The 63,059-nt window shown below is 38.4% G+C and overlaps 2 protein-coding genes across 4 annotated transcripts; one reads left to right on the top strand and one right to left on the bottom strand.

Moving 5' to 3' along the window:
- Nucleotides 1-5,112: 5,112 nt before the first annotated feature.
- Nucleotides 5,113-41,244, bottom strand: aak1b (AP2 associated kinase 1b). 2 transcript variants are annotated; one of them, XM_047373473.1, is made up of 20 exons: nt 40,232-41,244; nt 37,985-38,103; nt 35,365-35,473; nt 30,547-30,689; nt 28,337-28,458; nt 27,072-27,153; nt 26,691-26,823; nt 24,861-24,964; nt 22,957-23,039; nt 22,628-22,788; nt 22,098-22,219; nt 21,554-21,889; nt 21,264-21,406; nt 19,481-19,674; nt 19,298-19,387; nt 17,977-18,066; nt 17,533-17,637; nt 16,839-16,982; nt 14,848-14,955; nt 5,113-8,395 (listed from the first exon to the last, which is right to left on the bottom strand). In XM_047373473.1, the coding sequence occupies exons 1-20, from the start codon at nt 40,392-40,394 to the stop codon at nt 7,746-7,748; spliced, it is 3,201 nt and encodes a 1,066-aa protein (XP_047229429.1). In that variant the 5' UTR covers nt 40,395-41,244; the 3' UTR covers nt 5,113-7,745. The 2 variants fall into 2 exon arrangements, with proteins under 2 accessions (XP_047229429.1, XP_047229430.1); XM_047373474.1 differs by lacking the exon at nt 5,113-8,395 and adding an exon at nt 10,450-14,568 and having other exon boundaries at nt 40,232-41,242.
- Nucleotides 41,245-45,345: 4,101 nt separating this feature from the next.
- anxa4 (annexin A4) lies at nt 45,346-56,866 on the top strand. 2 transcript variants are annotated; one of them, XM_047373492.1, is made up of 13 exons: nt 45,346-45,463; nt 46,611-46,652; nt 47,686-47,773; nt 49,426-49,520; nt 50,264-50,377; nt 51,992-52,082; nt 52,432-52,511; nt 53,902-53,958; nt 54,054-54,147; nt 54,367-54,462; nt 55,240-55,298; nt 56,285-56,407; nt 56,657-56,866. In XM_047373492.1, the coding sequence occupies exons 2-13, from the start codon at nt 46,644-46,646 to the stop codon at nt 56,711-56,713; spliced, it is 963 nt and encodes a 320-aa protein (XP_047229448.1). In that variant the 5' UTR covers nt 45,346-45,463; nt 46,611-46,643; the 3' UTR covers nt 56,714-56,866. The 2 variants fall into 2 exon arrangements, with proteins under 2 accessions (XP_047229448.1, XP_047229449.1); XM_047373493.1 differs by having other exon boundaries at nt 45,451-45,565.
- The last annotated feature ends 6,193 nt before the right edge of the window (nt 56,867-63,059 follow it).

Here is a 63,059-nt window from a genome sequence, read left to right as displayed (position 1 = left end):
GGGAGTTGATAGGATGACAATTTATACGGTGAGGTGTTCAGTGAGAAGAGAGGAATCTGTAGAAATGTATGTTGAGAGCTGTAGCCTGGAGAGTTAACAAATTGGCACGCTACCCAGGGATTTAAAAACGGTCTATAACAATTCCAGCCTGCCAGACATTCACCACATTGGACATCTTTAATATTCACCTGCCATAGACAAAAAACTCTTTGTAACTGGGAAAAATTTGAAATTCACAAAACTAAACTTTTGGCAGAGTTCAATTCAATTTCTGCTCCAGATCGAACCAGGACTTCATCAGTCCCATTTCTCCCAACAGCTGAATCACCACAATACTTACATTTTATCAAGCAGCATAGTGGTTGTTTAAACATAGCAGCTGTGAATGTCAGCAACAAAAAGTATTTCTTTTCTACACATAATCAGTCCGTGATCTTCTGTTAAAGCTAACTGTCATGGTAAACAGTCGGACAGGTTGGTTTTTGAGTCGATTTATTAATATTTATTTTGAACTAACAGATGTCACATAAAAAGTAGAAAAAAAACACTGTAAAATAAATGTTTTCACCTGGGAAACTTTATGCTCACAAACAGTCATCTTAATGCTCTGCCTACTGACGCCACCAGCACTATTTGACTATTTAACTCTGGGTCATTGCTTTCCTCGAAGTCAAGCTTCCAGATGTTAAATAATCCTGGGACAAACAATGTTTTCAACAGAGAGGTTGCTTTGGTGGTTAAAGAGAAATCAGTCTTTACCTGTTTACTGTCTCAAATCTTAACAATTTGTTTTTGGAAAAAGTAAAATCACTCACTCTAAACTTTTCGGCGTTGCAAAAAGTTGTCACAACTCTACTTAGAGAAATTCCTGTTTGAGAAAAATCTGCTATTTTAGATCAAATTTCAGGGTGTGTGAGGAAAATAACCTAAACCATGACTTATTACACTGGATGTGACCTTACTGATTCCCATTTGCACGTGGCTGACTTTATGATCAATGTGTAGTTGTGGCAATGGTGGACTTTTTGGAGCCCAAGTTTCATAACGTGATTGTGCATTTTCCAGTAAATAAATTTCTCTCACAGCTTTTCATTTGAAAAGGATGTGCTAGATGAGTATTTAAATTGATTTACCAGAAAGTGAAATTAGATCTACCTTCAGAAGAATTGAGGATAAAAGCGTGTCCCATCAGGCATTTCCGTAAAGCTTGAAAGCCAAGGTGTTTCTACAGAGAAGAGAGCATCATTAACCCCTGACTTGCCCTGACTGCAGTCACTTTGCTTTTAGGAGGTTTTAAGTTTCTTCTGGCCCCAGCAAAAGTTGGACAGGATTTTGCTGCAGCATGCAGAATTTTAAACCGACTCTTCATCACGTCATGTTATTTCAATGCAGTGGCTGCAACAAGCTAAATCTATCATTATGAATAATTCAGCTGATGTTTCAGAGTTGAAATATCCACTTGGCTAAACCAGAACCAGTATTAATTTAATTAATCTTTGATTGGAGCACAATTTTCCCAAACACTTTAAGCATTATGGGACACCCTGGGCTTTTTGGTGATCTACAACACCCTTCACATTTATTGGTGCTCCTTGTAAAGACATGCAAAACACTTTAAAATACAGTTTGCTTATATGCAGTAATATTTTATACAGGACACATTACAAAAGCTGTTCTTATGGAGGCTTGATGTTCCGATGATGTCACTCTTTGTTGCAGTTCTCCGTCCTCTTCACCGCGCGTCAAGCTATTTTAATCTGTTTATTATTGGGCAAGTTAAGGTGTTGCTATTTTCTGAGTTATGAGATAAACACACTTGTGCCTTGCTTGAATGACATGTTTTCTTTTCTTCCCCGTTTTCAAGAGGAGCCAATAGAAATGGCTATCTGTGAAACATCATATTTAAACCCAAAGGAAACAGGAAGTCAGTGATTACTGCTTAAAGCTTTCAAAACATTAAATAGGCACGTGGTAACCAGTTAAGAGTTTCCACAGCACTGTGTTTAGGATCACCGTATTGCTTCAAAATCCACATTCGTTTAATCTTTGGATTCTTCTCAAGAATGTCTCAATAAATTTCTCCATCCGTCCACCACTTCTATCTGTACCTACTGCTGAACAACATGTGAACATGATGTTCCAATCTCTCAAACTCCACTGGTGATATTGTTTTGTTGGACAAATGTTCTGTGCCAATTACCCTCCAGCCCTGGTGTGTCCACTGACAGCCAAAGAGTTTCATTCTAGTCTCATCAGACTATTTTCTAGTATTTCATTGGTTTGTAAAAATGTTCTCAAACTTTTAACAAGCTTCAACATGATTTCTCTTCAGGAGTGGAGTCTTGCACCCTGAGTGTGCATAGATGCCTTTGTGGTTGAGTGCAATACTTGTCTTCATGGAAAACGTTACCCTCTAATTTGTGGTCTTTCTCGAGCTCTTTGCCATTGATCCTTCAATCTTGGACAAAATTCATGATTATATCTTGACTCCTCAGTCAGATGTTTTGTGAATGACCAAGTTATGGGGAAGTGCCTCCAACAGTGCTCCTAGAAACATTCAGAAGTTTAGAAATAAGCCAGAGGCAAACAGTATGAGAATGCTTTGCAACAATATGGTTGCACAAGTCTTTTTGCCTTTATACATACCCTTCTTGTATGATACCTTATAAATAGGAAACTTTTTTAGAGGCCAGGAATTAGGTCTAAAACAGAGGATATTTTTATTCAATGAAGAGGCAGGATTGCTTTCTACATGCTCACAGATTTCAGCCCTTTTCTTTTATTTCTTCTATAGGCTTCTACGTACTTTTCACAGCTTCTTTGCTTTCCTTGTTTTTCTGGAGGTGGGAAATCTGGGCTTCAAACATTTCTGTTATCAAATGTCTTCCCTTATAAATTGTATGTTTCCATTATTCCTTGATCTTGTTCAACACCTAAAAGATTTTGTCCTTTTCCTTCTCGGGGAAACAAAAAGACATGAAAAAACTGTTTTACTAGAGTTTAAGTATTATGTAACAAGCCACAAAGCAGACAGTCAGCTGACTCTTATTCCAGTCAGAGTTCCTAAAATAAAATGTCCATGTGTTCTTCTGTTTTTCATATTTGGAAATGCCTTCAAACATTTGCCGATCTGCAGGTGGTGATGAGCTGAGGAAGTGAAGAAAACTTCCAGGAACAAAGGCAGACAGATGCTGAAATAGAAGCTACAATATTCTGAAAAAAGTGTTAACAGATCAGCAAATAAGATTGGCAACACCTATTGTGATTGAATTTAGCTCCTTCTCCGTGAGGTAATGTGTCAAATACTATCAGTCCTATTCTTTTCTGTCTTCATAAATGCAGTAATTTACAGCCAGATTAGATCCTTTGTGACCTCTCTTTAAAAAAACATGCAATGACAGTTTCACCTCAGTGTATTGTGTAACGTTAGAGAAAAAAACATCCCATGAACGTTTCTCCCTGGAGAATGCTGAAAAAATGTTTTGCAGAGGCCTTAACTTCCCAACTTGGCCAGCAGCACTGTCTACCTTGGAAGCACAAACTGTAGGAATTAGTAATGTTGGATGGGTGCAAAAACTAAGTAAGTTCACAGATAATCAGCTCCATAGCTCTGGGGGTCAATGAGCAACATTATATAGGAAGAAGAGGAAAGTTGAATTTATGTGAATAAAAAACAACTAAATGACATATTATGATGAAATCCAGTCTTTATCTGATCCAAGTTCTACACTTTCCATGTACTCTGCTCCAAGGGATGGATCTTTCTGAATGCTTTGTCGACTACAGAGAAAACAAGTGACTCGTTGTTACCATAGCAATGGTACTCGTGGACATCATCCGGGCTTCGCAGGTTTAATGCTGCTTCATTGAAGGGGGCTTAGAGTAAACCTAATAATGATTTATTGAGGGTACCAAAAATTTGGATCAGTTGCTACTTTTCATTATACCTCTTTTCTTTAATAATCAAAATAAAACGATCCAAAACTGATAAAAAGAAAGAAAATGCTTATTGCCAACATTCAGCCTTTCAGAACTAGATTAGATAAAAACAAGACAGGTTATGGTGCAGCCACAAACTCATTTCAAACTCTGATACAGATTATAAAATATACATAAAACTGAAATGTTCTTTGTGGAAGCCAGACGTTTTGGTTGAAACACAAAACGGTTCTTCAAACTTCACAGCTTTGATTAATGTAGACAATAAACGGATGCATTTAGCTCATTGCAAGGAGCTGCATATCTCAGCAAGTTTACTTTTTAACAAAATAAAATAGTTGTTTGAAATCACTATCAATTTAATCAGTAGCCTGATTGCAATAAAAGAGGTGCAGATGTTCATGAAAGCACTACCTTTCTCTGCTAGCAGTGGATACCTCTGCAGAGAAATACGCAGCCATTGTCGCTTTGGATCCAACTGGACTCTCAAAAAAGGAAACTGACACTAAGAGTGCTGCCGGTAAAACACTGGTTATTTGGACCTCAGTTGCTGTGAAGGGGGATTCAGGATTTCCAGCAACAGCTCCTGTGGAGTTAAGGTGAGAAATGTGCTGCCACCAGAGCAGAGCTTGCTCAACACAGGCAGCAGGGGATGGGAGCAGAAAAATTGTAGAAATGAGAAAATATTAATGTAGAAACTAGAAAAAAATAGTAAAGAAAAAAGACAAATTCTATAGAAAGTACAAGGATGGACAACAGAAGACTGGTTCAAAGAAATTTCCTCTGAAGAATCCTCTTTCCGATTGTTTGTGCCACAGAAAATAATTGGTCCAGAGAAGAAAACTACCATGAGCTTCTCATCTGAAGGAGTCCATTTACTAACAATTCAACCCAAAATCAGCTCAATATATTGGTCATAAAACACCCTCCAAGAGAAACGTCTTGCAACAATCCCGGCAGCATTCCAGTAGGATGGTGATCTGTGTATTTGCCTGCATACGGGAGCATCTTGTAGAAAGGCAAATATGGTGAAGTTGCTCAGGGATCAGAACGTTGACATTAGGCGCCTGTGGGGAGGAGGGTTCTAAGATCTTAAATCTGCTGAGAACCTGTGGACAGTTGATAAGAAGAAGCCATACAAATACTAATAAACTAATAAATAATCAGACAGAGTTTGGTTCAAATGTTTATATTAGCATGTTAGAGCACATTGCATAAATTATACAGATAAGAGGAACACTGTAATACCAAATCCATTCACATTAATTTCCTTTAACTGCAAACAAAAGATTTTAAAACTGAAAAACCTTTTATTTTTCCAGTACAACAGAAAAAACATGAAAAAATACCTTTTTACTTCAATACAAAAGTATTTGGCCACAACTGTTATGCTTATCCCCTCAAGACAGAAAGTTACATATCTACCAAGACTGATGCTTAAATGTAACTTTTAGCACAAATATGATCGGAGGCCGCTTGAAACAAAACATGTGTGCTTTTAAAAAGCTGAGTGCTTTATGTAATTGGTGCTTGATCCTAAACTGGACTTAAATTTGACAAAGCGGTTTCCAGGGATAGCTAATGAGAAACAAAAAAAGGCAAAGATAAACAAGAACAAGTCAGGATTGTTGCAAACATAAGGCTGATTTACACTGATAACCTCTGGATATGTTTAGAGAAATATATGCATCTCCACTTTTAATCGTCTTACAACTTAAAAAGACAAAGTTTCTGAAGAAGAATAAAATAGCCAATCAAGAGCAGAGAAAATCTAGGATTATATCAAGCTGATAAAACATTCAAATCCCCTTTAAAGTCTCTTTATATCCAGTATGAATTAAGCAGGTAATACAGTGTTTGGATTCAGGAATGCTAAACCTGAGCAAAAACAAGGAGCACTTTATTGTGTCAAAAATAAAAACAGACTCAGACACCTGAAATGTGCTGTTTTATCACAATAAAAGAAACATAATCAGCTGCATAATGATGCTGACCAACTAAAAACTGAAATTATCACAAAACTTATTATACAGAGTAGACTTATTTAAATAACATGCACTAAACTGTTTGTTTTATGTCAGTTTTTTTGTGAAGCATGTAAACTGAGCTTGAGATCTTTAAAGTAATACAATACTGACTACATCCAGCTCTCCAGTGAGCTGCAGGGATTTTAGAAAAACGTGGATTTAAAAAGTGCTTTTAGAAACAGAAATATGTCTTTGGCTTGCAGTAACATGGTAACTCTCACAGCTCTGATGCTGAATGTTGACGGGAGAACTGCAAACATTTAGGAAATCTCATAATGCCGATAATCAAGGCACAATCTGTAGTTTATATGTAAACAACAGGCAAGATTTAATAGGCTTAAAGCATGAATTGACAAGCGAAGACTACACTCTGCCAAGAAACTGACGTTTTCTGGCACCAAGCATTAAAAACTGAATGTTTTTTCTTCTAAATCTGACCAAAACGTCTTCATTGGCTAAAAGTGATAGAACACATCTTTAAAAAACACACACTAAACAGTTCTGTTCATTAATCAACATCCACTCATGAGCATGGATGTTATCTTCATTTGGGGCTTTTAAAAATGGATTAAACCCAGTCTGTTTTGGGGCTTGACTCACATGATACAACCACACTGATCCACAAAAACAAGACCTGGCTGGACAAGCTTACCTTTTACTGTAGTTTTATCTAATCCACACAGCCTCAGATATATTCTTTAAACCCATTATAATCTGGATATATGTCCATTAGTAAGTCACCTGTTTTTGTGGACTTCAACAAATTTCTGGAATAATTTTGTCTGGATGAATCCGTTGAATTCATCTAAACTGGTTGGTTTCTTTTGAACATAGAAGAGACGTTTAATTAGGTTCGATGTTGAAGCCAATCCAAAACATTTAGGTTTGTTTTATTCATTCCAAAATCAGATTTGAAGTATGTTTGGGATAACTGTCCTGTTAGAACATCCAACCTGGTCCCAAGTTTCAGCAACTTAACTGTTGGTCTGAGGTGAAGTTGTAGAATATAGTAAGAGCTTTAGCAGGGAAAAATGGCCCAAAGCATGATGCTCCCACTAAGGATTGAAAGCTTCTCCTTGACTGGTGTTCCAGCAGCTTTCATTCTGTACCTCAGATGTTCCTGGCTTGTTCTTTAACATCCTATGAACTTTGCTTCTATATAAGAATGAAAACTAAATTGGTTCTTCCAAGAGGACAATGAGGTCAAACACACATAAAGACTGGTTTTGGAATGGATAGCGCAGGCTGACATTAAGCTTCTGGGAAGATGCCCTAATTCCTGACTTCAACCCTAGTGAAAAACAGGGATTCTGCTAAAAAGCTGGGTGTGTGGCAGAAAATCGACCAGCTCAACCAGTTCTGAAAAGTGGTCAAAATCCTGTCAGAATTATGCCAGAAATGGGTAAAAATGTTTATATCAGAGCCTATATGTATCATTTTTACCTTGTGTGGATTAGAGAAAACATAATAAATTCAAACTGTTGCACCAAATTGTTGAGGTTCAAATAATTTATGAATGTCAGTCAACTTCTCACTAGAACTGGGCATCCTTCATTATTTCATATGATTGTTGAATGACTGAATAATCCAGTGAGGTAAATCAAAGTTCCAACTGTTCATGAAGACCTGATATGGTGACTGAAAGCTGAAGGCATGACTGAGGTAGAGCCTTAACCTTGTAACAATGTTAAAACTAAATGTGGGATTTTAGTAATACTGCAGCTGAACTATATTTTGGCTTCTTATCTTTAATTGGTATTGTTTTTAAAAACAATAAAACTAAGGTTTCCCTTGAGAGCATCTGGACTGAAAAGGTGCAGCAGAGAATGGGTCGTCCACAGCTTTTCCCACTATAGTCCAGGAATGCAGTGGCCCCACTGCCACTGAGCCCACGGCAGCCTGCTGACCAATCCTGGAGACGACCCGGTGCACCGCCACGGGCTGCTGGAGCCGAGGGACCTCAATGTGCAAAAGGGTGCCGGGGTGATACTTGTTGTTGTTTTTGACTTGCTGTGTCCCAGGCCTGAATATGTGAGTGTTAGTAGGAACAGCTTTGTTGGTTTCCTGCCGCTTGCCAAACGGTGCCTGCAGGAAAACATCTGATGCCTCAGCAGAATTATGGGATGCAGAAAAGGGGGAGCTGCTGAAGGCTGTCCCGCTATCTTTTTCTTGCGTTTTAAACGGGGCCAGCTGGAAGACATCAGAGATCATCTGTCTGCTTGTAGGAGGGCTCCGGGATTCTTGGTTAACAGGTATGAAATGATGGTTGGAGCAGGGAGCTGGTGCGGGGCGGGGCTGAGCGCCACATTCATCTGACACCAACATGTGTTTGAGAGGGACACATGCAGCTGTGCTCTGATGGATCTTCTGCCCAGGAGCTGCAGTTTGAGCATTGAGAAGTTTGCTACTGATGAGCTCCCTCTGCAGGTCTGTGTGTGCAATGAAAGGGAGAAAAGTGGGATTTACTGACTGTTGTATATCAAACAAGACATTTGTCGTCTGAAAGTGTTGCTCAAATTTTATGAAACAGAAGTTGTTTTAAAAGATCAATTAGACAAAACCCCTAAACTAAAAACAAGAGGAATATCTTGTAAGAAAATCACAACAGCTGCAAATAAATATAGCACTTTACCATTAAGTTATTAATATTAAACTTAATCCTGAGCTGCTTTACACAACAAATTAACTGTGAAACAAAAAGTGCATGTTTAGGGTCTTACCTGTGTAGATTTACAGGACAATCCAAGCAGATTATTAGAAAATGTATGACATATTTCAACTTTTTCCCCACATAACACTTCAACTTTGTCCAACAACAATTCTTTTAAAGTTTAAAAAAGGTGAAAAAAATAATTAGCAAACTTTGAAATTATTAGAGAACAAAGACCATTTTCACAGAAATGTAAAGGAAAACATAACTTCAACACATGGGCTTAAACAGTTTTAGAACCCCCAGTAATGGACTGGCGACCTGTCCAGGACGTGCCTCGCCTCTGGCCCAGTGTCTAGTGGACATTCTAAAAAACAGAACATCTTGCAATTTTCCTTTCATGAAAGAAATTGAGCTAAATACCAGATCAGAATCCACTTAATTATTTCTTAATGCTGCAAGTTTGTACAGGTGACATGTTTGCTCCATAAACAGGCCAGTTTGGCAGACAGATCCTTTTACCAGAGATCCACACTGCAGAAAGAAGCCCAGAAATCCAAACGACTTTCTATCAAAGAGGCTCGCACCATTTTATCCAGGGGACACGATGATGATTTCTCAATAAAATCTATTTGATTTCCGTTCTCCAGAAAATAGGAGGATAAACCTCTTCAGTTTTCTGAATCTTCTACATTTATAATGTAAATGTTTTACCAGCATTTTACAGTGTTAACTCCATAAACTGTTCAGCGCCTTTTGTATTAATGTTCTTAAACTTATGCAGTAGTTTTTACAGCAGAATAGTTTTTTGTTATATTACTACATAGGCACTTAAAGCCACTTTTATTTTATTACTTCAACATTTGGGTTCCTTCAACTATAAATAGAAACATTTCTCTTCACATTTCCATCCATTTTTCTGTTTCTAAACATAATTTGCATCTTTGTGCCTTTTCCACTTACACTTCATTTAAATCTTCATATCCTTGCATTCTGCTTATGTTTACATTCAACATAATTAGATTGGAGATCCAGATACTTAGATGCAACTTCTGACAATTTACTCATGAAAATGACTTAACGTAGATTTTTTGATGAGAAGCAGCTAAATATTTTAGGAGTGCCAAAAGCAATGTATTTTACAAAGACAAGTGTAGCTTTACACAGTTTAGTAGACGAAACATCTCTTTTTTCCATAAGGAACTAAGGTAGAATAACTTTAAACATTTGAAGAGAAGATGTGTCGGGTTGGGAAAGTATTCATACCCCTTTAACCCTTTCATTTTGTTAAGATACAACTACAAACTTCGATATATTTTATTTGTACAGACCAACACAAAGCAGTGCATATGTTTCTGAAGTAGATTGAAAAGGAAATGTGGTTTTAAATGTTTTACAAATAAAGAAATCTGAAAAGTGTGGCATGCCTTCTTTTCTCTGATAAAATCTAAATAAAATCCAGTGAGACCAAAAAGTCACCTAATAAGTAAATAGGGTTAGTCCATCAGTGTGTATTTCACTCTCAGGATAAACACAGATGTTATTTATTTAAGGCAGGGTTGTGTTATAAAACATTATCACAAGCTTTAAATTTGTTAACGCAAAACAACCCAAAACATACTGTAGAACCACACCTACAGTGGAATGGATCAAAACATATTCAAGTGTTACAATGGGCCAGTCGAAGTCCAGACTAAAATCCAATTGGCAATCAGCAGCAAGCCTTGAAAATGGCAGCTCACAATCTGACTGATCTTGAGCTATTCTGCAATGTCTGAAAAATGTCTCTAAATGTGCAAAGCTGGTAAAGACATACCCCAAAAGACATTCAGCTGTAATAGCAGTGATATACTATTTATTCCAACATGTATTTCCGTAATACAGGTCATGAGAGAACTCACGTAACAGGATCTGGTGCATGTGTCAATAAACACGATGTTAAATTAATCTATGGACTCCAGGTCAATGAAAACTACACCATGTATACTGAATGTACTACTTTTTGTTGCTCTGTCACACAAAATCCCAATCAAACAAAATACATAAAAGTTTGTGGAACAGTTCAAGAGGTGTGAATACTTCTGTCAAGCTCCATAATCCAAAACAGTCTTTGGTCCTGAGTTTATCACTCAAAATACTGACTGTGTTTGACAAATGTAAGAATAAATAGCCAAAAAGTTAACATTCACATTTGTACTTTATTAGCCATCCCTTTATAACTCTTAAATTATCTCACAAAAATAGGAGCACACAGTATCACAGCTCTGAAGCAGTTTGGGCCATAATGACAAAGAGGCATCTCAAAAACACTTGACAGTATCAGATAAGTGACAGCTTTCATTTTGGGGAAAATGACAGAAAGAAAACCACAAATCTGGGGCTTCTGTTTCACACCAGGTACTTGTCACGCTTGGCTTTAGTAATTACAACAGCACAGTAACACTTAGAGGGAAAAAGCTTGGGGACTTGCATAGGTTCAGACAGTAACTGCAGATGACTGATGTTTGGCGGAAGGAGCAGAAACAGGATCATGGGGTACATTAGGCCTTAAAACCGTGCATGCAGCAGCTCCGGTAAATATAACAACCAGGCTTTCAAGATGGCTTCCTGTGTTTGTTTTTTTCGTTTGTGTCAAAAAGATGTTCAGTGAGCATTTTCTACTCAAACTTACAGCAATATATGGGGAAATGTTATTAACATCTGAGTAGGTCATTTAAAACCTTTCCTTTTGGCACAAATTGTGAACTCTGCACTTAAAAGATGAATATCCTTTCTACTTAAATGCTAGCTATATTTAAAACAATATTGCACGTAGGTAGTTGAAAGGAGACCAACTACGACATTTTTTCAACATAAAACAAAGATATTTCCAGATCTCCTTCTTCTCTCCTTGGCAACCCCAAAAGTAAAACTTGTGCTTTTTTTAGTTCCTTCTTGTAAATAATAATTAAAAACAACAAGTGAAAGCAGCCATTTCCATTGTAATCATGTATTAGAAGCGTGAAACCTTTATTTTATCCTTCACAAACATCTATACAGTTCTGACCTTCAGTAATGTTTATAATGCTGTGCTAATCACGCTTCAGCTCCAGCAGCAGGGCTATACCTCCACAGAGCCCCTAAACCATTAAATACAAGACTATTCTGTAAACTGTACAAATAAACACATACTTCCAGAGGACGGGGGACAGGGGAGCAGTAAGTCGGCGTGCAGCATGAGATGCAGCTCCGACTTTCTGAGAGAATTTAGGAGAGAAGGAGTCTGTGCTTTCAGAGGAGATTTAAGGACAAACTGATCATTTCTGCAGCAAACACAAGAAGACTACTGGAAAAAACATCCAACATTTCAGAGTCCACGCACGCACACTTATCAGAACACTGTATACCAATGCATGGGACTGTAACATTCAACAACACAGCCATGCTTTTTGATATGAATCCTGTGGTCACTAAAGCAAGCCCAAATAAAAGCCTTAAAAAGCACAAAATCAAATGAAAGTGGGACCAAAAATTCACGCGATTCAACTCCCCCTCTTTAGAGTGACTGCTTTGAATAAAAATATAGTCGCCCACCTGTCCATGAAAACCGACCAAACACAGACTCTCGTTTCTTTTCACAAGAGAGGAATAAGACATGGGTTCAAGCCTAATCTTCCAGGCTGGACAGAGACCAGGGTTATCATCTATACATTTTAGCATACTGACAGTTTCAGAGTATTTATAACCAAGAAGAAAAATAAAAAGATCACGTCTGCACAGAGGAATGACATTTTCAGATATTCTTTAACATTATCAAACAATTTTGATGTTAAGAATCATATATAGATTTTTAATAGAGACTAATATTTATTTCTTACATTCATTCTCTAACACTCTATTCATATTAACATGTATTAACAGCAAAACAATGTCATATATATATAAATATATCTGTATATATATGACATGTACATCAGATTCACACATAAAGCAATATGTCTTCCACGTGTAAAGCTTTATGACAATGACTTGATATATACGGTCTGGATAAGAGCCTGCAGATATCTATTTACATAAATAAGGAGTAAACAAATGTGAGGAATGTCGGAGGGATTGCACAATGTGGACTAAATGTGTGAAAACAAAATAGTGAGAGTGTGGAAAAATATTCGCCTAATGAGATTTCTGTCAGTGCCAAAAAATAAATTGAGTGTGTTGTACATATTTATTTGCTACTTTTTCTCTGCTAGGTCCTAATATTGTTAGTTTATCACATTATCATCAAGATTGCATGCATTTCAATAGATATGGTACGCTGCTATCGATACCCTGATTTCTGATTTAGTTCCAGTACAACCTTTCTTCAGGAAAATAAATCTTAATCTAAAAATAAAAAAAGCAAAGTAGAATAGGTTGGAGCGAATATTATTCATACTGCATGGCTGGATGTACAGCACCTTGCACAATTATTGGCACGTCTGGTACAGATGTCTTAAAAGTATTAAAATCAATTCATGTGTTATTGTGGTGGCATAACCCCAACACAGAAGAATCCAACTTTTAGCTTGAGTTACTTAGTGAGCAAAAGTTACTCATCACAAACTGTGGAGTGTCTGATTAGTAATGCATGCTTTTGTTCCTCGCTGGTGTGTGCATACATAAATGATGCAGTGGCGAAAAGGCACAATGTTATTACTCACTTTTAAAAATGGGAAAGACAAGAAAACATGCGATTCTTCTAAGACACATGTATGTTGACCTTCAAAACTCAGGAAATATCTGCAAGCAGCTCTGCACAGATCTATGGTCTAAACATGTGCCGGTGTGATAACCTAGAGGCTGCAGTCCAAATAAACTCCCAGCATTCAGCTGCTTTCTCAATAAAATAAAGGATTTTCTCGATTAGTTCATAAAACCTTGGTATACCTTGATACCAGTCCATGCTAACTACAGTCAGAGCAACTATTGAGAGTTTAACACAACTGGAACTGCGGCAAACATAACAGGTACTTAAGTTTATTTTGCCACTTCACATAGCAAGGAGGGAATCTTTACTAGGGGTGCCAATAATTATGGAGTGTGCTGTACTTTATCTTTGCATTGTTGTCCTTGTTGCTTCTAGGGTGACTCTATGGGTCCTTAACATTATGTGTTATGACTCTTCTGCTTCCAGATTTTCACCCTAAACTACAGCAGCTTTAAAGTTGTACAGATCTTCCATCCAACAGCTCCGTCTGACATTTATGCATCTGTGCAAACCAGGCTACGTGACTTCAGATTCAGAGATGTTTGGCTTTGTTACCTCAAATAAACCTCGTCTGAATGAACAATCATTGAGATTTTCCATGGTTTTTTTTTCTGTGCAAACAAACTCAGGGAGAAAAATCTAAGAAGGCAAATCACGACAAATTCACTTGTGCACGAGAACTACAACCACTTAGAACTATGCTTATTTTACATTACGACAATGATCTTTTTTTTGTTTGCTATTAGACATAATGCAGTATTCTTCAAACAAACTGGTAGCTTTTATCCTGATTGACAACAAAAAAACTACCATGACTAGCCTTGAAAATGGACAGTGAATTGGCTGCTTGTTCTCAATGGACCATACATAATGCATGGAGACTGGAACAAAGCTGAAATGTTAGTGTGAAGATGAGAGATGAGAGGTGAAGAGATGGCGGATGTTGCTATCGATGAAAGAAAGCAGGAATGAAGAAGCGCCGACAGGTGAGGGGCATTTCTATAATGAAGGGGGGAAGTCAGGGGGTACAAGGAGCTATCTATGTCAACACTGCTGATTGTTGTTATGCTATGCTGGACTATTATCCAGAGTTACAGCTTCTACGAAGGAGGAAGGGGGGGCCATCTACAAGTCGATGAGCTGGTCCACCAGCATCAGGGAGCGGGCCAAGCTGGGCAGACTGGATTCAGAGCCACCACTGTTACTGCGCGAGTGGCCTCCTGAAACTGGCCGGAGAGAAAGGGGGAGGGGAACGAGATGAGTACGGGCAAACAGAGGTGGGGGAAGAAGCATAGGAGTGGGAGTCACAACAGGCAAGGAAAGCAGTCAGAGAGGAGGAGGAGAAAGAAGAAGAAAGAATTTACCCCATTACAACTACAGCTTTTCCAAAAATTACATCCCTACGTTCTTATTTGACCGATTAGATTTTAACTTTTCTGTTTCGACCAGCATAAAACGTGACTTGATCCACCTAAACCTTTCTAAATAAAGTTTTAAAGACATACCTTGGGAATTTTTTCGGCCTGTGACGGGAATAGGATCAAAGTCATCCTCTGTGGCAGCCTCTGCACTGGTTGGCTGGGCCTCAAAGTCTGAGATCAGGAGAGACGAGTCTGCAGATGAAAAAATAAAGTTCAGATCAACGAGGGAAAGTTTGAAGAAAAATATGATATAAACGGCCACTGTGAAGATTTTGCATAACTCCAGCAAGATAATGGTGCTTCCTTCAAATAAAAACATGAACAGCAATAACCAAAATGATTTTACTTCCATCAGTAAATGATGCTCTGAAATCGGCATCTTTTTTATTGCAGCACAGATGGCCGTCAAAGTATGCAGACAGGAAGTGGGAAGACATGCAGCATAGGTCTCCAAGGTCGGGACACGATCCTGGGACGTCTGCGTCGAGGACTGAGGCCTCTGTAAATAGGTCGCATGCTCTACCGCTACGCTATGTGCTGCGCCCTGAAACCAGCATTTTCAAGCTGCTCTGAAGGTAAGAATCCTGTCTGATGACATATTATGAGAGGGAAACGGTGATTTGTAACTGGACTCAGCTGGTGCACACAGCCAGGCTGTGATTCAGAAAATACTTTTGTTCACCAGCCAAGAACCAACAGCTAAACCCCAGCTGTGCAGTTTTTAACTTTACACAGTAAAGTCTTACAGATGATTGCTGACAGCTCAGGAACTCTCAGCTATTTAAAAGACTTTAAACTTGATTAAAGTGATTTAAAGACCATTACAAGGAAGTCAGTAATCTAATATGAAGAGAAATACCCTGACTAGGAAACAGTGGATCCAAAAAGTTCAGAATGAATCAACCTACATGCTTTTTACTGTCAAAACCTTTAAAGAGGTGAGATGATAAATTGGATTAAAAAACATAGAATATTTAGTATATTTGTAGTCCTGAGATAAAAAGGGTTTGTTCTGGGGGCTGAAACAGAACACGTAAACATTTTGAAATGGTTCAGGAGTGTTGCTGCTTGCTAAGGTTGTCTATTTGAGCTATAATCCCAGGAGTGGAATCAGAGCAGTTCGATCAACACATTTCTAAAGAAGGCAGGTGTCGATACTGCACTCAAATGCATGACCTCAGCCAGGGTGCCCTAAGCAATCCAACTCACTTCAGGTTTAAAAGGGAAGGTAATGAATTGAGATGCCAATTCCTGTCATGATTCGTGGACAAATGGATTTTCAGGCACAATTTGATACGTCTAAAGATTACTGAGGTGTCCTCCTGCTGGAGGAAAAAGGAACAACTTATCTGCAGGCTCTGAAAACAAACTCCGTCTGTGATCTCAACAAACTTGGAAGATGTGAAAGGACAAAGTGATCCTTTACAGTGGACATGGTCCCATGATATGGGTCCTTGTCCAGCTTAGCGACCAATGGTCAAAAGAAACGAGTCTTTGTGTCACATCTTACACTCAAGATACATAGAAAGTTATTGATCACTAATTGGAAATTTCTTGAGACTACGATCAACTTTAAATAAAGCATAAATTAGAAACTTGCTTCAGTCAATTACTTTAAAACAATTATTAGGGTAAAAGAATAAAAAATAATGATATTTCTTAACATTGTAACAAAGGGGGAGGCTGCTGTATCTAAGATCTTCAACCCACCTGTGAATCAAAATACTCGACTAGAGCAGCTGCATCACATCAAGCAGCATTTTAATCCTCTGATGTTAATGCATTTCTACCTCTGAGAACCTACAGCTTGTAAATTATTAAATACCAGCTTACTGTTTGCTTTGTTCATAGTTTACTCTTTCAGAAATCAGATCCAGAGCTGCGTCTTCCAGCTGCTGACAATGAAAGTCAGGGCCTGCCACAGCTGAACAACAAAGACACATTTTACCCATCCCTTAAAAAAGTTGCTTTCTTTGGAGGAAAAAAAAAACTTTCTTAAATCGTCTCAGAGTACATTCGTTAAACATACCTAAAACAGTGTATGTTTACACTTTGTTGAGGCCCCTCCATCTTACCCCCTTTAGGCTGTACTGAGTCTCCAGAATGCAGGCTGAAATCTTCAAGAGCAGAGGAGACGGAGGAGGTGGCGCTGCTCGGTGCTGCAGGTGGACCGGAGATGAGAAAGCAGCCGAGGAGAGAGTCGTTTGCAGTGAGAGGGTCTGGGACAGAAGGGATGTTTTACATTAAAATGAGACCCAGTTAACAAAACATCTAAATGCTCAGTGTAATATGCTACATAATCTTCGAATATGTTTTTCTGAAAGCTGTTAAAAATCCTGTTTTTAATATAAGCTGTCTGCCCTTGCCTAAACGTTCTGTTAAATCAAGTATTAATAACAATGTAGGTCTATCGAGCCACCAGGGGCAGCAGAGAGACAAACTCTAAAGCTGCACTTACAGCTGAATGGAGAACAACATTCCTGGATAAAGAAAAAGGCCAGTTTAAAATTTGTGTTGATTCATTTGAAACCAGTTCTTTCACACATTTGTGTGACCCACTGTTAATATAAAACTATTGATTCTTTTACTATCACTGTACACAGTTGATAAGAACGTTTTCTCTTGATAAATGCGGACAGAGGCTGCTGTTTATCTGGGATTTTAATGCAGTTAAGCTGCACTCAATAACCCTAAATGTTTTTTTATGTTTTGTTTCAGCCTTTTTTAAGCTAAAAAAAACCCAACGTTAACATATAAAAAGACTCGTACCTTTTACAGACTCCACAGACCCTCCAAAAGGATCTGATAATGACAGCAGATCAGGAAGCATGAGTGAAGACGTGTCAGGAGATTTGAGTCCTTCAATCAGCTTCTCTGCAAACCAGAAATAAAACAAAATAAAAACTTAATGGTCCAATGTCCAATTCATTCAGAACAAAGCAGAAAAAGTAGTAGAATGTGCCTAAGATGGAACTTCCAAACAAACAGTAGCAGATCTGGAAGATGTTTGAATTCCAACTCCAGACATTTCCAGCCTGTACAGAAACCTGTGAAAATGTGCATCACTTTTATTGTGCTAATGTCTCAAATGTTGCAGTAAGCTTTCAAAAATTCGGGTTCATGTGAGAACAAAAAAGGGTTTTAGTTCGTCAAATTTTAGGACCAGAAAAAACGCTATCGATCAAGTCACTGTCATCACAAAGGGGTATTTACCAGGAGCATCTGACAGTTCGAGGATATGGAAAGGATCTGGGACAGCCAAAAGAGAGGCTCCTGATTCCAGAAGAACAGACGGCCTTTCAGCTAGGACAGAAAGACAAATAGTTCAGGAATGATATGTAATCAGAATAATATGCAATTGAATATTCAGGCTTTAAAACATATAGCAGAAGAAACCCGACACTAATGATTCATACAAATGAGGCTGAAAACTGAGACCAATGAGGTGTCGTGTCTCATAATGCAAAACCACTTAAAATGATAGGAGTCTAAATCACTCAAGTTGTCGTCATGATCTCTATCATTCACTGAACTACATTCCTGTGATCAGTATGGCACTCTCATGCTTAAAGAAACAACCTTTTTTTATTATTATTATTAAACCTTTACTTATACAGCTAGTCTGATTGAGACACGAGTTCTCATTTACAAGTGACCTGTCAGAACGTATGTAACAATGCATACAGAACAACAATACTTACTAAAACACACTGTCACAATGTTTAAAATACTAAATAATTATTTAAAAAATAAATAATTAAATAAAAATGTTAGAACAAGAAATTTGTTGTCTGCTCTGGATCATTCTAAGTTTAAGTTAACAAATTTTTATTTCAGTTATTTTCTCACCCTTTAAAATTAAGGCAGTCAGCATATATATTTACTTACAATAGAGCTGATAGTTAACATCTTTTAATATGCGTTTATGTGTTAATCTTAGCTCCTTATTTAATTAACAGGCGAAACCCTGCAGGGTGTTTCTCTCTATCTGTAAATAAACCTCAGAATCAGAATCAGCTTAAATAACCTTCACAACACTTAATTTATAACAATGGAAACATATTTTAAATGCCATTTTCCTATGATAAAGATATCCGGTTAAATACATTAGTTTACTGGACCGGGGGGATATTCCACTTAACTCCTCAAACATACAGAGCAAAGCATGTCTCCTGGAAATGGATGAAAATGAAAATAATGCATCACAACAACCCATTTCATGCCTTATGCGACATTGCTGCAGAACTTTTTATAAACCTATCTGAGATGTCTAACCTGTAAATCAAATCTGAATTGTTTTTAGAAAACAATGCACACTTTTGCAAGGTGATTGGTACAAAGTCCTGTTGATAGTTTCCCAGAACCCTCTATTGTTTAGCACTTTAAGCCAGACTGTTTAAGTTCTTGTCTCCAAACTGTGACTTTAAAGCAAAACAAAAGCAGTAGTCTAAACAATCTGAAAGATGCAGACTTATAATTAAGACATCCACCATAAATAAAAACGGCAGTAGAAAAATCTTGAATTTGTAAATACCGGTCTCTTGAGGAGTGTTTTCCACAGACGAGGCCTGCAGTCCGGGAATCAGCTCTTCAGAGGATGTTGCCTCAGTATCTGACAGCAAAGCTGTTATAAAAATACCATTTATTGCTCATATCAGTGTAAGAAAAACAGTTAATTAACTGATTCTAACCTTTATGCAACAATACAATATTTTACCTGCAGCCTTTTTGTCATCTGGTTTGAATTCCTCAGCATTGAAGTTGGAGAAGTTGTCGTCATCAAACGGGTTCCATTCTGGCTGTGTGGGGGTGTTGGTGGAACCAGCGGCTGCAGCTTTGTTTTCGTCCTGAGCTGCATCGCAAAGGCTCGGCTGAACATGGTCGGCGGTGTTTGGTTGAGATACAAGTGATCTATAAGAAAAAACGGTTGTTTATAAAAGCAAAGCAAGTTTATGGTGCAGCAGTAGTTAAATGCAAATATGTTTCGGCTAATTTCTAATGCTTTATATCTGTATAACAATTTAAGGAAAGCCAACGCAGGTTGCTGCAGACTCAAATTTCTAGATTTCTTTGTTAGTTTCACTCCTTTTTAACTGTAAATACAAATAATAATTTAAGAACTTATCGCAGATATTTGTAAACTGGGCTGGTGTTTTATGCTTCTCACAAAAAATAAGGCAATTTGGGTTTGGTCAGATATGTCTTTGTTTCAGTAATGCTTCTTATAAAAACTCTTTTACTGTAGGAGAGTCTGTTCATTTTACTTAAAATGGTGCCACATAGATAAATAAAATGCATTTGAGGGTTGAACTGCAGAGCGGAATTGTGAAACTCGCCAAAACCTCTCTGTGCCAAACAGATTATTAAACGTCTGTATGTCATACATTACCAGTTTACCACGGTGGTAGAGGAACTACCTCCCCCTTCTCTAACAGTCACATTTTTTTTTTTTACGTATTTTCTAAATAACTCTGAAGAGTTATTTAGAGGAAAACAGAAATCAACGGTGGTGGTTTGTTCCCGTGTAAGGAAGCTGGTATGGGCCAAAACTATAATGTACCTGGCACTTTGCAGTCTAACTCAAGTCTAAAGTCTTTATTATTTTAAGTAATTTGGGAGTATGGCGCAAGCCTAAGGTTGCACATGCAAACTCAATAAGTAATCATCTTAAAAAAAAACCTCATCTCATAAAAAGGATTGTGGAAAAAAGTACAACTCGTGCTTGAATAACTATTAGATCTGAGCATGTTTTGATCACTGGATATTCTCTTCAGAAAGATTCCTTATTTAATAACAGAAAACGCAACATTTCATGTTGAATTCAAGCCACTTTTCTTTTTGTGGTTAAAAACAGTTGAGCAGAAATAAGAATTTTGTTTGCTTTTCTTTTCAAGTTTGAAATACACAAAATCACAGCCAAAGAGAGAATACAAATCTATATATCATAACTGTGTGGGCTGCTGTTTCTCCTGTTTTCAAGGGCGTCCTGGGTATTTTTTAAGAAAAAAAACAAAAAAACAATAGATTTTAGATATGAATAAGTACAAAAAAATGGCAAATTTTTTAACTGTATGTAAGCCCAAAACACCCTCACCTACCATTTAGGGGAAGTGACTTCAAAACATGGAGTTTGCTTTGCAAGCGCAAGTTGAGGTATGGAGGGTGAGACAAATGAATAAACAAGCCAATTTTAATTTCTCTTTGCTGGTTTTTCTAAAATGTTGTTAATTTAAATATAAAAAGATCATCAAACCAAATTACAATTACTGCTGGGTGAATGTTATTTATATTTAAAAATAAAAATACTTTTTACTTTCATTATCAGTTTTGGATGAAAAAATCCAATTACCAGAGCATGTACAGACCGCTTAGGAATCACCTTCAGCATGGATACCTTCAAATAATCATGCCCAGTATGAGCGTAAAAAGAGTTTAATGTAATTTTTATCTCTTTATTATCATAAAACCGTAAGAATTTATTTAATTAAAACGGCACTTACTGACTGAGGCCAACGCTTCCATTTGCTCCTTGCAGAAGCTGTGTGGAGTCACTGACTGGAGCTGCAGCAACGTTCGCTGCTGCATCACTCAGCACACATTGGTGACCACGGTCCTCAGATGTCTTTGGAGTCTCAGGTGGTGTCTGTCCAACAGACGAATAGAAATAAATAACTAGAGCGTCAAAGATTAGCAAATGTTTTACTGAATGTGTAATGATCATAATGATTGTGTGAAATGTGTGCAGCTTTAGAAATAAGGAATTAAGTTCTGAGGTTGCTTGGCCTCTTACAATCTGAGGTGATTTTTGGCTGTTCTCAGTGGAAGCAGGCTGAGTTTGAGCTGGTATCTCCTGCTGCTGAGCTGCTTCTGGTTGTCCTGGTGCTGGTTTGCTCGGAGAAGGTTGAGCCTCTGGCTGCTGAGCCTGACCTGGCTGTTTGCGTCGCGCGGGTCGCTGAGGTGCGGCTGGGCTAGATGGAGTCTGCGCTGCCTGAGGGGGAGCAGAGCTCACCACAGAAGGAGAAGGTGTGGCCTGTTGCTGGGATGTTGGCTGTGCTTGTGGTGCAACGTCAGCTTTGGCCACTTGTGATGCTGCGGAGGCTGCTGCCTCTGCTCCAGCCGCTGCAGTCTGATGCACAAATATATGTAACACAATTCGTTACAACTCAAGAAAAAGCTGGTTTTTATAGTACTTTCAAATAACAGTTTTTTAAAAATTGTTTTGATAAAATAATGAAGATGATCCATTATTTCCCACAGCACTTTTTTTCACACTAGGAAAACAAACAGAAAAAATTAAAGTTTTTCAGGAATCACTTTCAGGACTGCGTCTGTACCTGCTTCTGTGAAACTGCAGTCTGACATGTGTTGGTTTGTGTTTGAATGAACGGCTGAGGCGAAATCTGTGCCCTCTGCGACTGGAGAGCTGCAGCTGGTTGGGAGAGGTCTAAATTGACTCCTGTAGGATGGAAACGCTGCACATCATTTTCCCTTCTACATACAAACATGCAAAGTTTCATATGCAGTTGCAAATACTGTTTTATTTGAATTCATAGTAACATCAATCCAATTAAAATGTTTGAAGGAGAATAATTTCACCAGTTAAAAGCTCATAACTAAAACCTGACATCACCTGAAGCGGTGGTACAGAATAAAAAGAAGCGGTGAAAATGTAATAATCACAGTGGCCCTTTAATTAGATTGCTTTAATTTTCCCATGCATCACCATGTGTACTTCATCTGGCCCTGTCAAGAACTCAACTTTTCCAAACAGATGTTGTAGGATTTATGCATTTCTGTAATTTTTTATCAAATATTTAAGATTTTTCTTGTGACAGACAGAGTGATGGTGGAGTGAAATACATACCCACAGGCTGAGCCGCAGCACCAGAGAGATTAGCCCGCTTGCGAGGGGTGAGGGCAGCAGGCTGGATGGGTAGGATGCCAGCAGCAGGCTGGGTGTGCACGGCTTTGGGCCTCTGACGAGGGGTGATGGAGGTTTCAGTGGTGGGAATTGGATCTGTGAGTCTGATGGCAAAAGGAAGCATAAGTCCCTTATTGTTAATCGTGGCAAACATAGTTAACATAATTATTTTATGAGTATCAGGATACTTACTGACTGTGAGTAATTAGTTATACGAAATGTGGTGTCACTACAGCTTTAAAGGTATTACAGAGTAATGAGGTCATGCTTGCCTGGGTTTAGTCTGGCTCTTCTTTGCTGCAGCAGCTTCACTTGCTTTGATTGGCTCAGGAAGTGTGGAAGGAACTGGAGAATTCTAGTTTATGAAGGAAAAGGCAAATCTTGACAAGGAAATGTGCATAGAACTTTGAACTACATGCACAAGATAAATTAGAAACTTCACTGCAGTTAAGTATCATGCAACTTGTTAAATGGATATTTCTGTATTTTTGAATCGAGATTCTGGAAAAAGGTTCTGATTTGGTAATATCTTACCTGCAGCAGATAACTCTCTTGATGTCTTTAAATAGTATATAAAATGTAGTGGCTAGTCTGAGCACAGCCAAGAACAAACAACTCCAATCTAAAATATTAAGGCATTTTATGCAAAAGTATTATATTGAGCCCTTAAGACAGACTTTTTGTCATATAGGCCAACATAGACAAGTTAAAAGTACAAGAACATTTTTTATATTTTTTAAAATTATAAACTGCAAACAATCTTTATTAATAAGTGTTTTTCTTTCTTATTATTTTAACCTTTTTTCATCTTACATTTTAACCCAACAATAAACCGAAACGGTTTAATTTTTATAAAGTGGAAAATTATTGATGTTTCCAGAAAAATGTATCTGTAGGTCACTGGAGAGCCAAAACTTAAAAAAGAGCCTGACATGTTTGCCTTCTTAGAAAGCAAGGCTTACAATTAACTATATCTGTTTGGGTCGATTGTTTCCCATTTTCATGGTTTAATTTTAGCAACATGAAAAAGGATATAGGTCACTCTTTTTTCCAAAATACTTGCTATATTCAACAAAGTTTAATAAACGGGCCTACTTTTAAGTAAAAACTGTTGGATGTTTGAAGTAAATGAGAGACAAATACTTTCTGTTGTACAAAACATTTTCCTTTTTAAGAATATTTTAATATGTTTGCGAAAATCTGTGAAAAGTGTCCATCTGCATCATCTGCCTTTGATGGCAGCCAAATTTGTACAGTTCCAGATCTTCTGTCGCAGGCCGCACTAAGTCATTCCAATGGCCACTAATGGCCCGCGGTCTGCATTTAGGATATCCCTGCTATAAATTATCACCATGTTTGCATTCTGTGGTTATTTTCGATGATTAAATACATGAGAAATAAGGTGGCAGAGCATCGGTTATCTGTTGTACACTTCCTGTATGAAACATATACTGAGATCATACTGAGAAAAGAACATCTTTAGTGAATAGATCTTAGTTTGATAAAACAATTTTAAGTCTTGATTTCATTTGTTTATTTTACCTATATTCTTTAGTTAAAGTGTAAACTTCAAATAAGTTTTTAAATGATTGAGATCATTCAGTGGGAAGGTCAGAAATTCATCCTTCTGGTTAATTCTGGTCAACAAACCTCAGTATAGATAAACCTAGCTTAATCTCATTCCACCAGTGTAAAAAATCAACAAAGCAGTGTTCACTTAAACAGCTACAATTATATTTAAATCTGGCAGTTAGTTAGATCAGAATCACTTTACATGTTGTGTTCTCAGTGGCCGTCTCCCACAGGAAGATCATTGGTGGCGTACTGCACCCTACCTTTAGTTGCTGCATAAATTATGTGCTTCTATATTAATACTCACATAATGCAAACATGACAACAGATTACTGATTCATAAAACAGTGTTCACATAAACAACTATGATGATTTTGAGACCAGAGATGTTTTAAGACAGTAAAAGTCAGCTTTGGTCTTGGCCCATCCTAAACCTAACATTAGCTTCAGGCTCCAGAACTGACAAAATTAAAATGCAAAGAGCTCCATCTGCTGTAGTTAAGATGTTGACTGCTTAGAACTTTTTAATTAAACTTCACTTCTGACAAGACTGACATGTCTTTCCATAACTGATGAAGTGTGTTTGTCCTGCAGGGAGACTGACCTTTACATTCTGAACAGGACAGGTCCGCTGAGCTAGTTTAAAAGCAAAGTAGGAAACCTGATAGATATCTGGTCTTTTGTCAGGGTCTGGCTCCAGCATGTACCCTAAAAAATATAAATGTGAAAAAAACATTAAAATCTCCAAAACCCACAGTGCCTTCAAAAGTATTCACCCCTTTTGCTTATCAACCTATGTTGTTACATTCCAACCTGTAATTTAAATGTTTTTAATCTAATTTTATGTGATGAATCAGCACAAAATAGCCTAAACAAAAATTACCATGTGCATATTTATCCACCCCCTTAGCAATGAAGCCCCTAGAAAGTTCTGGTGCAACCAATTACCTTCAAAAGTCACATAATTATTGAAATGAAGTCCACCTGTGTGGAATCCAAGTGCCATTTGTTATGTCAACATAAATGCAGCTTTTCTGAAAGGCCCCAACAGGCTGCAACACCACTAAGCAAGAGACATCCCACCATGAAGACCAAGGAGCTCACCAAACAAGTCAGGGACAAAGTTGTTAAGACGTACAAGTCAGGATGGGGTTATAAAAATATCCAAATCTTTGAAGTTCCCCTGGAGTACCATCAAATATAATAATATATCTAATAATCTCCAAATGGAAAGCACACGGTACCACAACAAACCTGCCAAGAGAGGGCCGCCCACCAAACCTTACAGACCGGGCAAGGAGGGCATTAATCAGGGGTGGCACAGAGACCAAAGGTAACCATGAAGGAGTTGCAGAGTTCCACAAAGATTGGAGTATCTGTCCATAGGACCACATGAAGCTGTACGCTCTATAGAGCTGGGCTTTATGGAAGAGTGGCCAAAAAAAAAGTTATAACTTATGCCATTTTCCATGGGCTCTATTTCGGCCGGTTCCACTCAAATTGGCCTGCTTTGAGACTGTTTCGGTTTATTCTGGCCTGGTACTGGCTTTCTGAGCACCTGCTCATCAGCAGGTCTCATCGGGGCTGAGCAGGGCAGAAATGTGACGTGAATAGTCTGCTGTTCACTGATTGGCCATGAGCGTGGTCAGCTGTATGTCAGCAGCATGAAAAGGCGATCGTTGAGGTAGCAGAGAGAATGACGAGCCACAGATTTCACAACACATCGCAGTGCCGGAAAAATGCTCAAAAAAACCCAGGAGTGACTACACAAATATTAAGGACCACCATGGAGCAGGTCAAATCGATGGCCGTGGCGGTGGTTTGAAATCGTAGACGCCATTTATGGCCATCGTATCACAAGTTATGGAAGAGGAGGGGGGCCTGGACTCTGCAGCCTCACGTCATGATGTGCGATGGTGAGCGTTTATTTCACTTTTCACAGCACACGACGCTGACAGCCAGAGGTGAGGGTGTCAATGGAAACACGACAGGTTGTGTGCCGAGTAGAGTGAGGCAGAGCGGAGTGGAGCCGCACAGTGCTGGAACCGCGAATAGAAAAGAGGTATTAGTGTTAAAAATAAGAAGACATGTTTAAGTTTGCCAAATGCCATGCGGGCGACTTCGCAAATGTATGAAGGATGGTGCTCTGGTCAGATGAGACTAAAATTTTAATTTTCAGCCACCAAGGAAATCGGGTCATATTTGTTGTTTGTTTTACAATAAAAAATAAATAATATTACATCTTCAAAAAGTTGCAGGCATGCTCTTTACATGAAAATGTGCAAACTCTCCATTGTAATTCCAGTTATTTTGAAGCAACAAAACATGAAAAATGCCTGAGGGGGGTGAATACTTCTACAGGTCACTGTAAAAGACGAAACAAAAAAATATGGACTATGCTGAGAGCAATGAATATTATTTGACAGGTACTAACGAATGAGGCAGTGAAGATCGTAAGAGTAACGGGAATTATCTGGAATAGTGAAACTGCCATCACAGATGGCCACCTGGCTTTCACCAAAGGGGAGAGTGAAGAAGCACAACTTGTACAGCAAACAGCCCAGTGCCTGCAGAAAAAAAAACACCACATGCACACCCATTGACAGAAGAGAGGAAATGAATGAATCCAGAAACAAGAAACATTTTTCCAACACCAAAAGTTGAGAGAAGATCACAAAATTATTTAATAGGATTAGATTTACTCAACATTACCATGTAGTAGATTTAATGGGTTCATTTATGATGGAGCATAATCAAACATAATCACACAGTGATCAAGCTGTTATTATCACAAATGACTTTCATCTATACTCACCCAGATGTCAGCCTTTGTGGTTATAATCTTATTGTTGTAGAGGTTCACCATTTCTGGAGCTCGATATGATAAGGTGGTGTATCTAAAACAAACATTAAAACCAGTTAGAATAACAGATTTTACTATGGGACAAAATAAAACACTTTAAAATGTGTTTTTTTCTATCTGCAATACAAATTAAAGTTTACATCAATATTAAAAAAAAGCAATCAAACTGAAACAAAAAAAACAGCCATGTTGCGAAGATCCCAGAGCTGGAGTCTACAGAACAATTGGATGCACATTTAATTTTAAACACTGCCCCTTAAGAAAAGTATACCCTTTAATTTGTCTCATTATAACCACAAACTTCATGTTTTTTAGCTGGGATTTTAGGTTATAGACCAACACACAGTAGCACTTAAAGGGGAAACAAAGGATGGATTTTAATTTTTATATAGAAAAAAATAAATAAATAAATAAATTTTTAAAGGTCTGCTTTTGTATTCAGCACCATTTGATCTGATACCCCAACATAAAATCCAGCGCAACTAATTGCCTTCACAAGTCATTAGTAAATAGTGTCTACTTCAGTTTAATGTAAGTTCAGTACAATTACAGCTGTTTTGTGGAGGGCGTAGAAATTAGTGAGCAAACTGCGTCACACACCACATAAAGGAACACAGCAGATAGATCAGGGATAAAGGAGTGCAGAAACGTCTCAGGGAGAAGAATTCAATCCATCATCCAATAGTAGAAAGAGGTCCTGTAAACCTGCACTTAATTTTCCTTTGGGATTAATACAGTATTTTCTGAACTGAACTGAAATTTGAAATAGAGTATGGGACAGCAGCAAACCTCTTAAGAGATGGGCGTCCACCTAAGGTGAAAGTCTTTGAGAGCATTAATCTAGAGCAGCTGCAGAGATCCACAGCTCAGGTGCAAGGATCTGTCTGCAGGACAACAATTAGTCGTGACCTCTACAAATCTGACCTTTATGAGCGAATGGCAAAAAGAAAGTCAGGTTCGGAGTTTGCCAAAAGCCGCTGAATACAAACGCACACTACATTTTTCAGATTTTTATTTGTAAAAAAAAATAAATTGTGAAAACATTTTTTCCTCGGCTTTATATTTACGTTTATCAATTTCATAAAATTCCAGAATGATGAAATGTTTATGGGGTATGAATTATTTTTAAAGCTGTAAACAGTATTTATCAAGTTAAATCAACATTAGCTACAAGAAGTACTACTATAGGAAGGTTTCATATGTTAAGAGGCACAAACTTTTTGATTTCTTCCTCCACAGTTGCCACTCCTTCGGTCTGTGGGTTCTGGAAGTTGTTGGTGGCGCTGCCAAAGTCACACAGTACATAATGACCTTTGTCGTGCAAGAGGATGTTCTCCACCTGTAGATGCAAGGATATTTTTTTAAACAGATCTTCAAAGCAGAATTTGTTGCAGACAGTAAGAGGTTTCACAACAAAGCAATTAACCATCAATTAGAAATCAGATACAAGGCATTTTATTTTGCAAGATGTGCATTTGAGATAACATTGAGTAGAATGCACTAATTACTACTCCCTCTCCTGGATCAGTTTAGGCCCCCCATCAAATGTGAGGGTTTATTTCCTCCCCGCCAAACTCCCTGCCGGTGGCTGGTGTCTCTGCCCGCTGGTCTATCGTTGGTCCTCGGTGTACATGGATGGGTGCTTTGGTGTGTGCTGGCTCACTCCCAGTGGCTGCTTGGCAGGGCCTGGGTCCCCTGGCTCTATCGAGCCTCTGCTTGGAGGGTGATGTGCCTCGGGGTCTCAGGTCTCTGGGCCCATGGCCGGATCTGCTCCGGCGCAGACTGAGCCTGTGGGCTCCTTGTCGCTGCAGCTCTCTGGGGCTTCTGCACTGTGGCTGCTGGTTGGTTCCCCTGGGACTCTCCTTTGCTCTTCTCTGGGGTTGTTGCAGTAGTCCCGGCGGTGGTTCTCCCGGACTTCCCGTGCTCTGGGGGGCCTTTGGATGTCCGTGGCTCAGATCTCCTGCGTGTCTGTCTCGGGTCCAGGGGGGCAGGTCTGTGGCTCCCCACACTTGCTATTCCATATTTTTATGGAGAAACCTTGTATACACAAACACGCTCACATTTACACCCACAGGTGTTTAGATTCAGGTGTTAACAGATACACAAATGTTCTATATTAGGCCGCAGTTACCACTAAATGCATCTTGCATTTATTAGTTCTGTACACTTTTCGGTGAGATTGCTGTTATTATGTATGTTTCTGCAGGCGTAGAAGCAGTCTAAGGTGTTATCTTCTATTCTCTTCATCCTTCTGTTTCTCCTATATTCTTTTCTCCTTATGTCCTTTGTTCCTTTTTGCCCAATCTCTCTCTTTCTTGCCTCTTTTTTTCCTTTTCATTTCCACCTCCATTGCAATTAAAAAAATCCCAAAGCTGTTTCTAATGATTGTTATATATATATATATATATATATATATATCTCGTGTGGCGCATTAGCATTATAGCATTAGCCGTAATGCTCCATTTGTGAAAGTAAATCTGTCAGGCTTCTTCTTGGCACTCAAGACACAATTCTGGGTGCCGAACAGGACACGTAAAGAAGAAAAAAAGAGCTGATTAGCTAAAAGCGGCCTGAAATCTAATGACACTCGGCTTGACCCATGCAAAGCAAACTAAAGACGCAAAAAGTAAATTTTCTAAAAACCATGTAGGTAACCATAGTTAATTTCTTTTTCAGATCTATTTTGTTACCATAAATTGTTCCGTCCACCTATTGGGAGCTCTCTCAGTAACATGTAGCTCCAGGCTACAGGGTCTGCTCTATTTTTTGAAAGAAAAAAATATATTTTTATTATTGCAAATGCTTTATTTTGAACAAAAACTATCAAATTTTCCACTTAAAAAAGGTGTTTGAAAAAAATTCTTAGTGTGCCATCAATTATTGTTCTTAGAGAAAAACTTAAACTAGCTCAGAAAACTGCAACAGGTAAATCTTCAAAGATAAATCAAATCAATCACAGTACACTCCTGCTACCTTTACATTAAGGCACACAAGGTTGGGGCAATGGTGAATACAAACCTACAATTGTCAGAATGTCTAAACATTTGTACTGCAAAAAAGTTGTTTCCATTTTAAACAGAATTACCAAGAGACAGTGACTTAAAAATCAATGAAGCTACATGGCTCTATTTGCAGAAGGTGAAGTTATTTCAGGCATGCCAACCAGTTATCTTCTTCTCTGCTATTAGACCAATGAATAATTAAGCGAAGCTTCCTCTCACACCGACACACCTATTGCTTTTCAAAGGACGTCTCAGCAGGGTGATTCACAGAAGGAGCTACTGCTGGGTTAACACAATTACACTGGATGTTGTCTCTTTTGGTACGCGGTACATTACAGGCCATTAACACATTACATATTAGAAAGCTGAGATTCACTCTGTTTAAGACTTCGCTTTGCAAGCAGCTCTAAAAGTGAAGATTTTACCTTGAGGTCTCTGTGGATGATCGGTGCCTTTCGCTGATGCAGGCGAGATACGGCATCACAGGTGTCACAGAAGATCTGAAGCACCTCGGACTCCGTGAAGCCGGTTTGAAGTCTCTGATTCATCAGATTAACCACCTGCCCTCCTGTTAAACAACATTTAATATTGTAAAAAAGCAAACAGGAAGATATTTGGTTCCCATACCACCATTTGTACAGGATTCTTAGTTACATTCTGTTTTTGCTACTCAACAGAGTATCCATAACAACACTTACAGCGCCTTGTAAAAGATCTCATACCCCTAAAGTTTTTGTTTTTTTTCACATTATAACCACAGAGTTCAGTGTATTGTATTCTAATTACATGTTACAGACCAACACAAAGGATTGCTTAATGGTTAGTGTGGTAGCCTGTGTGTAATTAAATCTGTTCTAAGAAGGCCTCAGAGGTTTGTTAGAGAATATTACAGAACAAACAGTATCATGAAGACACAGGAACACAGAAGATAGGTCAAGGAGAAAGTTGTGGAGAAGTTTAATGCAAAGTTAGGTTATAAAGAAACAAACCACGCTTTGAACATCTCACACAGGGCTGTTCAACCCATCATCTGAAAATAGAAAGAGTATGGCACAACTGCAAACCAAACAAGACATGGCCATACCGATGAAGGAGAAGCAAGAAGACATCATTATTAAAAGAAAATCTGGTTTCCAGTTTGCCACAAGCCATGTAGAGAGTACAGCAAACATATGGAAGAAGGTGCAAAGGTCAGATAAAACTAAAAACTAAACTTTTTGCCTGAAGACAAAACACTGTATGGGAGAAAACTAACACTACCCATCCACCCTGAACTCCTACTGTCGGGTTTGAGGGGATGCGCTGGCGGGAAAAGGACTTGCTGTAATGTTCGATGTGCACAAACTGTTGATGGCGACCATCCAAGTGTGGATTCTAACATCGGTGGTGTGGTTATCTGGATTAAAATTGATAACCGAGGATGGCCGGTGCTGGAAATGACAAAGTTCCTCCACCATTTGATGAGAAGACATCTTATGAAAGCTGAAAAAATGAAATAGAAATTTGATGACTCGTTACCAACGTTACAGACAAAAAGAAGGACGCTCCAGCGGTTACTATGTCGCTACCAGGAAGAGCTAGAGAAAGCACGCTGGAAATCACAGTGGAAGACCTTAATGCCGATAGGGGGATGGCTGACCTTCTGACCAAGCTGGTCTTGCTGTTTGTAAAAGACGAAAAGGATCGACAGCTTCCATGGAGTTGATGGATTACATTGTTTAATAAGAATGACGATACAACAAAAGAATTCAAAATGTAACTACCAGATGAAGTGTTAGCATTTAAGCTACTAGACGCCGCAGGGCTAAATGTTAAAGACACAGAGCTAGCACTTATCGCCAGTTCCACCGTCTCTTAAAAACCAGAAATCAGCTTGTCAGAATAAACAGGAAATTAACTCCATGGACATTAAAGCAGCATTTTTGCAAGGTGAAAATTTAACCAAAGATGTGTATATCGAACCACCTCAAATGTCAGACCAAAAGAATTGTATGGAAGTTATATACACGTGTTCATGGCTTAACAGATGCTTTATTGTTCTGGTTCAACAAAGTGAAAGAAACTATGCAAAAGCTGCGGGGCACAAAGTCGACCTAGCTGTCCTCTACTGGCCAGATGATTTCTATTGGATGACAGGAGTCACTGCATGTCATGTACATGACTTTGTATAGGGAGGGTCAGACACGTTCTCTTCAGCTGTTATCCCTAAAGAGAAAGCTACTTTTCAAATTGGAAAAGAAGAGCATAACAGTTCCAACAACATTGGGTTGGAGGTTCACTCTGCAGAATGAAATAAAAGTACAACGTATATACATACAAATCCCACAGCATGTTCCTATGAATCCCACCAGAGCACCACAGCAAGAGATGGACATGTTAAAATCCAAGCCTGGACAGATACTGTGGGTAGCAAGGCAGAGCACACCTGACATCATGTGTGATATCTAACACAAAACAATTTGAACATTGCACTGTGCAAACAAACTGATCGGAAAACTGAAATCAGAGGAAGTTACCCGAAGGTTTCAATACATGCCAGACAACAAATGCCTCAAATTAGAGGTGTTCAGTGATTCCTCAATGGGAAACCTCTCAGATGGAGGCACTAAGGGCAGACATTTTATCATGCTGATGGAAGAAGATTGTAAAGATTTCACCCATATGTTGGGAGTCAAGATGGATCAGGAGAGTGGTACGGAGTACGTTTGCCATTCAGAGCTCCTCGTTGGTAATGGCACACACAACATCCTGCCTATTATCTGTACAACAAACAACCATCCCCTTGTCGATGCCGTCAAGTCTACAAAATCTGTAACTAAAAAGAGGCTTCAGCTCGAGATGAGCAGAATCAAAAAACTTAAGGATTCAGGGACAATTCGGGAAATCATTTGGACATCAACCAAAGAGCAGCTAAATGCTTAAAGAAAGCAGAGACATCTCCACTTAGACTGCTGAGAGTCTTTAGTGAAGGTGAATGGCAACAGAAAGATTAAAATGACGAATAACTGACAGACATGCATGTTGGACCCGGTGCATGTTGGACTCCGGCAGGGCTGCCCTTTGTCACCGGTCCTGCTCATAACAAGGGCCGGAGGAGGTCTGGTTTGGGGACCAGTGGATTTTGTCTCTTCTTTTTGCGGATGGTGTGGTCCTGCTGGCCCCCTCTAGCCAAGACCTACAGCATGCGCTGGGGCGGTTCGCAGCCGAGTGTGAAGCGGCTGGGATGAAGTTCAGCTCCTCCAAGTCCGAGGCCATAGTTCTCGACTGGAAAAGGGTGGCTTTTCCTCTTCAGGTTTGAGGGGAGTTCCTGCCTCAAGTGGCGGAGTTCAAGTATCTTGGGGTCTTGTTCATGAGTGAGGGAAGAAGGGAGCGGGAGATCGACAGACGGATCGGTGCGGCTGCCACAGTAATGGGGGCGCTGTGCCGGTCTGATGTGGTGAAGAGAGAGCTGAGCCGAAAAGCAAAGCGCTCGATTTACCGGTCGGTCTACGTTCCTACCCTCATCTATGGCCATGAACTTTGGGTCATGTCCAAAAGAATGAGATCCCAGATACAAGTGGCTGAAATGAGCTTCCTCTTCAGGGTGGCTGGGCACTCCCTTAGAGATAGGGTGAGGAGCTCCGCCATACGGGAGGGGCTCGGAGTAGAGCCACTGCTCCTCCACATCGAGAGGAGCCAGTTGAGGTGGCTCGGGCATCTATATCGGATGCCTCCTGGACAGCTTCCTCAGGAGGTGTTCCAGGCACGTCCCACCGGGAGGAGGCCCAGGGGACGGGGAACGCCTTGGGCTCCCCCCAGAGGAGCTGGACGAGATTTTCAAAACCTCGTTACATTTTGTTTTATTCTCAATTACACTCACCGGCCACTTTATTAGGTACACCTTGCTAGTACCGGGTTGGACCCCCTTGTGCCTTCAGAACTGCCTTAATTCTTTGTGGCATAGATTCAACAAGGTACTGGAAACATTCCTCAGAGTTTAGTCCATATTGACATGATAGCATCACACAGATGCTGCAGATTTATCGGCTGCACATCCATGATGTGAATCTCCCGTTCCACCACATCCCAAAGGTGCTCTATTGGATAGAGATCTGGTGACTAGGAGGCCATTTGAGTACAGTGAAATCATTGTCATGTTCAAGAAACCAGTCTGAGATGATTCGTGCTTTATGACATGGCGCTTTATCCTGCTGGAAGTAACTATCAGAAGATGGGTACACTGTGGTCATAAAGGGATGGACATGGTCAGCAACAATACTCAGGTAGGCTGTGGCGTTGACACGATGCTTTATTAGTACTAAGGGGCCCAGAGTGTGCCAAGAAAATGTCCCCCACACCATTACACCACCACCACCAGCCTGAACCGTTGATACAAGGCAGGATGGATCCATGCTTTCATGTTGTTGACGCCAAATTCTGACCCTACCATCTGAATGTCGCAGCAGAAATCGAGACTCATCAGAACAGGCAGCGTTTTTCCAATCTTCTTTTGTCCAATTTTGGTGAGCCTGTGCAAATTGTAGCCTCAGTTTCCTGTTCTTAGCTAACAGGAGTGGAACCCAGTGTGGTCTTCTGCTGCTGTAGCCCATCCGCCTCAAGGTTCGATGTGTTGTGCCTTCAGAGATGCTCTTCTGCATGCCTTGGTTGTAACGAGTGGTTATTTGAGTTACTGTTGCCTTTCTATCAGCTCGAACCAGTCTGGCCATTCTCCTCTGACCTCCGGCATCAACAAGGCATTTGCGCCCACAGAACTGCTGCTCACTGGATATTTTCTCTTTTTGCGACCATTCTCTGTAAATCCTAGAGATGGTAGTGCGTGAAAATCCCAGTAGTTCAGCAGTTTCTGAAATACATAGATCAGCCCCTCTGGCACCAACAACCATGCCACGTTGAGTCACTTAAATCACCTTTCTTCCCCATTCTGATGCTCAGTTTGAACTGCAGCAGATCGTCTTGACCACATCTACATGCTTAAATGCATTGAGTTGCTGCCATGTGATTGGCTGATTAGAAATTTGCGTTAATGTGCAGTTGGACAGGTGTACCTAATAAAATGGCCGGTGAGTGTATTTACTACTTTGTACTGGTCTTGCACTTACAGTTCCAACAAAAATACATAAATTTCAGGTTGTAATGTACAAAAACAATAAGCATATGAAACCTTTAGCAAGGCATTGTACTTGTTTGACAAGACCTACATCTACAATTTCTCATTGATCAAAGCATACAAGTACAACACTCACCCTTGCAGTAGTCCATCAGTATAAGAACCTCCCATACGTCTCGAGATCCCATAGCTGTGATGCTAGAGTCCAGATAACCAACAATATTCTTGTGACCAACGAGGTCTTTCTGCAAGAACAAAAAAAAAAGCCCAATCAATTATACAATACAGAGCACAAAGATTACACCCAAAAAGGTCAGCTAGAATAATCCCTCTTCACATCCCCTCTGATTGGTAAGATGATTTCCCATTGTCACATATATGAGCATTATTTATGAAAAACATAAATCATGTGACAAGAAACATTTGGATTTATTTTCTGCAAAAGCTGCAGGATAATGTGAATTTTCAGTACTCAATGCAATGCAGCTAGAGTCCATTCCCTACAAATGGAGCTGCAATAAGGAGCTCAAATCAAGAATCTGTTAGGCAAAGAAAAAATGTCAAGTACTACAGCTTGAGGTGAAGTACTGTCTTTGTGTGTGAGAAGAGTGAAAGTGAGAAGCACAAGTGAGAAAGACTGGGAGGTTAAGAAAGCAAACGAAGGCCAATTACATGTTTGATTCCATGGAAAGATTGTGGAATGATAGAATCTGGGTTGTTTGTAATCTCAACATCCATTGCTTCCTTCCTTCCTGTGTTCCTGAGCACTAAGAAGGCAGAGTCCTGTGTAGCCTCGGGACTCAAAGAAGGCTTTCAGACTTTTCAACATCACCATCCAGTCAAATATGTTTGGCATGACATCGTGGCATTCATGTCTATTTATACATAAAGTTCAGTGTTACACAGTACAGAAGTTAGAAAATATTATGCATCGTTTCACATGAGAAAACAGATCGTGTTTAACTCAAAGATGTCAAAAACCCAAAAGAAAACAACAGAAACATTTTAACAACGTCATAAAGAATTAATAACATTCTGTATACTTTAAGAATGCATATATTTTTATTAATCATGTTTGGTAAATTTTTCTTTATACAAGAAACTTGAAAGCATAGAATCAGATTAATAAGTAAGGCAAAATCAACAAGATGATGGTTGATTAGAGAAACGCCTCAATTTCTTGAACTCCTTATGTTAATTAGGTTTATTTGCAAAATTCGGTGTTCAGGCGCTATGAACGTATTACAGTTTAAATACTTAACTAGGACTAATATTAAAAGGATTTTATCCAACTTTAGCACAGAATCCTAATTTTAAAGATCTCTGCAGTCTCAAAATTATTCCACTTTACAACTGCTGCAAGTAACTGAGGGTTTCATACGTTTCCCATGTGTTCTGAGATAGAACATCTCAAAAACCTTGATTATTGATGATAATGGTTCATTCCATGTTAGAAACATGTCTAAGTCAATAGAATGGTCCCAAAAGAAGAGATTGTTACCTTTCACAGACATGGAAAACAATAAAAAAGATTAAAAAAGGCCCTGAATGTCCCTAAATACACAGTTGGAAGCAAAGTTTACAGGTTTAAAAGTGAAGGAAGCACAAGGAAAAAGCTGTCAAATGGGTGCCACCAGATTCCTGAGACGAACAGAGCAGGGGTTCAAACCGGCAACCCACCAGTTACAGCACAAACACCTACCACCTGTGGCTCATTGGAAGCATGGCAGTGCCTCAGTGATGCTCTGACACTGGAAACCTGCAGCGTGGACAATGATTTTAAAGTCCACCAAGGCTTTGTTTCAGAAAACATTGTGAAAGATACTACAGTGGCCATCACTGTTGCCTGACTTAACCTCTATTGAATATCACTGAAAGGACTTAAAAACGGCAGTTGCAGCATTGAAACCCAAGAATATTAGTGAGCTGGAAGACTTCTCCCATGAGGAGTGGGATAAGATTACTGTGAAACGCTGCCTGAAGCTGTTCTCGCCATGAATCTCATTTGCAGCAGGTCATAACATAAAAATGCTGCTCTACTAAGTGGTAAAGATGCTTGTCATGAAGGGGTTATATAATTTTGCGACTGCAGTATTAAATAAAAGAAGCATTTAGTGTTTAATTTTGAGATACTACTTGTTATATTAGCTGTGTGGAGCCATTTACATGTTTTCTTGTTTGATTTGTTTATTGCAAATAGCTGCTAATTTACATAGTTTGCCACTAAACAAAATTTCCAATGGGTGTTGATTTTTTTAAGGTGCAACTGTAGGCATGAGCCAGATCCCAGTATCAAGGTGTAAATAGATTTTTAAAAGGTTTCTGCATCAAAACCGCTAAAATTATGCTTCGCACAGTTTGAAATCCTGCCAGTGACAGGATTCACCAGTCCTGGGGTGACTAAACATTTTGCTGGCTGTATGGAGCATAAAGTAACACAATGCTTCCACATCCCCATCAGTTGCTGTGCACTGCCAGTCAGCTGGTTGAAAAAAGGCTACCACATTTGCTTTTTTATCTGAAATAAAAGATTAGATTATTTTATATATTTATTTTACATTTCTGTGGTCATACACCAGTGTTTTTCTTTTAATCAAGAGTCTGATACCAGCTCATTTCTACTTCCTCTGTTTGTACCAAATTCTCTCTAAATACTTTTGTTTTTGCTTTCGTGTGTGGTTTTTAAACTGGTGTATAAAACCACAAGAGCAAAGAGTGAAAACGAGCAGCGTAAACATGTATCCTCAGCCACTCACCATGATCTGAATCTCCCGTTTGCACACCTGCAGATCGTGCTCATTGTTGACGTACATCCTCTTCAGGGCACAACGCACCCCTTGGTTTGTTTTTACCAGGAACACAATCGCGAAGCCACCTAAGAAAACGAAAAAGAAGAGCCATCCAATTAAACTGTCAACCAGATACGATAATCAACTGATCGAAATCATGACAGTGAAGCACAGAGGTAAAATTCAGAAATAGATTTATATAGTATTCAACCCAAAATTAGACTTTGTGAAAACCCCGAGTGACGCTGCACATCAAAGCTTTCAGACTGCTTCTCTGTTCTAACAGATGAGCCTTTTTTTGCCTCATTACATCAAACAACTGCCAGTGTCTGTCCCTTACATCAGAACGGAGGATCAGGACCACATGGTGCTGCCTTATAGCGTTATCCATTAGTCATGTCATTGCTGGAGGGTTAAAGTAGAGGCCTACAGCGAGGCCCAACCATCTGGTACAGCTCAGGCCACATATTCATTCTGCTGAGTTTAGCTGCGACCCTGTCATCAATTTCAGACGACCACAGACAGATACTGTAAGTCTGCATGGAAGATCTCAGATAACGGATATATATAAGATTCTGATGCAAATAATGAGGTAAACATTATGATCAGCTGTACTGCCTCATAACACAAAGACCTTGGATTATTTGTTTTCAAATGCTTGATTAGCTGGAGGCCAGAAACAACACACAAGAAATGGAAAACATATTTGGTTCATAAAACCAAACACAGAGAGAAATACAGACCTTATAATACTCAGAAGATAAAGACAATATTAATGTCAAATTTATCTCTGTAGCACATAAAAAAAAAAAAAATGTCCTCCAAGTGCTTCACAATTGAGCCAAACAATAAAAACAAAACAAGAATAAAAGACAAGAAAATATAACAAAAATGAAAAAATATACATAAAATAGATCAAAAAAACCTTTAAAAGACTATTCAGGGTTTTCATAAAATAGGTGAGTTACATTTAAATGTGTCTATGAACTCAGCAGTGTGGACATGTAGGCAGCAAAACTATGAGCAGCAGATTCAGTGGATGTTTCACCGATTTTAATGTTGTTTAAATTGTTTACTTGATACCCTGTGCACGCATTAGTTCTTTTTTTGCTTTCCTGAATTTACAAAGACACAACAATGAAACTGCTTGGGGCAGTTACCCTTCTAGCTCCAGATTGGCTTCTTTAGTCCAGCATCAGCATTTTCACCTCATGACTCTGGGTTAGAATTTACTTACCACTGTTCTTTAGTGGTTAAATGACAGTATTTACTGTAAACATTCATCTTGGGAGGATAAAGCAACAGCCTGGCGCCTGTTAGTCTCCATCTTTGAACCATAATAGCAGAGTGCAGATAAGACCGAGCGGAAGAGCTCTGTTTTTACTTAGGCACAATACATTTAAATCTTTGGGATGCCTGTGTGGGAGAAATGGTTGTGTTTTAGGTGTTAAGGTAACTGGTTCATAATGAGAAAAATACAACATCCCTATCTGTGACTGCTTTTGGTATGGGTGATAAGGCTTTCTGCCCAGGGTGGCAGGGTCTGACAGGCGGCATGAGACTAAAACCAAACACTGTTTTGTCTGTAACTCTCTGAAGGAGTTGGTGTACACCATTTTTCCCTCGGCAGATGCACTCATCCCACTGATAAAAACATAACACAGTTGTTTTGGTGCAGGGTTAAAAATGTCTAAAGCTGTCTGGCCTGTGATAGGTGATCTCGGGCCCTGATATTGCCAGCAAATGCTTTGCTCTCTATTTAAGAGGAGCAATCCTCCCATACAACCACCTCTTCCAGGGAGATCCGCTGGTTGACTGTTAAGGAACACACTCACTTCTTTGTAGCTTATTGCCATCATAAATCTAGTGGTAAACTTGGTATCTAAATTGAAGCATAAGGTAAGATTATGTGTTCTGTGTCTGGACTGCATTGGACCATCTATAACTCAATATCTCAAATATTCCAGACTGGTAAAACCTCAACTGGCTCATTCTATTTATCTCAAAACCAAATCAATACATCGTATTGTTAATATTTTCTAATAACCTACGTTTTGACATGGTATTATTTTTACAAAATCGGGGGCTCGCCCAGGCCGCATTTCATTAAAAAAACGCCCCTGATTCTCCTGCCAAGGCAAAAAAAAATGAAAGTAATGAGAAGAAAAAGCTGCAGCAAATGAAATGATCTGGTCTGTGGAGTCACTTTCTTACCTTCAGCAATGATCTCCTCAACAGTGACTTGGTGCCGCCCGACAGTGAAGGCTCTGCCAATAAAATTTCCTCCGGCGTGACTGGACCCAGAGCTGCTGCCCCCTCCTCCAGAACCAGGCCCGGAGCTCACCAACTCCCGACGGGAATCAAAGAACTTCCTCATGGTGTCGAAATGACAGCAGGGAAGATGTGGTTCTCGCTCTCTTCACACTCGGATGTTCTAGCTTATTGCAGTGATATATCACAACCCCAGCTCCAAATGTAAACTTATCGTCTGGTGTCTCAAAATATGCAAGTAATACCTTTTTTTTTTTTTCACTTGTGGTGATGATGTGAGATTCTTTTAGGGAAATTTCCCATTTGCTTGCCAACACAAGCCAGTAGTGATAACTATAGAGCGGCTAACAGTTATGTAAGTGTATTACACCGCCCAGGAGGTTAAAGCATCTCCGGAAAAAGTGCTCCTTTTACCAGCCAGCCAGCTGTTCATGGTCGGCTGCTGAGGAAAAATGGGTCCATCTCCATCTCGTCCAGCCGTTACCTAGCTAGCTAAGTGCTAGCTGCTAAGGCTATGACATTTCGTGTAAGGTTATCCAGGTTATTTTCTGAAGAAAATGTCTTCAAACGCGATGTATCCTCCGAGTAACTGCGACGGTGCTACCCAAAAAGCTGTTTCCATCCTTCAGAAAAGTGCAGCGGCCGTTTGTTGCCTCATTGCTAACTGTCCGTGCGGCTATTTAAATGCTTACATGCATAAATATAAAACCATATGGGTTCCGTTCGCTGACGCCTTCGGCGCAAGGCAGCCCCCAATAAGCGTCGAGTTGATAGGAGACAACTCTGCGTCTGGTGCAAATGTGTAACCACTGCGTCTGCCAGCCGCTAAAACGTTACCGACTGAGGTTTCGACACAGCCGTCTAATCTCTGCAACCACAGCAATCTTTGGCTGCCAGCATTATCGCAACATCCTAGCTGTTGCTGTTGACGCGCACAGGGACTTCTGGGTACTGTAGTTCGGAGAGCCCAGTCGAGCTTTCGTTGTCGTGGGCTGCCGTATGAGGTCATTGCGGCGTCCACGTCACGTAGTGTGGAACAAGAACCCCCTCCCAGGTGTTGATGTACAGGACAGGGACCACATCCTGTACATGCTCCATATTTTCAGACTGATGATGAATAACTGATTTTTCATTAGACTGATACCTTTTTTTCTAAACTTTTTTAATTTTTTTTATTTTACTATAACGTACTATTTACTTTCTTAAAAAATATTAAATTGAGCACCAGTGAGAAAATTCCTGATCAATTTTGTAGTACAAATTGCATGCAACAACAGTAAGGACTATTCTGTTCTATTAATAGTTGTTACGCTGTCATCTATGAAATTCTTAGCTGCTTGGCTTAGTTTAGGATACTTTATTTGTTTTCACCAACAATACTATTTAAAAGTCTCAAATATTTTTATCGCTGTATTAATAAAAAAGATTCTGTTAATGATGTTTACTGTACTTTATAAAACTATTCATTCTCCTATTCACATATTTGTGCAACACAACCACATAGTTGCGTGTAGTTTACTGGGATTTTATACAATAGAACACAAGGTAGCACATAATTGTAGACATTGTAGGGAGCACTTTTCAATCCACCATCCAAATATTGGAAAGAGTATGGCACAACCACAAATCTACTAAGACATGGTTTTTTACCTAAGCTCAAAGGCCAGGCAAATATAGCATTAATCAGAAAAGCAGCCAAGAGACTGATAGTATCTGTGGAGGAGATACAGAGATCCACAGCTCATGAGGAAGAATTTGTCAACAGGACAGCTATTAGGTGTACACAAAGCAAACCTGGCCTTTATTGAAGAGTGGCAAAAAGAAAGCAACTGTTAAAAAAAACCCAAGTTGCATTTGCAGTTTCTCATGAGCCATTTAGGGGTCACAGCAGAGATGTGGAAGGGGACAGAGTAAGTGTGAAAAGGTGCTTTGGTCAGATGAGACCAAGATTTCAACTTTTTGGGCAACATCCGAAGCACTATGTGTTGCGAAAAACCGACACCCTGGACATACCATTCACCTGGTGAATTGTGCTGTGCAAGCATCACGTTTTGAGGATGTTCTTCTTAAGCAGGTACAGGGATGCTGATGAGACTTGATAAGATCAAGCAAACCTGGAATAAAATCTGTTAAAGCCGCAAAACATTTGTGACTATGGTGGATGTTCACCATCCAACAGGACAATGACCCTAAACATATTGAATGGTTCAAATCTCATTTAATCTTACTCTTGTGTTAGAATGACTGAGCTTGAGCTATTTTTCAAAGAAGTATGACTAAGGGAGACTAAAAACAAATGCATGCATCATTTCAGAATTTCATTGGAAAGAATATTGTATCAATTTTCCTTTCGCTGTTTACTACTTTGTGTTATTCTATCTCATACACCCCTGCTCAAATATATTAAAATGTTTGGTATAAACATGACAAAATATGAAAAGGTTTGTATATTACAGCCTTTTGAAGTGCTGCTTAGACACAATGTATAATGGAGCAGGACTGCACCCACAAACAGCTTTACAGCCAGGAGCCTTCAAGTCTCAAACCAAGTCTTTTGCCTCTGTGTCACAGATGCTCCCATCACATATTTGACATGCTGGTTGGTCTTATTTTGGTCACTTAACAAGTAATTTGGAGCTATTCTGTGTCAATTTAAAGACATTTTTGTGTCTCATCATGCATCTCTGCTTGGTCAAATTTGAGAATTATTAAGTCTCATTCTTGATTTAGTGTAATCAATTTCTCACTGGTGTAATGTACATCTTTATTACATTTATATACCGTGAAGTGCTTTGGGGTTTTCATTCTTAGCAACATATGAGTGAGAATGATAACAAAGGAGAACTATATTGGGAAATGGACGTGTTGCCACAGCCGTTGCAAAATTTAGAGTGAGGAAACTGGGAATAAATGCCACTTTCAAACTGCTGAATAACAGCTTTAAGGTGTGGCACGGGTGCTTTTGTATGTTTTCTATTTGTCACAGGTTATTAGCTCCCTAGTTTAACTTTTTCCCCCACATTTTGGACCTCTTGAGACTTTAGGATTGTTGCTGGTTACTCTTCAGTTATATGTTCATCTATGCAGATATGTACTAGGAGTCTTCAACAGAAATAGCTTCTCAAAAGTCATTGTCTTGTCAGTATTGTGGCAAAAATACAGAAAAGGAAAACACATCATACTGAAGTTTTATTTTAATTTTAATGATAAAATGTATTATTTAGTCAGATATTAGGTTTTTGTTCCTGTGCGGAAATAATTACAGTACTGGCCCCAGTTATTGCAGTTATTGGCTGGTAAAGATGTGTAAAAAGCCTTAAAATAAATTAATCTTAATTTTGCAGTAACGTATCATAACAGTAAATAATTTAGAAAAATCTCTTAATCAAATCGCTTTATTAATTTAGGAAAAAAAAACTATTTTGGCAAAATTACAGGTGCAATAATAAATATATTTCTAGGAGTTAGACCTACATGCAAAATGTTGTGTGGTGGAAAACTGTACATCAGACTGAAAACACTATTCCCAGGGTGAAACATGGTGGTGGCAGTACCATGAAGTAGGAATGCTTGATTCAGCAGAGACTTGGTCACTCTGAATGGGAAGACTGACGCCACAAAATACGGGGCAATTGTAGAAGAAACCTGCTAAAGGTTTGAAAAGACTTGAGACTGGGGCCTCACCCTCTAGCAGGACGACCCTAAACATACAGCCAGAGGTACAATAAAAATATTTATATCAAAGCATATTCATGTGTTAAAATGGCCCAGTCAAAGGCCGGATTGCGGCAGAAGTTGAAACACCAACCCATCGGCACAAGCTGATGTAGAACTGGTCCTGGCCCCTGTATCAAAGACATAATGCTAAATACATTTTTTATGATCATATGCGCACAGAAATCGTAACTGATTGGTCTTTTGAACACATTTTATAACAATGAATTTAACAATGAATTAAAAATTAAGGTGTTGCACTTTTAGCTTCAGCCATGTTGAGATAGCATCATAGTTTTCATCTGCTAGATCAGGGGTCTGCAACCTGCAGCTCCAGAGCCGCAGGTGGCTCTGTGGCTCACTTAATATATTAAACCATGAATTTTTATTTATTTATTTATTCCTTTTGTTCTGTGGCCCCATGAAAAAACACAATGTCCCCACCCTGGCCCCCCTGGTTAATTTGGTCTTGAACTGCCACTGCGTTGTTTGTACAATAATTTCAGTTGCTAGATTTGCAAAGCTTTCCAGGAGTTTGATTACAATAAAAAAGAAAATCGTGTATCAATTACATTCCACTTGACTCTGCACTTCTTTGTGTTGAACTGTTACATAAAATCCCAACAAAATAAATCGACGTTTGTGTTTGCAAGGGCAAAATGACTGCTTGAGACTGATATATTTGGAGTGCAACGGCGCCCCCTTGAGTCACAGAGAGGCCCTGTCCCAATTCCCACACTACACCCTCTATGAAGTGTGTACTTTGTACAAGTGCATGTAGGGGTTGAAGTGCGCAGGTTACAAGCGTGCAAAATTGCGACAGTAGGGTTACGTCATCGACTTGCACCTCTGCACCGTAACTGCAACATCAAAAAGGGAACCAGCGCTGTTTCCACAGTCTTGCTGCTAAACAAAAACTATTTAAAACTGCAACAAGCAATTGTTTTGAGGAGAAGAAAGTGCAGGAAGCGACGGAGGCTTATACACCAGACACCAGTGTTTGTTTGAAAGATAACTTCAGTGTTATGACCTACTGACTGCCCAGACTCACTCTGAACCCAGTGGTTTCTTACAATGTTGAGCCTGGAAAACCAGTAAAAAAATATATTTGTCGGCTTGCTGTCTAAAGTTTACGCAGTTCTTATTATTCTGATGTGATGGCTGGTTACGTTGACGGTATGGAGCTAAATTGGGGCCATAAAGTTTATTCAAACGTTCAAATTGTTTTCTTCTGAACAAACTTTTATTTTTCAGGTTCAATTTTTTTTTCGTTTGAACAAACTTTTATTTTTCAGGTTCAAATTTTTGTTTTTTGTTTGAACAAACTTTATGGCCCCAATTTAGCTCCATATAGATGTAGTGGGTGGTTCCTGCTGCAGTTTAGAAGCTACGTGGTGTCGGTGTAGTAGTGTCTCTACCTTCCTATTAAGCTCCAGGCAGAAAACGCTTTCGTCAGAACAGGTGAGACGAAACTCAAAAGTTCTTTCTGTTCTGTTTCACTTTGACTTTGCAAGAGTGCTCCTCAGGCAGGCGGCTGCTTTTCTCTACGCAGGGTGTGTCCCGGTACGTTAATGCCAACCGTTGTCTTCTTCCTCATATATTTTCAGTAAAGTTTTGTCTTTAAGTGTACTCTTTATAGGTTCTCGAAAACATCTAATATTAACATTTTGTATCTTTTATTAATAAATTTAAACTGCAGTCATAACTTTGGTGTTCAGTTCCCCTTTAAGATTATTCTGCGCGTCACTATTACTCAATTACCAGTAAGTTCGCTGCCTTTTAAAGCTGACAAGTCAGTTTCTGGTTTGCTTTATAAGAAACGAAGTTATAGCCATTAATTGGACTGTTGGAAACAGGGATTACATTTAGAATGTTTACTTGTTGCTGTTTTTTTCTGCAAACTAAGTGTACCATGTAGACGTTTACATGAATTTGAATACACATGATCTACACGTACCGCCTGAAGTTGTTTTCCTGCAACACAATTTGTCTTCCAGCTGCAGAATAAACTTTTTCATGGTTTGCATTTGAAACATGCTGCATGCAAAGAACTCTTGTAATCACATGCTTAGTAGTATATTTACACTACGAACCACTCAGTGTGGCTGTTTTCTAAATTCACACCACAATGTTTGGTTAGTAAATGTCTCCATTTTCATATTTCAGCGCAGGAGTCCTGCTTTATCCGTGATTGTTAGTATCCCAAACCTTTAATGTATTTAATTACAGATAAATCAAAGTTTACAGACACCACACCGATGAACTGGCAGTCCTACATATTGTTTTTATATTAGATTTTAAAATAGTGGCTATTTGTGAGCGGATGGGAATGAATCCCCATTATGTATCTTGTCTTTGGGGTAATTACAGGTGTGTCCAAACAAACAAACAAACAAACACTATAGGATTATCTCGTGCAACACCAACACGGAAATGGGACACAGGAGAGTGTTATGGAAACCGTCGCTCAGATAATAAACCGAATAAAATATTTAACAAAGGTTAATAAGGAATGCATTCAAATATGGCCCCTCTGGGGACAGCGGGTCCCCGGAGGTCCGTGTGGGTTGAGCTGCTTAGTGTTATTTGTGATTTTTGTTTTTTTCAGATCTCCAGATCAGAACTACACTCTCATCCAACAATGGCAGCAGTAAGTGTGTTCTTTGGAAGCTGTTTTACCTGAGTGCAGTGACCATCAATAATTGCATGTAATTGCAAGATTAGATTAGTGATTCACTCTGCTCTGAACACTAGACCTAGGTTAGTAGTCATATGCCATACATGAATAAGTGACTGTCTTTGCGTATTAAACTGCTTAAAATGTGGCAAAAACTGTCATTTATGTTAATGATACTTAGGATCTTAAAGTTTATCTTTATTACATCCTTCGAAACAAATCAGAATTAGTCAAAATCACAAATAGACCTAAATAATAAAAAAATAAAAAAAAGTTGTTGGTTTAAATATGCCTGTATGATTCTAACTCAGTCATGCAACCTACAGCTCTGAAGCCGCAAGTTGCAGGCTTGGACTGGAACTTGCGGTTCTTTGCTCTTTAAACTTTCCACATTGGCTCAATTATAACATTGGCTAAAAATATAAAGAACTAACCAATATTTAAAAAATAAAGATACAATAAGAAATTCAGGTTTTCAGCAGTTTTTCTGTTTTTAGGGAATAATTTCCACAATAGAATGACGCTAAAAGTACTAGTATTATTTTTTAGATCTATTATTCTTGTAATTAGGTTAGAAACTGTTTTTTTTTTTTTTTTATATTTTCCACAAATATCAACATCCCATTGAAGAAAATCTATCTATCCTCTTTTTGCAAAAGTTTTTTTTTTTTTTTTCATTTTTAAACCTAACAATAAAACTAAACATAAACTGTGGTTCTTTAAAAATGTCACAAATTTCCTTGTAGGTATTTATCAAAAGTTACAAGTTTTATTTATTTTTTTGAAAGTTCATGTAATATTTGCGGCTCTGAACGAGTCTTATTTATCTGGACTCAGGGCAAAAATGAGTCTTTGGATAGTAAAGGTTGCAGACCCCTGATCTAACAGAAAGAGTCTGTGATGTCATTAATAAACCTTAACGCTAATGGGTCGATGAACTTAAAGCTCTGTGTTTACTTTGATTTGTTTTCATAGATAAATGGTTGTAAATGTGTTTTATGAACAGATTGGAAACCGTGGAACCGTGACCGAGGCATCTGGTTTTGATGCCGCAGCCGATGCCCAGAAACTGAGAGGAGCCATGAAGGGAGCCGGTGAGTGGCCCACAGCGGCATTTTCATTCAAGAACCAGCTGAAGCAAAATCCGACAGATAGGGTCCTCCATGGAAAGGAAATAAAAAATCTGTTCCTCCCAAGCTCTAGATGAAAGTTTGAAGCATCATTTTAGTGTTGCTGACAACTTGTTCTATAGATTTTAGACTTTTAGCATTTTTCTTTCTGGATCCTGTAGTTTTGCGTTACACTAAACTTCACATATGGAGAGAAAACAAATCCTGACTTTGCTGATCATGCAGACTGCAATAGTAAACTTATGTCATTGTAGGTTGCAGTGCTCTGAAATGACAGAGCGTGACAAACATGCGCACAAACATTTTCTCTATTTCCTTTCCAAAAAGGAATGTTGATGCTGTTATGATTTTACGAGGCTAATCTGATTCTCCTGACTTCTGTTTCTGGCCTTTTGCTAACGGAACGTTTATATGCCAACACTAACAAAGGACTGTGTGCCAGGATTATCTACCAAGCTGTTGTTTTTTCCAGACACAATTAACTTTAAATGTTGAGTTTGGGAATACAGTGCTGCGAAGTATTTGACGTCTTACAGATTTATTTTGTTTTTGCTTTTTGTGTCAACACATTGTTTCAGATCATGAAACAAATTTTATTATTGGACAAAGAAAACAAGAGCAAATACTAAATCGGATTTTAAATTAGAATTATATTTTCTAAGGGATAAGAAGCTATCCAAACCAACTTTACCAGGTGATAAAATATAACTGCCCTCTTGTTAAATCATGAATTACATGAGATAACTCACATTTTTTTGGTTCAAATTTTCTAGCATCACTCAGGCCTGATTACTCTCAGATCTGTATTATAAAGATATCACCTAAATAGAACCTGTCTGACAACATAAAGTAGGCTAAAATATCTCCAAATTAAACTTCTTGCACCAATCTAAACAAATTGAAGAACAGATGAGAAATAAACTAATGAATTTTCATCGGTCTAGAAAGAATTACAAAGTTATTTCTAAGGCTTTGGGGCTTCAATAATCCACAAAGAGAGCCATTATTCACAAATAGAGAAAACATGGAACAGTCATGACCCGTTCCCGGCCCACAGTACCTACATTATTCCAATAGTGCTTCAATGACTCATCCAGTAGGTCACAAAAGAACCAACAATTACATCTAAAACACAGCAGACCTCACTTGAATCAGTTAGGTCCCTTTGTTTGACCTTTAGCTTATCCGGAGCACATCAGCATTTCCATCTCTAATTTGCTCAGACACTGTGGCGTGACATCAAACATGTCTGTCATGTTCGAAAACCCTCCAATGTGGCTAAATTTACACAATTAACAAAGAATTGTGGTCCTAAAATTTTCCACAGTGATGTAAAATTGTCAGTCATTGTAAAAGTTGGATGATAGTTGTTACCGCCAAAAGTTCCTAAAGCAATTATTAGGTTTAGGGGGAAATTAGTTTTTCGCTTAGGTTTTAAAAGCTTTTTTCCTTTATTAATCTGCATTTTATATTTACTCAGATTAGCGCTGTATGATATAAAACTTAATTTGATATGAAACCTATAGTGTGACACTAAAAAAACCAAAACCAAAGGAAATCTGAAAGGCTCCAAATACTGGTTCACAAGGTTGATTGTGCTCTGATTTGCCTTTCAGGGACGGATGAGGCGGCTATCATTGACGTTCTGGCGCACCGTACGATTGCCCAGAGGCAGCGCATCAAGGAGGCCTATAAACAAACTGTCGGGAAGGTGAGAGCAAACACAATCTTCCTCTAAGTAAAAGCAGAATTATTATCTTGAATAAACATTATTTTAAGCAGATGGAGAAGTGACAGCTTGATGACCTTAAAATGATGAACGGCACCACAAATGAACCCTGTTGCAAACAATGCAGATGTTTTAGCACTATTGTTCTAGTGTCCTTATCATGTGTTCTGTGTAGATGTGGTACAGGTCCAGATAAAGTCCAAGTTAATCATTGACCAGAAAGCAGAAATAAATTGGAAATAACCATCTGTAAACACAGCCTGAGACAAGAGGGAGCCCTGTAGCCAGCTGGGAAGGGGAACGTTCACTCCTGTAATAAACATGGACTGAAATCAAATGAGGAATGCGGCCAACTGTTTGCTTCTTTGTTTCATGACTGATGAGGTTAATATATTAACCGAAGTGGAAGTTTCGGGATTGACCTAATCAGATAAAAATGATCTCTCAACATACTGTCCAGTAAGAGGTTCAAAACATTTTTTTGGAGGGAACTACAGGAGAAGCGAAGGCAGAGAGCATTCAGAAAGAGTGAGTCACGTTGGTGACAACCACATGTGGTTAGTTGTGTTTAAACCACACCCTCCAGTGGGGAACCTAGTGATGCTGGAATTTGTCAAGTCTGGTCTCTAGAAGACATTCAGCTTTTATTGCTGATCATGATCTTAATGAATTTATGAGAGAAATGGAAAATGGCCTAACATTTCTTCCTTTGTTCATCCTGTCAGGAGCTGGCTGATGAGCTGTCTTCAGAGCTGAGTGGGAACTTCAAGGATGTTGTTCTGGGTCTGCTGATGCTGCCGCCCGTCTATGATGCCTATGAGCTGAAAAGTGCAATGAAGGTCAGAATTTGTCACTTAGTCTCCTTTTGTGAAGGCTCTAGAAAACAAATAATGCTGTGTATCCTCTTTATTAATGTCTGTAAAGCATTTGACAACAAATAGTATTGTATTCAAGCAAAAACCTATCAGTATCTGTCTGTCAGAACAGGTTGTGGGGATTGTAAGAGCTGAAGCAATCTCTCTTCCTGTAACCAAAGGTGTTCCCCAGGGATCTGTTCTGGGGTCGCTCTTAATCATTTCATATACCAACAAGCTTCAATAGTGCCAAATGCCATTATTCATGTTGATGATACTGTCTTGTACTTTGTTGCATCCACACTTTTTTAGGCACTTTATCAGCTCTAACAATCTTTTATTACACTTTGGTTTAAAATATGGTAAAAAAACAACAACAAAAAAACACTAAAAATAAATATAAATTACTGTATTTATTGGTTGATATTGTGTATGTTTTTGTAGTCATTATAATTATGACAAAGATCTTTCTACCTTTTCTAGAAACATTAGTTTTAGAAAAACACAGGGTCTTAAAGTATAGAATTAGATTTTTATCTAAGTTCTGAGTATGGAAAAAAGTTTCAGTTTTTAGTCTTTAATTCTTATTCCATTATCTAAATGATACAAATCAGGCTCTGAAAAATAAAGGGATTGACTATGTTTAGTTTTTTTTATACCTCATTATTTTCATTTTTGACTTGCGTTACATTTTACCTCTGAGTTTTAAACTAAATGTGCTTGACCTGGGTTTCGTTTAGATGCTGAACAAATCAATCAAAATTACAACTTTTGGGAATTTTGTTAAACAAAAGTATCACTGAAAACAAATGGTGATTTTTAGGGATATATACTTGTAGGATAATCCAGAATATATTTGACTAAATGTTATAGATTTTGACTGATCGTCATTTGTCCAACAACAAAACAAATAACTGGAAATTGAGTCAGAAGAGAGCTTCAGCATGTGGTTGTTTCCTTATTTCTGGGGAAAAAAACAGGCGATGAAATACCTCATGGCGAATGTTTTCTACTCAAACAGAAACATCTAAAGAGTTGAGTTAAGAAAAGGTAAGAACTGTGGAATATATAAAAGCTGATCTCTCTTATTCCTGAATTACATTTTTAGACGATAGTTCACCGCTTGAGTACATCCTGCCAACGTAATCCCTCATCATTTCATTAAATATGCTTTACTTAGCAGATGAGCCTTTGTGTCATTAGCTAAATATATGATGTTCTTCATTTAGAAACAAGTATTTGACTTTTTACAAACCAAATCAATACTTTTAATTAGTCATCTGTTTATCTCAAATCATGCCCCTGTGAGTCTGGAAGGGGATAGTGTATAGCAAATAAAAAGTAAAGTGAAATACTTTTTCCCTGAGGGGTAAATTATTTTATTTTCAGCAGAGTCCACAAAGGCTAAACGCAGCAATAAAGGCTCACAGAACCAAAATAAATAAATAAACCAGAAACATTTGCAAGGCGAAAAATAAAAAAACAAAACAAAAATGAGACTATATTAAACATAAACTAACTTTAGAGCTAATCTTTTAGGCTAATTTCCTTTGATTTAATTTGATACTTATTTTTATTTACTAATTCTCTGCTTCACAGGGGGCTGGAACAGAAGAGGCCTGCCTTATTGATATTCTGGCTTCAAGAACCAATGCTGAAATAAATGCCATCAATGTGATCTATAAGAAAGGTAAACGTGTCACTTCTATGAACAGAGTTACTGTATATCTCTGTTTCGTTGTTTCCTGTGGCCTATGTATGACATACGATATTGCAGAGCGGCGACTAAAGGCCCATTATCAGAAAGCAGTGGAAGCAGTAAATTATTCATGATATGAGTTGCTCTCTCTCTGGAAGTGCATCGTTTTGACCTTTTGTTTTTCTTTATTTGGTGTTTTTTTTTTTTTTAACTGACACAAGTCAGTGTTTTTCTGACCATATGGAACTAAATATAACATGTTTTAATATCTGTCTTAATATAAGACTAAAGTATAGATGTGTGTTTATTTTTTTATAATTTGTCACATCTTTCTCTGTAGAATATGGGAAGACCCTGGAGGATGCTGTGTCTGGGGACACCTCTGGGATGTTTAAAAGGGTTTTGGTCTCTTTGCTCACAGTAAGCAAACATCAAATCTGCTCACTCCAATATTACTCCTTTTAATTTATGGTGTTACAAAACACTCTTCGCAATTACTGGCAACCCTGTTAAAAATGTGTCAAAAGGTCTTAAAATAAGTGGTTGTTATAGAGACTTGGATACACTGAGAGGCCAGTCTTGTTAGGCTGCAGTGAGCTTTGGACATTTTTTTTTACCTCCTTTACCATCCTTGTCTCTGTGTGTGGTCTAAGGATAACCTCGGATCCTGATCCAGCCTTGTTTTTCATAGTTCCAGTTGTTTAAACATTTTAAATTATTATTACTCCAACTAAAAAATGTTGGCACATCTATGTGAGTAGCTATTTTCTTACAACCATTTCCTCTCTGGTGGGCATCAGCACACATCTTCTTGTTTTGAATTGCACTGAACTGAAGGCTGTTTGCCAAGAAGAAATGGAGCATTCAAATCTGCGAAATTAAAGTTCCTCATCCAGAAGCTATTGTTTATTTTAAGGTGATTCCAAAGTATTAAAAAGTGTATTGTGTAAAGTTTCAATCATATTTGTTTGGGTAGTGTCAGTTGTCATTATTTTTAAGGGCAAGCACAATATCTTTATAACGCTAGAAAACCAAGCCCATTAGTTTGACGGCGAGCGTTCTGGATTGCGATGGCGGTGATGACGTCATCGCAATCCATTGGTCAGAATGCTACAGGTTTTCTTGCATGCTATAAAATTATGGTTTTGACAAGGATTAATAATAGTATTTTATCAAAACCTATTATGTTTTATTATTTATAAATAGCATTGAAAAATAATGCAGAGTAGCGGGTACATTTAAAAAAATATATTTTTACCAATCTGACCAAAAGCTGGACAGCTTCATGTTGTGCCCCCATTTCACTCCACGGACATAAACTAGTACAAAAACGTTCAGCTCATCACCACTTGTCCCAGGAGGAATCATCTCTTAAAACTCTGCGGGCCTCAGCCACAGTGCAGCCCTGAACATGGATGAGCATTTCGACGTCCACCAAGCAGAGGGTATCTGAGCGATTAAAATAACTTTTCTGCATGTTTATTATTATATAGTTATTTTTCAAAAAACCTTGACATGCATCCATCCCACCGCAGTTTTAAAGCTCATATAGTGAAGGTGGTAGCTTTGACCAGCTTGAAAAAAATCCTGTCTTTCACTACATATAAGACCCTTATCTGTGTTTTAATCTGTCCGATGTTTGTTGGAGAAAAAGCTACAGTATTAACAAAATTAATGTAGCAAGAATTCAAAAGATGCCGGTTTCTGTCAGAGAAAACCTGTTGTGGACACTTCATTTCTCTGAAGAACAGGAAGAATTGGTAGCCATTAAAAAACTTTGACTAGCTGTGTGTATTTTTTTGGATTGCAGGCTGGACGAGATGAAGGCGATAAAGTGGACGACGCCCAGGCTGTTCAAGATGCAAAGGTTAGTGCTTCCACCTTCAGATTTAATAAACTGCTTAATTTATTGTACATTATATAAATCAAATATGAATTCCTTTTTTACTACTGGATTTGTAGGACATCTATGAGGCTGGAGAGGCTCGTTGGGGCACAGATGAGGTTAAATTCCTCACAGTACTGTGTGTTAGGAACAGAAAGCATCTGCTGAAAGGTAACTGCAAAATAGAAACTGCAGTTATTTTTTATTACATAAACAAAACTGGTATTAGTCTTGTTATAGTTTGTGAAGGTTTTTCTGACCCCTTGTGGCAGGTTTATGGGCAAACATCCAGTCAATTAATTTCACTTAATCCATAAATCAATGTCACAACAGCTCATAATGATCAACTTCCCACTCTTTAACTCCTCATCATATTGTGTCCTGCTCCAGTGTTTGATGAGTATCAGAAGATTTCTGGGAAAGACATCGAGGAAAGCATCAAGAGGGAGATGTCCGGCTGCTTGGAGGACGTCTTTCTTGCCATAGGTCAGCTTCTTCACTAACATTTCTCATCAAACTGGTATCTATACTCTCATTATGATGATTTTTCACTTACAGCTAATAACATTTAAGATTAGAATATTAAATATTAAATGTTAATTAAATATTAAATAAAGAATGTTTTAATACCTGCTTAAAGGTTATGTTTATAAAAAGGAACTTTTAATCGGACAAACGAGCCTCATCGGAACGCATATTCTAACTTATTGAAAATTATTATATTCTTCATGGGTTGGCCTTCAGTGTCAGTTAAAACAACTGAAATCTTGCATTGCTTTTCATATAGAAATTAATTTGATAAAAAGAAAGAGCTACCAAGGCTACATATTAAATGCTGAAGTAGGATGTCTTTTCTATTTCAATAATTTTTGGATCTTTTGTTTTTATGTTGGTATAGTTTTAAAAATGCGTCTAGTAAAACAGTGATGACATGGTTTCAAGAGTTTTAAGGCCACACAAAGATTTCCTTTATATATTCTGTTATTAATCTCATGAAAGGAAGATTATTTTTGCCAAATGTTGTCGAGTTTTTTTCTTAGCTTTGCTCCATGCATGTTTGAAAAATAAACACAGAAAAACAAGGTGAAGTTACCTGTTTTGTAGTTTCATTGTCCAACTAACCACAGTGATTTCACAACATGCTTTTTACTTTGTTTTACACAGAAGTACTGGTGGTGTTTGCCTTTTTATGTTTAGCAGTTTTGGTTTAACATATGTGTGTGATAAACACTAAAATGGGCTTGTTTTGTTTTTGCTTTGCAGTGAAATGCATGAGGAGCAAGCCAGCATTCTTTGCTGAACGACTATACAAGTCAATGAAGGTAATTGTATAGTACCTTGCATAAGTGTCAGTTTTGCTTAAACTATTAAACATTTTGTCATGCTACAGCCACAAGCTGTATTGTATTGGGGTTTTATGTGATAGAGCAACACAAAGTAGTGCTTAATTGGGAAGTGGGAAAAAAATTGAAACATGGTTTAAACTATTGGCCTTGAGAAGAGATATTATATCTAAACAGATTAAGTGTGTGTGAAATTTAATCTTAGTATAAATACAGTTTTCTGAAGGCCTCAGAGGTTTGAGAGAACATTAATGAACAGACAGCATTCGTGAAGACCAAAGAACAAAGCAGACAGGCTAGTTACAAGTTTGTGGAGAACGTTAAAGTAAATGTATTACGATAATATGAAAAAGTGGAACATATCACAGAGCACTGAAAATGGAAAAAAATGGAAATAAATATTCCATCCTCTTGGTGAAAGATGACGGTGCTAGCTTAATGCTGTGGGGGTGATTTTCTTCAGCAGGGTTAGGAAAACTGGGTCAGATTTGATTCGAAGATTGTAGGAGCTAAATACATGAAAGTCCTAGAAGAACACCAGTAAATCGCTTCAAAGACCTAGAATGGGGCGGGGAATCACCTTCCAGGACAACGACATTAAACATACAACCAGGCTCCAATGAAATGGTTTAGATCAAGCATATTCATTTGTTATAATGACTCACTGTTCAGACCTAAATCTAATTAATAGTCTGCAGCAAGTTTATAAATGTATGTTCATAGTTGAGAAATTGACTTAGAGACGCTAAATACAGATGCATACCACGCTCGAAAAGAAATTAATTCCTAAAAATAAAGAAGAATGTCGAAAAAATGTGCAGTTAGGCTTTTTATCATTTTTATCTGATGTAAGTTGTGCTTGCTATTCTTTTAGCGTGCACAACTGTCCTCATCCACTGACATAAAAAGTCTATCAATGAGTGATGAACACAGCTCAGAACCAGTTTTCTGTCTTTCTCATCAAGGGGCTGGGCACCACAGACAGCGTCCTCATCAGAATAATGGTCTCCAGGGCTGAAATCGACATGTTGGACATTAAGGCTGAGTTTCAGAAGATGTATAAAAAGTCTCTACACTCTTTCATCAAGGTGAGGCATGTGGTCCTGCTGTAGTCACCAGAGGCTTTGCAATACATCAGCCATGATCAAATTATTATAATTGCAATTCTAGCCTTTGAATCTGTGATCATTTTATTGTTTCTCCCACAATTTCTCCCACATGAACAAAGTCATTTTTTTCCCCTTGTGCTTTTATGTATATGAAAGGAGCAAAAAATGTGTTTTTCAATAACTTGCAGTAACTTTTAGATCCTCATAGATCTTTCTCTTGCTATTTAGGGAGACACATCAGGCGACTACCGTAAAATCCTGCTGGAGCTGTGCGGCAGCGAATAGAAACGACATCAGAGCGACGTTCAGCCCTGTTTCCTCAGACAGCATCATGTTTTTTAATATTGTGTTCTTCTCTGCCTTTCTCATTTTGCTAATTAACACGGTGCCTTATTTCACTTTCTGATACCAATTAAACCAATGACCAGTGAACCTTCACACCTCTGTCTCTTTGTGATTCATCACATGCTGGGAGGTAATTAATGGTATTAAAGAAACACAGATGCCTGCTAAACCTTTCAAACAGATAAAAGTTGAATGAATAATGACTTTGCTGCTTTCACTCTTTTGCCCAGTCAGTAAAGCCCATTTGCTTAATTAGTCACTATAGTCCTCCTTTGTTGAGTCAGCCCCGTTTCACTGGACTTAACTACATTAACAGGTTGTATTTGGAAGGCAGTAAAGTGTGCTCTAATCAAGAAGGTGTGGTAAAGAGATGTAGCTGAAAGAAAAGGTTACAGCTCAATTTAATTCAGACCACTAGGGGGAACCAAGCTAACTCTTATAAATGTTTGGCAGCACATTGCAGTGCTGGAGAATCTGATGGTATCATTTGTACTGAAAATTTTGTAAATACTGCAACATTTTTAGCACATCATTGCCTTCACCGGCTGTGATTGTGTGCAGATGAACATCCAACCATTCACACCTGCAAAAACCATCACATCCGTTTAAAAACCTCATCAGATCCGTTCTCGATATTAGACATCTGAAGTGCTGCCTCTATTTATGTCTTTCACTTAGGGAGATGCTACCCTTGCCATCCATCTACTGAAGACCACATTTAGTCAATTCTGATTTTACAAACACTGGGTGATTATCTCAGTGTTCTGCCATTTGTTGTAGTAATCATCATGTTGTGCTAATAGTGTTTTCACACATTAGCATTTTAAATGGAGAAACAATCCTGTTTGTATATCATCTGAATAAAATGCTGTCAAAAGAAATGTCTTGCCCACTGCAAAATATGAATAATGCTCATAACCCATCCATCCATCTTCCGTACAGGGTCTTGGGGGAACTGGTGCCTATCTCTAGCTGTCCATGGGTGAAAGACAGGGTACACCTTGGACAGGTCACCACCCGTCCATCACAGGGCAACACAGAGACACACAGGACAAACAACTGTGTCCTGTCCGGCAGAGTAGCGTTCAGAATTGTTGTCTTAGTGCCAAGAAAACGTCCAACTTTCACACTGCACTTTCACAAGTGGAGCACAACAGCTAATGCTTTAATGCTCTTCTTGATATTTATAAAATAAATTTTATTAGAAACTGCTTTGGGATTATTTCAGTTGTTATGGACATGGAGACAGAAACAAAAAGCACGAAAGAGAGAGAGAGAGATGTGGGCCACAAAGGAAAAAGGGAGAGATGGAGGAAAGACTGGAGGAGAGAAAGAAGAACAAAGAGATTACAAAATAACACCCTGCTTGCTTCTACACCTGCAGAAACATACATAATAATAGCTTTTTTACTGAAAAGTGCATGGTACTTATGAATGCAAGATTTAATTAGTGTTAAATGCAGCTAAATATAGAACATTTGTGCATCTGTTAACACCTGAATCTAAACACCTGTGGGTCTTAGTGCGAGTGTGCTTGTGTATACAAGGTTTCTCAAAAAAAATATGCAATAGCGAGTGTAAGGAGCCACAGACCTGCCCCCCTGGACCTGGGACAGATCCGAGCCATAGACATACAAAGGCCCCCTACCCCCCATGAACCCCATGAATTTCCCCACAAGGCTACTCCCAACCAGGACACAAATATTGAACACATGCCCCTGAACCCAAACGCCATGAATCCCCTCCCCACAGGAGCACACCCCCACAGGTGAGCTCCATCTCCGAAAAGCCGACAAAGCCACACCCACACAGCACAAGCTCCACATACAGCCCTGCTCCAAGTACCCCAACCGCATCCTACCCCCACCACACAGCGCGCCCCAATGGCAAGGCAAGGGCCCCGCACAACACCATCCCAGCCTCCGCCCACAGGCGCAATAGGGCAGACACCACTGAGCACCGCGCCCACAACGGAACCCCAGGCCCCTCACCAAGACGGGACAAACTCACCCAGCAAGAAGTCGAACGCAGGACCTTCTTGCTGCAAGGCAACAGTGCTACCAGCTGCACCACCATGCAGCCCTGCTCATAAACCATCAAACACAAATCAAACAAAAGTTCCTGAACTGTCATGCATTTGTATTTGCATCCCCCAAAGGTATGATATTACAATAGATTTTTGTGTCTTGGGAAAATAACTCTTTGCAACATAAGTATAGTAGTAAAGTCCATGGCCGACCCAAGATTATATAAGGCACTGACCAGAACTTATTTTGTGGTCCCACTTCCAGTTACATCACTCCAGCCACCAAAGCACTACCATCTCTTTTAAATAGTCTGCACTTGTTCTGATGTGTAATTTCTTTTTAACGCAACACATTTTGTAAGTAGTCAACAGTGAATTCCTGACAGAATGAGTTTCGCTTGACACTGAAATGGGTTCTTCCACATATTAGCCGTGTCCCCTACATGGTTTGTGTTGATCTTTAAACTGGACTGTTTTTCTACAGTGTTTGTCTTCTTGCCACTATTACATGAAGGTTGTTTGTTGGGTGTATGAGTATTTTTATTTTTAACAGATTCTCCCACATGAGCTGTGGACGTTTGATAAATAGTGGACCGCCTTGTCTTGGTCGATCTGCAGTTGTGCCATAATCTATTTCAGATATTTAACCAAAATGTGCTCTTTGAGATATACAAAGGTAGGGATATTTTTTACAACATAAGCCTGCTTTGAAATTATTTGAACTTTAACACTAGACAGTCTTGATGATGATGTCCACAAGGGTTGAGTCTACTGACTTACTAAGTGACTTCTAAGGACTATTTTTTATTTAGTTGTAACAGAGTAAAAGGGGGCTAATTACAAATACATGTGACCTATTTCAGATTTTCATTTGTAAAAAAAAAATTGGAAGCCACACTTCCCTTCCACTGGACCAGTTGGGATGGTCAATAACGTAAAGTCCCAATTAAAAAGATTGTTTTAAAAAAAATAAAAATTATACTTTTGCAAAGCACGGAGCAAAGCACATTCACATGGTTGTGCTGTTTGGCACCAGGTAATCATAAAGCAAAGAGAAACAAAATGTCTGATTTTTAAAGGATGATTTGGTGACTTACTGCAACTAAAGAAATCAGTTAATGTTTTAAATGCCATTTCATCTCTAAAATCCGCTTAAATTTTCCCACGGCAACAATACAAACTTGTACATGCCCTCTTTACTTGCAGAGAGTGTACGTGATGGCAGCCAATAAATGCTCTCTTTGCTCTGACAGTCAGGCAACCCAAAGAAAAGATAAAAGGTGAGACCCATGCAATGGATAAAAGAGCATGTGAATGATGCAAGAAGAGCATAAAAAGACAGCTAGAGGACAAAGCTTTTTATTTCAAGGATGAACCGTTCAGACAGAAAAAAGAAGTTTTAGCAGATAAAAAAGATGCATTTGGACAGGTGAACTAAGGACAGCATGGTATTATGAATAAAAAATAAAATACAGAGGATGTTATGCACACAGTTATCTATGCAAACTCAAAGGAGCATGGGATGGCTGGCCAGAGTAAGTGGCATAGACAAAAACATCATTGTCTGATTTCAAAATCTAGACCATAAAACATAAAAAAAAATGAAATAATTAAACCTTCTTGCTCTGTCAGAACTCAAAGTGCAATAAGAAACATAAATATAACAAATTTAATCAAGGCAAAATTGCACAGAATGAACACAGTGTCTCAGGAGAAAAATACAATTTAAATTGATATACAGGCAGAAACACAATTTCTTACACAATTGTTTTAAGGTAATATGGCTAGAGAATGTGTGATGATGAGTTGTGCATTTTTATTACTCCATAAATCTAAAATTATAGCTAGAAACAACAGGTCGTCTGTGCACTTCCCCGTTCCTGCTCAAAATTGGACTAATCAAGCACTGGCTCAGGAGCTCCAAGATTTCTCCTTTACTTTTGAAAATGAGGAACGTTTTATTTGAAGTGCACACACAATGTGATCTTATTCATTAAATTAGTAGATTTCTTTCAGAAAAAGTCAAACTTGTAATCCTCTTCTGTAAAAACACTGTATATACATTTCCCATTTTTCTATATTTATATTTGATGTCTTTGTGAGCACAAAGTGGAACCAAAGTCAAATTACCTGTTTGTGTGTGCAAACTTGTCCAATAAAACTGATTCTGACATTTTAAGTGCTGCAGAAAAGTAAGCTAGCTTTCTAAACAAGCTAGACAAAATGTAAATAGCTTACTGTGATTAGGGAGGCTGGTAAGACTTTAAACTGTGCCATTATAACCATTAAACTAGACAAATGTTTTTCTAAAATTAGATTGTATTTGTGTAATTGTGTAATTGTAAATGTGTAATTTTGGTATATTTCTACTCAAGAATAGCGTTTGATACCACTCCTTAAAATGCTCCAGTGTCATTGTAGTTTACAATAAACAATTATTTAAATGGTTTTATAAATCTGCTGGGGGTAAAAATAATATTGAACTTTGAATTGAATACCTGAACTGCTCCGTAGAGCTCCAACAAGGATCTTTTCTGGGACTGGTGTTGTTTACACTCTATATTCATGATTTACCATATGTCTGCACAAATGTTAATATCCAACTATATGCAGATGAGGTGATTTTAATCCATGCAGAAAATGTTCAAAAAGCATCTTATTCTCGTATCGGCTCTGAATCAAGTACAGGTTTGGGTTTTTAAATCTTGTCTACTATCAAACATGGTCCACTCAGAAACATGACCTTTTGCCCACATATTACTACTCTGACCAAGACTTTTGCAGAAGGCCTTCATCATTTGTCTGAGCTGGAATAAACGTTTGACCTTCAAATGATGTTCTTGAGACTCAGATCATGCTATGTTTATGACCTTAACCGCTAGAATCAATGAATCATTTTAAATGCTTGTTGTTGTGCAACGTTTTGCTACAAATAACTATTAATAAGTAACAAAGGCAATTATTAACAAGGTTAAGTCGGTACCACCAGATTATCAAGAATTAATAACAAACCATTAATAACCAACTCTGTTAGTGAGGTCTGGTTTTATAGAACATGGAGTGAATTCGTACAAGCACTACACACAAATACAGAATTAAAAACAACTTCTCTCCAAATACAAGAATTTATTAACAGAATATTTTAACTTCAAGTTGAAAATAATTCAGTCAACAAACTCTTTTGTAAAATGTAAAGAATGAGAAAAAACTAATAAACTACAAAAAGGAATAAAGCTGAAACCAATAAAATGATGCAATAATATCACAGTTCAATGTAAATGTGTTTGTTTAAGAACCAAGGTTTGTTTTGAGGACTTTGGTATTAGGTCAAATTAGCTTTAAAACTAATTTAGAGCAACAATTTGTATGTGTTTAAACAACCAGTTCACAATGCAAGTCAGCGGGGGAAATTATTGACAATTATTTTACTAAACTAACATTTAAAAGTATGATACGCCAAAATAGAAATCAAATCTTAATGTTATGTTGAATTAGCCCTCACAATAAAAGGACACAAAGAAAATAGCTTACTCAGCAACCCATTAAGGTCCGCGTGTACTTTTAAATATCATTAATACAAATATTAATGTGTCTGTATAAGCGCTGGTGGCGTGATACAGCGGATCTGCAATTAAACCACTCATTGAAATAAAGTTTAAACACAACCCAAAACAAAGAGCAACAAGGCTCAGAGTTTTGGTAGCACTCACGCAGTTTAGCACCAAAAAGAAAATCCAAAACAATGGGAACAAAAATCAATTTTTGATCTGATACCACAACTAAACTCCAGTGGATTTTATACAAACAGAAGTTAATACATGCTGAGACTGAGACTGAAGAAAGTTTGGATGTTTGCAATGAACTTTGGCTTGAAATAAAGCAAACAAGCTTGGTGGGTAGATTTACTAACCCTAGAGAGGTAGTAAATAATAAGTGTTAGTGGCAGTGTTTACTTCTGCTGAGCTTCTAATTGTCCTTGTTTACTGTATGAAATAATTTGCAACCAGTTTATTCAGTAATTGCCAAATCTGTCTGCAAGGAGCAGGTCTAATTAACGCAAACAAGGATGTCTACTATTGTTATCACGACTTGCAATTTGCTGAGCCAAACCAGTTTTTTGTTACTGTAACACAGGAAACAGAAGAACAGAGCAGGTTTCATGCTGCAGATGTTCCCTTTAGATGACACATTATACATTATATTATCTTCCTAAAAATAATGCCATTTGAACAAGCATTGGCAGTATCATTCCATATCATA

The sequence above is a fragment of the Girardinichthys multiradiatus genome, chromosome 8 (genome assembly GCF_021462225.1).
Source record: "Girardinichthys multiradiatus isolate DD_20200921_A chromosome 8, DD_fGirMul_XY1, whole genome shotgun sequence".
NCBI lineage: Eukaryota > Metazoa > Chordata > Actinopteri > Cyprinodontiformes > Goodeidae > Girardinichthys > Girardinichthys multiradiatus.
The sequence above is the reverse complement of the archived record's forward strand: the minus strand, read 5'-3'. Positions and strand labels throughout refer to the sequence as shown.

Bases quoted from the DNA above. Each gene is read 5' to 3' on its own strand.
- anxa4 (XM_047373492.1), top strand. The intron at 47,774-49,425 runs GTGAGTGGCCCA...TTTGCCTTTCAG, and splicing joins AGGAGCCATGAAGGGAGCCG to GGACGGATGAGGCGGCTATC. The intron at 52,083-52,431 runs GTAAACGTGTCA...CTTTCTCTGTAG, and splicing joins CAATGTGATCTATAAGAAAG to AATATGGGAAGACCCTGGAG.
- aak1b (XM_047373473.1), bottom strand. From the start codon at position 40,394: ATGAGGAAGTTCTTTGATTCCCGTCGGGAGTTGGTGAGCTCCGGGCCT. The intron at 35,474-37,984 runs GTGAGTGGCTGA...TTGTTCTTGCAG, and splicing joins AACGGGAGATTCAGATCATG to AAAGACCTCGTTGGTCACAA. The intron at 19,388-19,480 runs GTAAAATATTGT...TTTTTATAACAG, and splicing joins AGATGACAAAAAGGCTGCAG to CTTTGCTGTCAGATACTGAG.